This window comes from Vanellus vanellus (genome assembly GCF_965231255.1).
Source record: "Vanellus vanellus genome assembly, chromosome: 2".
Classification (NCBI taxonomy): domain Eukaryota; kingdom Metazoa; phylum Chordata; class Aves; order Charadriiformes; family Charadriidae; genus Vanellus; species Vanellus vanellus.
Genome location: NC_138906.1, coordinates 138250113 through 138321811, shown reverse-complemented (window position 1 = coordinate 138321811; position 71699 = coordinate 138250113). Strand labels below are relative to the sequence as shown.

General features: G+C 44.0%; 1 protein-coding gene across 3 annotated transcripts; it reads left to right on the top strand.

Annotated features, from left to right (window-relative positions):
* Window positions 1–25863: 25863 nt before the first annotated feature.
* On the top strand, window positions 25864–67643 carry LOC309668579 (tumor protein D52-like; the record flags this gene model as incomplete). 3 transcript variants are annotated; one of them, XM_082479034.1, is made up of 8 exons in its annotated part: window positions 50830–50980; window positions 56155–56270; window positions 57983–58131; window positions 59013–59114; window positions 60114–60140; window positions 63482–63523; window positions 64991–65039; window positions 66185–67643. In XM_082479034.1, 8 exons carry the CDS (start codon window positions 50857–50859, stop codon window positions 66299–66301), a joined length of 726 nt encoding a protein of 241 aa, XP_082335160.1. In that variant the 3' UTR covers window positions 66302–67643. The 3 variants fall into 3 exon arrangements, with proteins under 3 accessions (XP_082335159.1, XP_082335160.1, XP_082335158.1); XM_082479032.1 differs by lacking the exon at window positions 60114–60140 and having other exon boundaries at window positions 50857–50980; XM_082479033.1 differs by lacking the exons at window positions 50830–50980; window positions 60114–60140; window positions 63482–63523 and adding an exon at window positions 25864–25949.
* Between the last annotated feature and the right edge of the window lie 4056 nt (window positions 67644–71699).

The following is a 71699-nucleotide window of genomic DNA, read 5'->3' as shown; positions in this document are numbered from 1 at the left end:
TCCCCTGCACTGGGGGGCAATGGCCGGGTTGGGACAGGGTGCCAGGGCTCCCATTCCTGGGGCTGGGGGAAAGCTTGGTAGGCGGCTGTGGAAATTTTACATTGTGATAGTTTTCATGGGAAGGGTGTGTTAATTAGCTCACTAAATGCTTTCTTATCTTTGGCAGGCAAAATTAGGGAGTCACCTCTACTGGAAGTATTTCAAAGCAAAAGAAGTTCAGTTCTGTTTTCTCCTTGTTTCTCTTTCACACAAAGTCCAGCTCTTTAAAGCGTAGGTGGTTTTGAGCTTTAAAGTAGCTTGTGTTACTTTTTGGTATATCTTGTGGTTGATCGTACCAATTCTGCCTTAGCATTTTGGAACATAACAAAATAATTTCCTGCTTTCCTCCCCTGCTGCTGCATGTAGTATCAGGAGTGCATATTCATCCTTTTGTTTTCTTTTACCTATTTTACAAAACAAAAAGTCTTACCCATGCAATGCAAACAATTTAATTTGAACAATTAAAGAAAATCAACTTAACTGGAATCCACTGCCATAATTTTAAGACTTTTTTCCAGTAAGCGCCGTGGTGAAATGATGGCGACTGGAGCCAGCGACAATTGGGTTTATTTTTCCAAAAAGTGCTGAGCCCTGCTGAGTCAGTAGTGTACAGGATTGCACTGAAACTGCTAAAAAGACTTTCCAAACAAGGTGTGATGAAAAAGCTTATAATATTGTTCTGTAAAAAAGGAAAATATTATTTCCTATAATGGCAGAGCTATTGATTTTTATTGCTTTTGAAAATCATTCAGTACCTAGAAATACATATTGGAAGAGTTATATCATGGACTCTGTAATACATATTTAAATTGTAAGTTTTCCTCCATTATTTCATGAAACATGGCTCTTATTTTTATTATTTTGAATAGATTCCTCTGTTGGAAAAGTATAAAGTCATTTTAAAACAGAATTGGTAGATACTTTAGTTTTAAGTTCAAGTAAACTATCGCTGAATCCCCAAACCCATTGCTCCCAAAATCAGCACATAAATTTTGAGATATAAAAGGAGATATTGGGACTTTATCTGACTATAGAGTTAAAAATGTTTAACTCTGGTGGCTGAGATTTCCCATTTTCAGGCTTTCTCAAATGTGAAGGAGAATTTTCTTTAAATTCCTATCGTAAAGCAAAGGTTTAAATTCCTCACAACTAAATAAATCCTGGAAGCTGAGCTTTAAAGAAAGCACTAGATGCTGGAGCACATTCTATAGAATTTAAAACATGCAAACCAAATCTCGTTGGCTTGAAAGTTACTTAATGCAAAAAAAAAATCTATATCTCCGTCTGTTCTTTTGGAAAAAAAAATAAATAACTGTGGACCTGGAAATATCCCAGCCACCTTCTCATGCAGCTATTGATCTGGGGGGATTTCAAAGACTGGGGGTTTCTGTGGTGGGCTTCATCAGATCCTTTGAAGTTTCTCCCCTGCTGCACTTCAGTTATAAATTGTCATTTCTGAGTGTGGTATTGCTAACCTCAGAATATTCTTTATTCTCTGCTCTGCTGTTTTGATACAGCATACATAAACTTCATCTCAAAATTAGGTTAAATAGTAGTCCTTTATACAAAGATAGCCTTCTGAATAGCTTTTTTATTTCCTTGCTTGTCTGTTTGCTTGGGGGGCAGTCTTTAGCTGGAGTTGCCAAGCCCTCTTCTGTTGTAATTAAATGGTATATTGGGAGCAAAAGGAAAATATGTAGTGGTTTGTTTATTCAGGAGGAAATGTTTGATTTAATTTAACAGATTATATTCTTGAAAAGGAACAGGACCAAAAACAGATCCTGAGCCAAATTCTCCTTCTAGCTACATCTTGCAATTTTAAGCATCTCCAGAGCCGTGACAGGGAGTTGGGTCCCCGAGAATCCATGGAGGCTGTGGTGGGGGCTGCGTTACAGCTCTACAGGACTGGGAGGGGAGATAATCACCTTCCTCTGACAGCTGGAAAAACCGGCCTTTGGTCTGCTTGTCTGCCAGCTCCAACCTCTGCCCGCACGGAGGGGAGAGGCTGGGGAACCTACTCTGCACGTGTGGCACCCCCACGGCAGGGAGGTTCCCTGGGCACATCAGTAACTGGCCGTGAACTACAGCGAAGAACAGGGAGAGCGACTGCATCTGCGGCAACTAAGATACCAGCTGAAACCACCAGTCTGATAAAATACAGCGTGGTTTTTGCATAGTCACCTTGAACTCAGTGTGGAAAGTTCATGAACCTCTTCTCCAGCGCTGGCTCCCACAGGCGGTTTGAATACTTAATTTTGCTCTTGGAGGTACCTATATGAACCAAGGGCCTGAAACAATTGGCTAACAGTTGTCTTGTAATTTAGTCTTAGGATCAAGATTTTGTACCATAAGGGCCCATTCTTGCTTGGTCTTGGGGTACCTCTGCAATGCAGGTACATCTAATTGAGCTGGTGCTGCAGTGAGGAGCACACTGGCTTCCTGCTCTCAGGTCGAGTAGTGCTATTTTGCAAAACAAACAAAAACTAGTCCTGGAAAGAGTGTTAGATTAGTAAAAAGTAGTAAAATCTTAAGGGTTTTAATTGCACTTATTGGAATCCTTCCCCTCTTTATAAAGAGACAGACAAAATGCCTTGTGTGAAAACATCCCATCCCTACTAACCACCCTTCTCAACTCCAGGTCTCAGCGAACACAGAAGCAAGGGAGAGGTGAGAAGTGGGGGGTGGGGAAGCATGCAGGCCATTACGGTGAACCTTTTTCTCTCTTCCAAAAAAACCAAACCACAAATAATTTAAATTATTGGGGAGTCATAACTGCATATTTCAGGAAATTGGGAAATTTCAGTCAATCAGGAAATAAAAAGGAGAAGGGAAAGAGAAGAATTCCCAGTGTTTATCATCTACTATGCATTGCCATGATTCAGCTTTTTCCCCTTTTGGGGTGGATTGAGATGAGGAGGGAGCGTTTAATGTTGTTAGGGCTGGGCATCCTAAATGGGGAGACTGACAGCAGTGGCCGGTACACCAGCGGGTAGTTTTCAGCAGCTCACTGATGGGGCGCAACAGCTACTGTTCAGGATGCTCATGTTCAAGCTCTGCAATTCTATCATTTTAAAGGTTTGATCTTTTGATCCTCATCTCCATCCCTTCTTTACAAAAAGCAAAACACTGAACAGTAGAAGGTACCTAAGGAAGAATATAAAACTAGGAAAAACACAGAGACACTATATAAAATACTTTCCTGATCTGCAGCCTTTTGCAGCTTGGAACTACCTTAGATGAAAGGGGTGATTTGCATTAAACAGTATTTGACGGATTTTTCTTCCTTTTTGTCCAATGCTCCTTGAACTTACAGGAACTTCCCAGACTCCTCATGTCCTGTGAGTTTCACAGCTTAATGCTGTATGGTGCTAAGAAGCACTTTCCATTACTTTAACTGTTTTGTGTCATGCTTCCTGATTTTGTGTGTTGTAGGAGAAAGTTGTTCTCCGCTTTTATTTTCTGCATCAAGCATGATTTTAGAAGCCTCTGCCATAAGTCCTCTGCCCCCTTATTTTCTTTTCCCAGAGGAACAGATGACCTGGAAAATAGAAATGTACGACATCCTTCCAGGTACATTTAACAAAACACGCAGTCACAAAGTGTTTGTCTCCTCATAAAAGCAAAACCAACAGCCTTAGTCTGTGCTACAGTCTTCTTTCTTGAAGGAACGTCTTTGTGTGGGATAACACTCAAATTTGAGTCCTAAAAGCAAGACCTTGACCTTCTGCCAGTCTAGTTAAACCAGCTTTACAAGCATTATAAATCCTGGGCTGGTACAAAGATATTGAACAACTACACATTGTTTTGAACCACAAGCAGCAACAAAACCTTCGTGTTGCATTCCCATGACTACTTTAGTGACAATTCTAAACTCTGGAGAAATAAAATGTTACTTTCAAGGTTTTTAGATAAAGGAACCGTTTCAGGAAAGCATTTTTAATATTTGCAGCTAGTGTTTCTCCTCTTTGGCTCTTCTTTCTTTAGTATTAATTGTACCATATTTCCCAACAAACTGCATCTGCCTCCCAGTTTTGGGGGGCAGCTCTATTTTGCAGCTGTATTTACGATATGCAGGAACTTGAAGGTGTTAGGAGAGCCTGACGCTATTATGCAATGACTCCGCTGCTCCACCTGCAGGCCTGGGGCTTATCTTTAAATGCACTTTGTACTCGGCCAAAGGCTTTTGCATTTCAGAGGCAGAGGTATGTTCAAATAGCGTACATGTCCTGACATCAGTGGAATTGAAGATCTGGCAAGAGATTTTATTGCTAGTTGATCTGGGAATAACTTTACCTTGGAGAAAGTGGTAACATTTATCTGGCACCCATAAACCGCAATATTTCGTTTGACTACAAGTGTTTTCCGACATCACTTTTCACTCACAGGATATTCTGGTTACATCCGCAAGTGCCTGGGACAATTCTGGAAAACGGCTCGCAGGTGCATTGCAAGACAAAACCAGCCCTTGCTGCCTTGCAGCAGGACTTTGGCATGGGCCCCCGGAGTGAAATCACACTTTAGCTCAGAGCTGAGAAGCTCAAGGACAAAAAGGTGGATGGAACCAGCTGGGAAATACTAAACAAATCAGCCTGAACACCCACACCCCATTCTACTTAAATGGCCTTGAAATGTGTTTACAGACAAAAGAGCTGTGAATTGTGCTGTTTGACTGTGCTGGGAATTACTGTAGGAAATCAGTGTAGGAAGCGCGGGTTAGTTTATTACCTTCACAAATCTTAGGAAGTTATTTTGCTTTCTGTTAAAATATTATTGTGCTAAGAAGCTTTTGATAGCACAGCCTTTCCCATGTACCATTACATTTACTGCTGGCCTTATTTTGGTAACAAGCAAAGTACAAGGAAGGAGCACATTGCAAAGCAAAGTCACAAACCCTTCTGACCCTGGAACTGCTTGCAAAACAGGACTGATGTTCGGACAAGGAACCTGATCATGGCCACAGGGGAGATAAAATGTTATTTCGGATTCAGAGAGGGCTCTAGCAAGGCTGGTCAGGTCTTTCTTTTTGCTAGGTCGGGAGGGATGCCCATGTTGCCCTTGGCTGAGCACACTGGTAGGAGGCAGCAGTGTGATGAGCACCGGCACCCCACCGTGCCTGGTTCTGATGGTGGTTCATAAGGGCACTTTCTTTGCTGTTTGTTATGTGGTTCAGAATATGGTGTCTAATGGGCAAGAAAGCTTGCAGAGTATAAACACACAACACCTGTTTGCCTGCCTCCACAAGCACTTCTCACCTAGATGATCTCTTAGACCTCCCTTGCTCATCCTGATAATTAGGCTTCTAGTCCTATAGCATCAGAACCAATGCAGCCTCTGCCAAGAATCAATAAAATGCAAAGCAGCAGGCGGCCAGTGTGAAGCCCATTAGGTACCAGATGTTCATGCCGGGGTGCTTTCCTATATCAGCATACCAAGAAACCTGAGAGGAATATCTGAAAAGGATTCCCTACCTCTAGGGTCTTGCATATCTGTGCAGTGTCCTTGGGACACGGCCTTCCAGAATTGGATGGGACACAATTTTTAGCATTGTTACCAGGGAAACTACCAAGCAACCTGGAATGAGCCAACTCTTGTTGTCTCTCAGACCTATGCTGCTCCAGGCAAGAGGTGCCTGCACAGTCTCAAAGAGAAAAAGTGCACACTGTGGCTGTAAGCCCTCTCCCAAACTTCCATCATCTCCACGTAAATCACTTTTATCCATTAATAGAAACCTCTCTGTTTCCACAGTGTACGTTATCGGTGTTTGAGCATTTACTGCTGCTTACTCTGGACTTGTGTTTTGTTTAATTATAGGAATATTTTTGTGAAGACGTTGGGTTTCCCATGTAGGATTCACAAAGCATTTGCAGGACAGCCTTTGTATGGATTATGAACCTACCTTGGCCTTGTACCCCAGTGTTTAATACTCATGGGGCACCAAAACCACTGATGGTTGATAACACAGCCAAATATGATGCACCATGGGATCTACGCATCCCGTATAACGTATCCCACATGGTCAGGTTTTCAGAAGGGACATCAAAATATCTGTAAAGTCCCTGAGACTTCATGTCCCAGCTGTGGCAAAGATCTCTCCTTTGCTTTTCCATGTGGTGTGCAGGGTGCATTGCACAATTATGATTTGAAACAGGTATTTTTCTGTTACCTTAATTTTCCTGTTAATAGATACCATGCACGGCTCATTTTCTCCACCACTTTCAATCTCAGCCTCAGAGAGGAGAGTTAAATGAGTTTTGCTCTGTGAGGCAGTAGAAGGCTTCATTGCTTTCTGTAGGAGAGGATGGGGTGCTTCAGGATGAGAGGAGGAAGGCTGATTCTGTTAACATGCATCAAGCAGAAGGAAAGGTTATGGTGCTTTAGGCTCCCATCCAATGAGGACTAGCCCATGTGCTGGAGGTTCACATGACCCTGTGCTTATGTAGCTGCATCTGCCTGCTGTGTGTGGCATTCATTCTCCCTTCTCCCTTGGAGAAAACACCTGAGAGATCTTGAGACACAAGCAACGGCATTCACTGCCCTAACACCATCACAGCATGAGGAGCTGCCATGCCCATAGCCGTCTCCTGGCAGTTTGAAAATGTCATAGCCTATCTGAGCGGTTGGGTAGCGAGAGAAGAGCCCTTCAACTTGTCCCAAAGACTGGAGTGAAGTTACCCATGCCACGTATCCCACCGAGACTCACCGAGCAATCCCATGGCACGCAGGACTCAGCCCCAACACAGTGAGCATCGCCGCACCGAGCACATACATGGTGGAAAATTCCCAATGCATTCCCAGGGAAGCAGTGAGAAGCTCTTCTGTAAAAGACTGCTGTTTGTGGAGACGCTCCACTTCATGTCAGATGGTATGAACCCGAAGGAAATAATTTGGAAAGCATATCCACGCAGGCATGTGAGGCTGACTGGAATTTAAATAACATACCTGCCCCCAGGGCGAGCTCTCCCCACATATGTCTCAGTATCTGACCCCTTCACAACATTTTTGTGGGGAGGCATGTCAGGAAAGATGGTGAGGGAGAATTCCTCTCTCCAGCACTTTGGGCAAGCATGGTTCTGCATGAGATCTGCAAAATTTCTGCTCTTAGAGTTAAAAAAAGGAGGAGGGAAAAGAAAGTGAGGCAGCTCTTGCAGCTGGTTCCCCTCTACCTTGGCTAATGTTTGCACGGGAACAGGGAGACGTCAACGGGGCTCAGAGAATCATTAACTGCCCCTGCTAAGTTTTGTGGCCTCAAGGTCACAGAGCAATGGTTCACTGGAAGCCTACAGGAGTGAAGCAAAACAAGTCTGCTGGTGCTGGGGGGACCCAAACACCTTGTCCATGAAAGGCAAAGCTCTGCACACACCTATAAAGCTGCAGCCAGGTTTGCTCCTGGGATTCTTCATCCCTGATGCTGACAAAGCGCAAGGATGTGAATGTTGGACCTCCTAAAAGCTGTTTCTTTAATTTTTATTATTATTATTATTATTATTATTATTATTATTATTATTATTATTATTATTATTATTATTCTCCTTTATTGCTGTTCCAGGGAAAAATTACCTCTAGATGTCTAACTGTAGTTACCACCTGCTAAATTTCTGACATGCCGGTCTAGCTGCCTTGTCTTCAAGGCCTTGTTTCCCTGACTGGACACTGTGCTCCCTGCTATCTGGTTAGTATCTGTATTTGCTGGGAAGATTAAACCCAGCTCTCCCCCACAAACACCTGGCAGCTCCCTCACATGTAGTGCAATGAATGAAGCCTCTTCTCCTGGGTGAGAGCAGAAAGTCACCTCCTTTCCCCATGTCCATGAGCAGGTGCTGAGCCTTTATCTGAGGTCACTTGTTTCCTCGTAGTCCACAAAGCCAAGCAAGGATGGCCCTCTCAGTGTGGGACTCATATTTTGTCCGTATTTCTCACTCCCCAGCCCAGGTGAAGATAAAGAGCATTTGGGGAGGAGGAATGCGGGTTGCCCCCTTCCCCAAAAAACTCTGTGTCCTTACCAATGAACAGGTAGGTGCCTGTTTCCTCTAAGGACATCCCCCCTCCTACCTCCCTGGCTATAAGAGTCAAACTCCACCTACTCCCTCCTGCAGTGCTGGCATCCTATTTCCAGGACAGAGCTTTAGCTTCTGTGCTGCTTTGAGCTGTGCCTGGTGCCTGAGGTCCCCGAGCAGGGGATGAGTCACAGCACTGCAGCACAGCTACCCTGCAGCGTCCTGTGCTCAGGGCTTCATTCCCCAGCCATCAGCCCAAGGCCACTGCGCTTTCCTCCTGTCCCCCATCCTCCCTTTTTCCTTACAACATGACCTGGTGCGTTGCCATCCATCCATCCATCCATCCAGAAATGTCTCAATCTTAGTGTTTACAAACTTAAAGGTCAGTACATCTCACTTGGCACGAGTAGGAAAAACACACCAACCTTGTAGGAAGACTGATGCATTACTGTGTGTAATTTATTTTTGTGCAATGTAAGCACGATCCTGAGTTTTCAAGGCTTGCTCTCACTTGCTTTTTTATTGCAAGGAAGATGCAGTCATAAGACGCTGCCAGCATGCAATGCCCTCATATAATGTAATTAACGTTTTGACCACTGGATGTTACTGTTGCTCCAAACATCTGCAGGGGAATGCAGGATAAAGAATTATTGGCAATGCAATCTTCTAATTTTTTAACCTAGAACCTAGCTAAATCAGACAGTGACCCGTGGATAGGTGGATCATCTATTTCTTGCCATCAGCTGAAGATGAATAGTTAGAAAGTTGTCATTCCGATATAAGGGAACGTCTGCATCCAGCAGCATGCAAGTAAATGATTAAATTAATGGTACTGGACTGAGATTCTAGTAATGAAGAAGCAAGTGATCTTTCAAACCATTAAGCTTGGGAGTTCTAGCACATTGCCCAAGACAGTCAAATGGTTTTGAATGTATTATACTAGTGGTACACGAAGCCCGGAAATAAACCACATTTTTCAGGAACCTTCAACCGCTTATGCTGCACTCTACTTATTAATCTACCTCCCCTAGAACAATTATTGTCTTATGTGTAAGCAATCTCTTTTAAAAATTTGTGGGTTTATTATTATTATTCTAATCATATGCAAACATTTTTGAATATTTCACAGATGTCTCATTATTTTTGCTCTCTACTACATGCCTCCCCTCAGCCTTTCTGTGTGGATCCCACACACTTTGTGCCTGCAGCTCTCACTGAAGCAAAGCCTTCCTATCAGATGAGGACAGTTGGTACAGTTGAGGTATGCCCAGAGCAATCCATCATTTATTGATTGGCACCTCTGTGGAATACTTCCTTTGTGCATACTGTGTTGCAGGAGCTCACATTTTCATCTGCCCCAAGCAAGGAGAAGACCCTTTTAAATATGCACGATAATTTGTCCACCGATAGGTGGACATCATATGGGTGGATGATATATCCACCTATGGGTGGAGGCAACCATTACTGCACTCTACTGAAGCTGAAAGAAATTCAGTACGTGGCTGCACACCAATTGTCCACGAAAATGGTTCTGCAGTTTTTGGTGTCTCCTTTTGGTTCCTCATATATTGCAGAAAACATCCATGAACTCTTCCCCCAGCAAGGCACTGTTTTCTTATAGTATCACCTTATCTGTAGGCCTAGTAACTTACTTATGCATTATTTTATCATTTCACAGTTTCAGTATCTCCAAGCAGGCATCTCAAAGAACATGTTTTGTACACTTTTCTGAAATCTCCATGTGATTTCTGAGCCAGTTTGTCATGTCTGAAGATACACCTGGCTTGAAATCAGAGGTAAAACTCCTGCTCGATATATGAAAAGTATGAATGCGCACAGACAGTACTCAAATAGGGAACTACTCAAGGGGAATTCACATTGCCTGTTTTAGCTGCTTAATGCAAATGATTAATGCTCCGAAAGGGGTGAGACAACTGATCCATGGCAGAAACCTAACCCAGAAAGATAAAGATAAGAAACTCATGATGGAGATGCTGGTTTCTGTCTATTTGTGTGTTGAATGGTGAAGGAAAGTCTTCATCACTGCGCATACCAATTCAGCATAGAGTTATTAAAACAAAAAAAAAGAAAAAAAAGCTTTCTCTTTTTGACTCAGTATTACCACTTAAAAAGTGGCCAGCCAAAAATTCTGAACCCCTCTCTTTATCTCATCCTAAGAAGCTCTTAGAGACTTGATACTGAAAATAGTTTATTTGTCAAACTTTCCCTGTCTCCATTTTGTATACTGTAGTTTCTGCCATGTCTTTGAAAGACTCCTGGTGGCCTGATGGGGTATTTTAACATAGAAAATGTGGGAGCTTTTTAAAGTGACACATAAAAGTTTCTTCATATTTGAACCCCCTAATCTAACTCTGGTTCCTTGCTAAGACAGAGAGGTCTACACCTGCTGTGCACATCCCTGTTTTAATGATTTACACACCAGATTAATGTGAGGGATAATAAATTAACAAAGTGTAGTTCCATAGCATATAATTCTTTGTGCTTTAAATTAAAACTCTGCTGTGGGCAGGAGAGTGATTGCAGCAGAACTTTGCCCTGCAGGCACTTTTTTCACCACCCCATCTGTTGTCCCAGATACTAGGGATGGAAATGCCAATTTTTTTCATTTTTCTTTTAGGGAATCATCTTTTTTTTTTTTTTCTTTTAAAAATGTTTCTCTTATATTTTCTTTCTTGAGACTGTTGCAAACAACATGAAATGCAACATTCAAACAAGGGCACAGAAGTGGAATGCATGCTACAAGCCAGAGCAGTATAAAATATTTAAAGAATGAATACATGCGTATTCGGGTCAAGTAAAACAAGAGATCCCTGCAGTCACTTCCTTTCTGTGACTTGAACACAATGTTAATCTTAGCAATTATTTGCCCGGCATGTCTTCTTCTTTTAGCTCTCTTCAGCTGAAGAGTTGGTGGCCTGACATTTGGTCCCTGGAGTATTTTCTGTGTGATCTGCCTCTATCCCACATCAATCCTCTTTCACAGTATCACAGTATCACAGTATGCTAGGGATTGGAAGGGACCTCAAAAGATCATCTAGTCCAATCCCCCTGTCGGAGCAGGAACACCTAGACGAGGTTGCACAGGAAGGCGTCCAGGCGAGTTTTGAATGTCTCCAGAGAAGGAGACTCCACAACCTCCCTGGGCAGCCTGTTCCAGTGCTCTGTCACCCTCACTGAGAAGAAGTTTCTTCTCAAATTTAAGTGGAACCTCTTGTGTTCCAGCTTGAATCCATTACCCCTTGTCTTATCACTGGTCGCCACTGAGAAGAGCCTGGCTCCATCCTCATGACATTCCCCCTTTATATATTTATAAACGCTAATAAGATCACCCCTCAGTCTCCTCTTCTCCAAACTAAAGAGACCCAGCTCCCTCAGTCTTTCCTCATAAGGGAGATGCTCCACTCCCTTAATCATCTTAGTTGCCCTACGCTGGACTCTCTCCAGCAGCTCTCTGTCCTTCTTGAACTGAGGGGCCCAGAACTGGACACAATATTCCAGATGCGGTCTCACCAGGGCAGAGTAGAGGGGAAGGAGGACCTCTCTCGATCTGCTAACCACCCCCCTTCTAATACAGCCTAGGATGCCATTGGCCTTCTTGGCCACAAGGGCACAGTGCTGGCTCATGGTCATCCTGCTGTCCACCAGGACCCCCAGGTCCCTTTCCTCTACACTGCTCTCTAACAGGTAGCTCCCCATCCTATACTGGAACCTGGGGTTGTTTCTGCCCAGATGTAGGACCCTACACTTTCCCTTGTTGTATTTCATTAAGTTATTCCCTGCCCAAATCTCCAGCCTGTCCAAGTCTCTCTGGATGGAAGCACAGCCCTCTGGCGTGTCAGCCACTCCTCCTAGCTTAGTGTCATCAGCAAACTTGCTGATAGTACACTCAATTCCCTCATCTAAATCATTAATGAATATATTGAATAATATGGGCCCCAGCACCGACCCTTGAGGCACTCCGCTGGTTACCGGCCTCCAACTGGACTCTGCCCCATTGACTACGACTCTCTGGCTTCTCTCCTTCAGCCAGTTCGCAGTCCACCTAATTATCCGGTCATCCAGTCCACACTTCCTCAGTTTAGCCATGAGGATGCTGTGGGAGACCGTGTCAAATGCTTTACTGAAGTCAAGGTAGACCACATCCACCGCTCTGCCATCATCCATCCACCTCGTTATTTCCTCATAAAAGGCTATGAGGTTGGTCAAGCATGACTTCCCCTTGGAAAAGCCATGCTGACTGCCCCTAATAACCCTCTTATCCTTGATATGCCTTGAGAGGGCACCAAGGATAAGCTGCTCCATCAGTTTCCCAGGGATGGAGGTGAGGCTGACCGGTCTATAGTTACCCGGGTCCTCCTTCTTGCCCTTTTTGAAGACTGGAGTGACATTTGCTTTCCTCCAGTCCTCAGGCACCTCGCCCGTTTCCCAAGACTTGGTAAAGATGGTGGAGAGTGGTCCAGCAATGACTTCAGACAGCTCCTTCAGCACCCGCGGGTGCATCCCATCTGGACCCATGGATTTATGGATGTCCAGGTTGCTTAACTGGTCTCTGACCCAGTCCTCATCAACTAAGGCAAACCCATCCATTGACTTGACTAACAGCTTGAGGAAGCAACCTTAGCTTACTGTAACCCAGCGTAAGGCCGGCAGGGTACCCAGAGTAGAACAGGTCAAGTTCAACTCATCAGATTGCCCTATCCCCCTGAATTTAATCAGGAACTGGTTTCTTGATGTCTTTGGAATTCCCCATGAGTTAATCAAAGTGAACTCTTGGCCAGATTAGCTCTGAAAGGTTTGGAGAGGTGAGTCCAACAGAAGGCCAGAGCAGCATCTACAACAGCTTTATCTACAAGAGCTTTGCTTTCCCATCTCTCTTTCTCCTCTCTTCAGCACCATTATTTCCTACTATGGGGTGAAAAAGCATCTGTTCTAGAAGATGGAAACACGGGACACAAATTATTGTGAATTATTTGCCTTCTATTAAACCCATTTGATCCTCCATTCTGCATATGCAGGGCTAACACAGTCCCTTTCAAGGGTACCTAATTGTGCAAAATTCCTTCCACAAACTTTTGTCTCTTTCTTCTTCACGTATTCTCTATGTGAGACTGCAGCAGTGACAAGCCTCTTTGCCGTACCTGAATCTTGCTCAGAGCGACCAATATATGAGAGTTTGGCTGAGAAAAGTTCCAACTGCCCATTTCCCACAGCAATTTACCCACCATGAAATGAAAACTGCTAGATCAATAAGTATACGTAGTCAGGTTTATAAGCTTTGCACACAGAAATATAGGTCTAACTCAGTGAATGCCTGAAAGCTGAATGTTTGGACACTCTTGGATTGATCATTTCATTTAACTACTTAGATATATATTCCTGAAATATTCCTGAGCTGTATTACTTTACAGCTGAAACTTTGCAGTTTTGAGAAGAGCCCTGGGCATTCGATCATTTCAGGTCCAAATGCTCTGACAGTGGTTGCTTCAAACACTCCCTTGGGCAGTCTGCTCCATACACCCCTAGAGACCTGCCTGCTGCCCCCTGCAGAAGTCCCTGAAGCTCTCCAGTGCACCACGGCTGAAAAACTGCTCTCTGGTGGGTTCAGGCCCCTGTAAATGTCTCTTCCCACCTGCAGAAGCAGGTAAGTGATACCAGACTCCTGTTAGTTCAGGAGGGAATCGCTAGCCTCCACGACCAGCAGGTTGCTCCATCTTCCCAAGGTGGTTGCTGGGGAGCAGTAGGCGGTGGCTGCTCTGCCAGTGAGGCATCCTGTGAAACATCATAATTATCCTCTGGGTCAGAATTTTCCTGTCTGATCCTGCACACTCTCTAATTTCTCCTTTCTTCAGACCTAACTTAGGCTCCATCTCATTTATAACATGCGACTGCTCACCTCCAAATTGCTGATTTGAGTAATATGATCAGGACTGAAAAGTTAGTATATTTAAGACTATAATTGGGCCGTGCGTCCTCTTTCTGGCTCTCAGTGTGCCAGTTGTCTTCTCCATTACTGCTTCTTATCACCACACACAGTTATGCCAGTACGTAGCATAAAATGAATAAAATGAAAACAACCACATTAATCCGAGTTTTTCTGCCTCTTTTCACAGGCACTACCATTTGTGTAGAGGAATGGGGAAGGAGAGCTTGCTCCGTATGCATTTCCACCCAGTGCTGCTGGACCAGGCCCCAGTACTGTTGTGCAGAGCCGTTCCTTGGGGTCTCTGTGCAGGGAATTTCCAAGGGGAGAGGGAAGCCGCTGGGCTGCCTGTCCACTTCAAGCCTACCTGAGATACCTGTTCTCACTTGACACTAAAGTCACATTGATAGCATGGCCCCTCCACACAATCCAGATAAGGTGGCAGATGTGTTTAATAGTGGGAACAATAGTAGAAATGACATGTTTTTTGCAGTTTTTTTTTTTTTGCCGAGGACAGACCAGCTCCTCTAAATGGATTACTTTAATCTATGAGGATAACCCCCTGGGTTTTCCCACTGCCTGCAAAGAAGAGTAAGCAGGCTGTTAAAAAGCTCTTCGCTGTGGCTTATCTAAACCTGTCTCCTCCTAATCCCCCAGTTTCAGTCTTTAAATTAAAACATGCTTTCTTTCTCCTTTTATTGCAAAGTCACTCAGCAATTAGCCTGCTGAAGATTCAGGAAAATTTTAATTCACGCTAATGAGATACAGTTCTCTTCTGACTGCTATCTGTCCAAGGAGCTTAAGACAAGGTGGAGAAAATTATGTTTCTAAATGGGGATGGAAAAACAAAACCTCCTTGCCAGGGTGCTGGGCACATCCCCTTCCGGAGTGTAGCTGGCTGCATCCAAGGTCGGCTCCTCCGCTGATAAGGGCTGTTGTGAAGAAGCGCAGAAGCCTGCTGGCCTGCTCCTCCTGTCTCATGGGAGCTGCTTTTTAGCTGATGCCTCACCCCTGGCCCCTGCCTGTGCTACGTTGCTGCTGTGCCACAGTGATGCCCGCTCCTGGGCTCCTGCTGCTGCGGCTCTGGCCCTAACCCAGCGCTATTAGCACAGCTTCCTGGTTTGCCCTTGGACACGTCTTGCCGCTACGGACTTGCTTGGTGACCACCTGGCTCTATCTGACCCTGATAGCTGCCCCAGACCTGATCCTGCCCTGGATTGGCCGCTCAGCATCCTGGTCCCTTGTCAGTGAGGGCTCTGCCCCGCTGGCTGTCTTGCCACAGAGGAGTACTGCGGTCCTCGCTGTGTCCCGGATCATTTTTGGCTTTCCAGAGAAGGATTTAACCCCATTTGTAAATATTCCTTCCAATTCAAAATCCAAATTAGACTGAATTGGCCTTGTGTGGCCACGTGAGGAAGCTGTTTCTGCCCATCTCATTATTTCCAATGAGCAATAGCAGATTGTCAATATTTATAATGCATCCTCAGAAAAAGTCAGCTTGTTTAAGCTGAAGTCAATGTAAACTGTAGTGACTCATGCTGGCTGAGAAATCTGTCCATATCTTCTAAACAGTTCAGTCCCATTATGTAGATCAGAGACTTGGGGAAATGTCATTAGCACTTTTCTTCAATGCTGTTTATAGCTTTTGACAGCTTCCTCATATTGATAAAGCATGTTATGAAAAGCAGAGTCAGCAGAATGAAGATGACAACTGAGTTACGTTATTAATAAAAGTATTAACTTTTATTAACAAGATAAGCAAAGAAAAGACATGTAAGAAGCCTTGTGAGGAAGGAAAACTGTTGGAGCTTTGTCTTCTTTTCTCCTGCCCAAGAGCCACCTTGGAGTGCCCACCCCCGGCCATGAAGATCATGGGTTCTTTCTCATCTGCTGTTCTCTCCTTTCCTCCTGCTCTGCCCTGGGTGAGGGATCCATATGGTTTGCAGGCTGGGAGGCTGCAAGCAATGCATAACGAGCAGCAGGAAGGGAATTCACCATCAGCAGACTGGGCTGCTGAACTACAGCCCCTGTAAATATTCATCACACAGCACCTGGAGGTGCTCTGGGGGAAAGCCCATGAACATCCCGTGGAAGGTACCAACATTTTCCCCGGTTTTGGTAAATGTGCATGTGTACCTTCCAGAGGGTGCCCGATGACCGTGAGACCGCATAATAGCCGAGTGAAGTGGCAGTTGCTACAGAAACAGGTCATTGGGAGAGTCAAGCAATTAGGCAAATAAAAATTAAGGAAATCATCCATGTGTAAAACTGAGTTCCTAAACATCCCCATCTCCTCTTATTGCATGCACTCACATGCAGGTAGATGGAGCGTGTAAATAGGTGGAGTATTTACCATCAGCCAGTCTGAGACATTCTTTATTTAATTTTTTTTGCGGGGGCGGAAGTGTAGGTCCTCTTTAAAGATGAAAGAAATGACTACTTGGAGACAGAGGAAGCTTTGCTAAAAGGTCTGTCTTCCCCTGGCCTTATTTATTATTTAGTTCTTCAGCTGATGTCTTTAATACTGCAAGGCACTAGGAGACTCTAGTTTGAAAGAAATATGCTGCACAAAATCAAGCTTCCTCACAGGAGCCGGAAACATCTGCAAAAGTTAATTGCTTTTGCACAATGAAATAAACCTCTTTATTACTGCTCTGTTCAATAAGGAACAAGTACTTGCAGCACATCTTTAATTTCATCAACATGCATATTATATGGGTAGCCCAATTCCCCTCTCATTTTCTGTTTTGATTGCAGGGAATGCGTCCCACCACCGAGTTGACTCTGACTGTATCTCAGTACGTGATAGAAGAGAATTAGGCGTGCTATCTGTGATATTTTCTCTTAACGCTGAAATTGGCTGGAGACGCACAGCCACATACCAATTTACTTCATAAACGCTAAGGATAAAGCATAGAAGAGCTGCAAAAGAAACTAGGGGTTTTGTCCTAGGCTGTTTTAAGTCGACAGCAATAGGTAATACATTAAGTGGAAAGCACACTGGAGATACCACTCGGTACCGTTATCACAAGAGAAATAAAAATCCAGAGTTCAGTGTTCAGAGAGAACAGCTGCAAATGCTAGTTCTTCACCCAGGTAAGCGGGTACTGAGCTCCAGGCTGAGCAACAAAACTATTCACATGCCTCTTTCCTTCACAGCAAACTGCAATATTGCTCATAACGCTACTGTGAAGACCTTGATTAAACGATTAATTATCATGGATATGTGTTAGGAGGTGAACTGCAGGACATGCTGCCTTATGGCCTTTGAACTCACTCTTTCATACCCTCAAACTACGGCACCTCGAGGTCTGTGTGCCTCTTGGGGGCTGTCATGCATTGACTTCTCCCGGTTGTGTGGAAGGGGATACACACAAATCCTTTCAGTGGAAGAAGGAAGAATGGACAACCAGCTGTCTTCTGAGACCTCCTTCATAGTGCTGAGGATATTATTTATCGTGTTTTGCATGCTCCTAGGGCTTTACAGAATGGATTAAAAGTTTGCCTTTGGTAGTAGTCCCCCACCGCAGTGCATAGCAAGTGGCACTATGTGTTAAATGTCACTGCTTTGGGCCAGGAGCCCAGCGTACGCACCTGGTAGATGTTTAAAAGGACAAGGCTGTGACCAAAGTTCTGGCTTGCATTATGGGGTACGGCCCGTGGAAACCCGACCAAGATTCCCCGGCTGCCGTCTTTGACTCCGAGCATGAGGGAAATAAGAAAAACTGAGTTGGGGTGACCAAGTGTGCCCGTGGCTGTGTGAGGGAGAAACGGAGCAGCTGGGACTTGATGCATATGCAAAGAGAAGGTGAACAAGTGTGCACACGAGGGGCTGGACGGGTGTGTGAACAGTGCCATTAGAGAGGGAGATATGGAGGTTAAACAAATCCAGATTGTAGCTCCATCCCCTGCTGCACTGCACACCAGGAGTTCTGGAAAGGGCTTTACATTATTTATCTTCCAGCCACTTCCAGTTAGCACCGAGAGGCAGCCACCCTGCAGCGTGGTACATCAAGACGCCTGCAATGACTTTCCTTCAAAATTGCAAAGGAAAGCCACCTTGCTACCAGCACGCTTGGAATGCTCAACAGCTTCTGCAGCCACAAAGGGAGCAGAAGCTGTACTGAAACCATGTCTGGCTATCAACCTGATTCCTACCAGAAACTCAGACTGTTTACTTAGTAAAGTAATGGAAATGAAAAATGTGTGATGCAGAAATACAAATTCAGGAGAGTAGGGGGCTTTTTCAGGCACAGAGGCTTCACAGCTATTTACCCAGTTTGCATTTATTTATCAATTTGGAGAGCTGCCGCCGCAGTGAGGACTGAAACAGGAGCTCTCAAAGCATCAGCCGAGCACATCCGGAGCTGAAAGAACGAGCCGAGAGGTGCAAATTTGGAACAGGGGGATAAACATCTATACGTGGCCCAGCTAGTGCTATAGGAGGGCAGGGCACTACTTTAAGAGGCAAAAGTTCTCCTTTTAGGTTACCGGTCAGATAACTGAACATACACCGCAATCGGCCAGTGGTGTTGCTTTATCGCGGCTTACAACCCCCCTCACACCCCCGTTGGCAACTGCACAGGCAAATAACACCTTCATTCTTGCATCTAGCACAGGCACCAATGTATAATTCGGTCACAAAACATACAGGCTTTGGCAAATCAGACAACTACCAGGATTTTCTCTTTGAAGGGAGAAAAAGTAAAACCGGATCCCGTTCATGCCGGGGAGGACAGGCGGCTGACTTTGCAGAGCCACGTCTGGGCCTCCTCGACTGCTGCCGAGCAGGGAAGGGGCTGCCCCGTTGCTGAGAACTTCTGGTGGAAGTTTAGGTTCACTGAGCAACCAGATAAACTCTGTGGTGCTTTTAAACAAGTAGCTACGTGGTAGGAAAGGAACTGAGGAGGTCTGCTCTATCGGTTTTGTTCTGGCTGAAATGGGAACTACAGCCTGTCTGCTTTGGGGAAATTTCAAGGTAGGATTTTGCAAGGAGGTTCAAAGTGAGATCAGGCAGCAGCTACGTGAAGAGATGTAGCGTAGCTGGCATTGCAACTGTCTGAAGGAAAAACTAGTTTACATGAGTTATATCTGATTTGTGCATCTTGTGTGTTGGAAACATATTTCTAAGCGAGATTCGATGGAACCGCCTACTGGCTGGGTAATGGCAGCAGGGAGTAGACAGTGTTACTAATAAAAGATTAATGAGATGAATGAATCTTTAATCTCAGTGTTTATAGTCTAATTTGTTGCTCCTATTTGCACTTTACATTGGTGAGCTCACTGAAATGCCCCATCAATGAAAACAGCGATATGCTTAGAAGCTTGAAACAAAGATTGTCTGTCTTCAAGAGGTTAGATGCTACGTTATCGAGGAACTGTGAGGCTTGACTTTTTGTTTGCAAAATAGGGAAGGAGAAAATGTCTTCTGAGGGTATTTAAAGGCTGCAGTTCCGTGGCTTGTGTTATGCAAGTGAACAGGCTTTCGCAATAGTCTTTTTCTGCTTGTAAAATCCATAAATTATTTGCAGCAGTTTTAGTTAATTGGGCCATTGTTTTTTTTCTCCCTTGTAACACTTTAATTCGACCCCTATATGTTTCATGCTGGCTCCAATTCTGCCTTTTTTTGTCTGCTTCTAGCAAATTATTTATAATATTTGTGTTTTGGTTTACCAGTAATAAAGTGGGCCTGGTAGTACCTAGTCTTCTCACAAGAGTATATTGAAATTTAACTACAATTTGAAAAGCAACCCTTGATGCTCTGGTTCTTAATTACCATGTAGTAACTGTGCAGCACTGCAGCCTTACAAATAATTTAGTAATGAGTTACCAAAGACATGACCTCATTTTATTCCTAGTATAAATTTTTAGAATATGAAAATATTCCATTTATTCTATTTTCTAGACTAGGGTATTAATTACCAGTTAGTTGACACGGATGTAATTTAGCTAAAGCTTTATCTACAGTGTGTTTGCTACAGCAATAAAGGTGCTTGCTGCAGATGGTAATGCATGTGACAAAGAAAGCACTGTGCTCCCAATCGATATATTTATGTCAAAACTGGAAACAGCTCAGAGGCTTGAGAACACTCTGTCACGTCATTCCTGGAGCTGTGATTGAGCAATCCTTATCAAAGGAAGCTGTGGTACAAAAGTAAGTAAGTAATGAGAAGTTAGAAACATGTCTTCTGCTCACAAGAGAAAGTAAAAATCAGGAGTGGGAAAGGAGGGGGGGAAGGAAAAAAGCAAAGTATTCCTAGAGATACATGAGCTTTAGTAACTTTGCAAAAGGGAAAAGTAGTGACATCAACATCAAATTAATAGTTGCATTTTATCATTGTCTTTCATGTGATGAAACTTACAGCATTTGTGCATCTGTGTGTACATCTATGCCGTATTTCTTGTATCTCATGCAAAATAAACCTTCTTAGCACTTTCTCCGTCTTAATTAAAATAAGCACATAGATACTCTTCCTTCACTGGGAAATGGTGAAATAACCAGGAGACAGACAAAATCCAAACCCATGGGGTGCTCTAGCTCTCCCTCTAGTGCCTCTGCAGCAGATTTAACATGAGGTTTGAATTATTATTATTTTATTTATATTTTTACACACACCTCCCCCCAGGTCTATTTATCCCACACTTGCAAGCACCTGTACAGAGTGGGTGTCAAGTGCTACTAGAGGTGGGAGGCAGGAATTCCCAGCTAATGGCCTTTTGCACGCAGTCAGATTCGTCACAGGAAACGAGCTTCATGCAGGCAGGTGTCATGAAGTCTTGGTCCTTTGATGGAAGGTTTAGTTCCTGCAGGGATACTGAGATTTGGCCTAGGACAAAAAACTGTTTTACAGCTAGTTGACCCCTGTGCAATGCTCAAGGAAGCTTCACTATGGTGTACTACGCAGCTGAAGACCTGCCAGCTGGAGGCATCTCCAACAGCCCTGTCCTGAATGTATCAAGACCCAAATGATTAGAACTGCAAGGTAATTCTCTTCTAAAGCCTTTAACCAATTCAGAGTTTAACTCTCACTTGCCAAAGTGACCTTGAACTTGGAGACACTCAGGCATTTAAAGAGATACAAAGGCATCCACAGATATTTTCAATGTTCAGCACTTAGCTTGTGGTGAGAGGGGAGCCTATGGGATTTCAGGATTCCACTAGGCATCTTCTTATCTGCCCCAGTGAGTACATAGGTATGACCTTGACCTGCAGACATTAAGAGGTGTGAAGTATTTATTTGCCTCAAAAGGCTTTTAGCAGGAAATACATTAGTCAAAAACATAGATTCTTTGGCTCATGAGCTGACTGCTGCCCAGCCTTAAAGAGGCACTTACATGTTCAGCATCTCTTTGACAGCACAGTTGATTGGACACAGGCAATTCTGCTTTTAGGGATTTCTAATGCTGCTTCAGGTGGGACATATTGCATAGGGTTTCTGACTCGATGTATGCCCCTCTGGCTGCCAGGACTTTGATCCAGTAAGGACTTTCAGGGCATGCCTGGTGCATCAGGCAATAACGCAGAGGTAGTGTGCTTGCTTGTCTGTTTTCCTTCCCCTAAAATCCCACTGATATGGACCTAGGATATGGCAAATATAGGTTCATTGAGTAGCTACAGTTTTCACTTACCCGTGATACTGATGGTTCAGTATGTACTTGTCTCCCCTGCTGAAGGGGTTTTGAATTTGCACTTTGCAGGAGAGTGCAGCAGGTTATGAGGAAGGGGCTACCAGGTGAGCCAGAGAGCGGTGTGAATACTGCCCTGCCATCAGGGCTGTCAAGTGGGGAGAAAAAAAAACCCTCTGTGTTTAGCTATGTCACACTGAATATTTAATAATGTCCACAGTAGAACGCATCTGAGCAACTAGGCTTTTCTCTAGCTGAAATTTAATGTCAGACTCTTGATTCTGTGAACTTTTTTTTTTCAAATGCAGTGGAACCGTTTCCATTGGAGGGACTGAACTTCTTCCTACCCCATAGCGGGATGCTTCCCCGCTTGGGACAGGTTTGTGGGAGATAATAGTCAGAGGGAGTTGAACTCAGGTTTAGGTTAACAAAATCCTTCTCAGGACTGACTTAGAAAGCAGCCAAGCTGATGGTGCTCTTTTGCTGCATTTTGAAATAAAATGTTGGACATGTTCCTTCGGGTGGATTTCTCCCAGATGACTCCAGGCTGTGAATGAATGGAGGACATTTTGTGCCAAGTAAATTACTACACCCCTGGCAAGACAAGTATTTGGGACAGATTTCTTCAACACTTTTTAGTGCTTTGGTTATGTGACTTCCAGGTCTAAAATGCTTTGGGATTTAGACCTCTCGGTAGACACAGCCCACTCAGCACACCTACGGTTGTACAATGTTGTTTGTGTTTGCCATTAGATCAGCATAACAGCTACCCTGAACTAGGATAATGTATCGCCATCCCATTCAGCTCCGCGTACATAGGAAGGTATCTGTTTGGTGGTAATTGCATTTATAACTACGTCAGGAAAGCCAAAGGGCAGCAAGGTTCTTTGAAAAATAATTACTTGTCTTAAATCTGGATTCTTCAATGACATTGGCAGTATTAATTCTTTGAAACCTTGGCCTTTATTCACTTCTGAGTGCCTTGCCTGTTATGTGCAATAAACATTATATATATTTTAAAACTGGGCTCTGCCTGCCCAGCGGGAGATCTGGGCTATCTGTACAGCAGAGCACTGGGAAGGCTCAAGTGTTGTGAGTGTGAAGTGAAACGTGACATACAGCTATAACGTGAGCTGCTGCTTCTGTGTTTGCTGCTGTACTCATATTCCCACACAGTAAATGCCCCTTGCACAGGACAGGCCCAGTCCCACTCGGGACAAAATATTTTGAAGTCCTGGATTTAGGCAGGTAGTCTCAAGTTCGAATAAGCTTGCCTTCTATATATGTACATGTTTCTTTTTATTTTTATAACTAACTGAAGGAAACAAGAAGTCACAGACACAAAGCTCAGTAGCCCAGTACACCCCTAGTCCCATTGTTCTTAATTTTTGTCCTTTTTCATAAATATAACCAGACCTTCAGGACAGATTCAGTCTTTTCTTCTCAGTTCATGTGTTTATATTCTACATTCATAACTGGAGCCTGTAGGCAACATTCATAGTACTTTTAATAGGCATCGTTTTGGGTAACAGATGCTCATTACAACGATTCTGTCTCCTTGCTAGTCAGGCGTATGTGTAAAAGGGCAATACGTCACCATATTTGGAGACGTCAGGTTTTGAATGTCTTCCCATGTAAAATTTTTCTGGACAAGACAGCTGGGGACCTGGTCGGGCTCTGATCCCACAGGTAAGCCCTGTTGCCACTTTGAGTGCTAGGGAAATAGAACCGCAGAGTGCCTAAGGGAACTGGGAGGGGGGATTTCTAAACTTATACACCGAGTTCAGCAAAATCGGTGCAAGGCTGCGTACATTAAGGCCACACCTGTATTGAACAGGGCATAGGAAAGACGTGGACCTGTTGGAGCAGGTCCAGGGGAGGGCCACAAAGATGATCAGAGGGCTGGAGAACCTCTCCTATGAGGACAGGTTGAGAGAGTTGGGGTTGTTAAGCCTGGAGAAGAGAAGGCTCCGGGGACACCCTATAGCAGCTTTCCAGTATCTGAAGGGGCCCTACAAAAAGGCTGGGGAAGGACATTTTACAATGGCATGTAGTGATAGGACGAGGGGAATGGCTTTAAACTGGAAGAGGGGACATTTAGAATAGATATTAGGAAGAATTATTTTACTCTGAGGGTGGTGAGGCACTGGAACAGGTTGCCCAGAGAAGTTGTGGAGGCCCCATCTCTGGCAGTGTTCAAGGCCAGGTTGGACAGGGCTTTGAGCAACCTGGTCTAGTGGGGGGTGTCCCTGCCTATGACAGGAGGGTTGGAACTAGGTGATCTTCAAGGTCCCTTCCAACCTAAACCATTCTACGATGATTCTGTCACTCTATGATTCCTCAATGGGGCAGGCGGTGAGCGAGTCAGCAGTGCTCCGCTCAGGGCAGTGACATGCCCTCACATGGGAGTTTCATGGGCAGAGGGTACTGAATCAGCTCCCCAGATAATACCCCTTTCCTGATGACTAGCTCTTGCTTTTTGGGATGTGCTGGTGAAATATCCCTGCCCCTAAAAGAAGCAGTGAGATGCTAAAAGCTTCGCTGCTCTGCAGGTCAGTGCCTGATAGGCGTTTCAGTGCTGCCACGGCTGCTGCTAGTGTAAAGTAGCTGCAAAGGGGAGCAAATTCTGATGCTGTTGATATTCTTCCACTGTGTTTACAGATCATGTATCACGTATCAGCTGCTCAGTAGGAAAATTTGGGACTTCAAGTGGAGTACTGTGGAAAAAAAAATATTCTTTTTTTTTTTTTTTTTAAAAAAAAAAAGCAGATGCACTTTCTCAGATATCTATTTATTTTTTGGAACAGCCATAATCCATAACTGAGATATGTGAGATGAGCTTGTGGTGAGAATCATATATTTTAGCAAATTAATTTCTGGGCTATGAGATGAAACAAGGCATAAACATACAGGGATATATTCTGATCTGCTTGCTATTTTTATGGCACCATTGTAACAACCTCCTGCTGCAGCTATGCAGATCCCAGAATATAAGCAAGCGTTCTTTTACCCTAACAAAAACTCACGTTCCTCCGCTGCTTCAAAGATTGAAAAATACCTGGATTTGCTGCTGCTGTTTGTTATCCAAAGCAAGGACGTCCTGAGTTGGCACCTCCTGACTCTCTATTGTGCTCTGCTTTAGCATGTGACCATGCATGCTGAACGCTGGTGACAATTTGGCTATTCACACAGCCCCATGCAGTGGAGGCCTTGCCGCTCATTCTGCGCATTGATCTTTTCAAACAAACAAATCCGTAGATGTCAAGGGCAGGGATTTGAAAAGGGTGGAGTAAAAGATCTACTTGGTAGCTTAATATTCCTGGTAGTCTTGTAAAGCGGCTTGCTGAGCAAACTACGTGATGAAAACTTCTCTGCACTCTGTGATATTTTAATGGAAAGAGTTTGGATTGCAGCTAGGATCTGGAGCCCCCAACTTAAGAAGGACATGGACCTGTTGGAGCAGGTCCAGAGGAGGGCCACAGAGATGATCAGAGGGCTGGAGCACCTCTCCTAAGAGGACAGGCTGAGAGAGTTGGGGTTGTTCAGCCTGGAGAAGACTCCGGGGAGACCTTACAGCAGCTTTCCAGTATCTGAAGGGGTCCCACAAGAAAGCTGGAGAGGGACTTTTTACAAGAACATGTAGTGATAGGACGAGGGGGAATGGCTTCAAACTGGAAGAGGGGACATTTAGATTAGATATTAGGAGGAAATTTTTTACTCTGAGGGTGGTGAAGCATGGCACAGGTTGCCCAGAGAAGTTGTGGATGTCCCATCCCTGGAAGTGTTCAAGGCCAGGCTGGACGGGGCTTTGAGCAACCTGGTCTAGTGGGGGGTGTCCCTGCCCATGGCAGGGGGGTTGGAACTCGATGATCTTCAAGGTCCCTTCCAACTCTAACTATTCTACGGTAGTTGTTGGTGGTTTTCTTTTGAACTGCTTAAAGCCTCTTTAAAGCAGCCACAACGCATCGGTTTGCCTGGTGTAAGGGCCCGCGACTCTCGCGGGGGAAATTTCCGAGGCGAAAACAAAATCAAAGCAAAATCTGAGCTCTCCAACCTTCCAGCACTTAAATCGCGACGAGGCCGGGCCGGGGGGGTCCCGCTCTGCCCCCGGGGACTCCGCGCTGCCCGTCCGGGGGCAGAGCTGAACCCCCAGGCCCGGCCCCCGCCCGCCTTCACCTGGGCGGGGCGGGGCGACCCGCTGATTGACGTGCGTTGGCCCCGCCCACCCCACGGGCGCGCGGGCGGCGCCTCCACTGCCAACCAGCCGCCGGCGCGGCGGGGCGGAGGTTGACCGAGCTGAGGCGCGGAGAGCGGTGTTGGGGCCGCCATGGAGCCCCCGAGGGACCCAGGTAGGGGGGCGGGGGGTGTGGTCCGCGTCTCGCTTCACCTTACCTCAGGTGGCGGCGTTTTTTCCTCTCGCAGCTCTTCCGCCGCCGGTATGCCTGGCCCGGAGCTGCCCTGCCCCAGCTCAACCCTGTCAGCCCGTGGCGGGGCTGGTTCGGAGCACCCTGTGTCCTTCCGCGCCCCCGGGGCTGGGTGGGAAGCAGCGGCGGCGGCGGGGGGGGGGAAGGAGGGAGGGAAATCCTCTCACGAAGTGGCTCCTGTGGCGGGCAGGAAGGTGTGGGGGGAACTGAGGGCGGCCGGCGGATGTAGCTCCGTTGGAGCCCCGGGGCCGGTGCGGGAGAGGGTCCGTGTTTTTCCCCCCCCGGCCTGTCGCAATGTTGCGCCTCCCGTCGCCTCAGAAAATGGGGAGCCGGGCGGGGGGAGGGAGGGATGCTGGCCTCCCCACCCCCCAGCCCGCAATCCCCCGCCGTGGGTGCCGCCACTCCCCGGGCGGCGGGTACGGGCAAGTGAATCCCGGGCCTTCCCCCCCCGGCGTTAAGGGGGAAGAATAAACTTTCTGTTTTCACCCAAGGAATAAAAGCGGAGCGCTGCCGTCTTATGGGTGCATAACTTGTGCTTAACCAGCGCTGTTGGTGGTTTCCCTCTGGGTTTTCTCCAATCCCCCGGCTGCCGAGCAGCTAGCTGGCAGCTCCGTTCCAGCGGCCTTCCCCGTGGCTCCTGGGCTGGCACCTCCAGGCGGTGGCCTGCGTGGTCTGTCGGCTGTGACGGTGCTTCGCTCGTGTGCATTTTGCCTGGGGAAGGCTGTTGTCCCAGCTGTCGCGGTTGCAACGCTCCCCTTAAGACTTCGTGGCTTATTTAGAACAATAAAACCTTGGGACTGCCGCCCGAGCGAGTAGTTGGTGCCTTGATGGGGCCTGACCCGATTCTGGGCAAAGCAGGGTCTCTTGCTCTAAAAGCTTCTCCCATGAAGGTATATTGCGTATATTCTACTGATCCATGCATCAGACAGAGTTCTTTTATATGGTATTGTGCTCAACTGTCTGCCAGCTGCTTTCCCCTGGACGGAGTAAGGCAGGCTGGGGTCAATAAGCTACTTTGAGTAAGCTGGTAGGGTGGGTCGGCCCAGCTCAGCATCTGCACCCTTGGACTGATTTTGTTCAGTGTTTCCCCGCGGAGCGTGCTTTGGAGAGTAGGAAGTGTGCATTTGGGGCAGCAGCGTGGTTGGAGGCACATGAGGTACTGGGAGTATCACCCCGGACTCTGTGCCGTCAAGGTCTCCTCTCTACCAGGTGAGCTGGTTCGGGTGCAGACCTTGATCTGTCCATGTGCTCATGTAAGCGTTTTGAGGCTGCTCTGGTGCACTTGTATGATTAGCAGTGACTTCTGCTTTTCTCTATATATAGAGGAAAGGGCAAGTTATCTTTGCTGGAGCAGAAGGTAATCTGGTAAGGGTCTGAACCTTCTCCAGGATGTTCTTTCAACCGTTCTGAAGTCCTGTGTCTAATTTCTGAAAGATTGTTTTATAACGTATATACTGAAAACAAACCTCCGAACCCTATTATTGGGGACTAACAGACAGAACTGTTCAGCCAGAAAACAGCACAACTGTCAGATTGATCAGGATTTTAATTCCAATTGCAGGAGCATTAACACAGATTTCAGTGTTTGTCCTGAAGTTCATTCTTTGTGTTTGAGCCTATTAAAAGACAAACACTTTTACTGAAACTGTAGGGTCTTGGGCAACTTCTAACGGAAAAGGAGAGTAAAATACTGTGATCTCCTCAGAAGCTTTAGTAACAATGTTGACACTTTCTAAAGGCTTGTTTTGCTATTGAACTCATTTTTTGCATAAACACCACTTTGTATGAAGAAAGTACTGCACCCCAGCTTGTACATCAGAAAAGTGTATCTAGTGTGACGCAAGTGACTGTTATGGAGCAAACGTGGTGCAACACCTTCCTCCTCTGCCTTCCTTTTGGAGGTGATTATGCTATTTTCTCTTTTGGGTGAGGTGAAGACCTGCAGGTACAGGGGGGAAATCTGGAATAGCCAACACGCTTGTACTTGTTCAATTAATGGCTTCTAGTACCCATCTAGTTAGCCCTCAAAGACCCATCTCCCTGGCAAACTGGAGTGCTTGCATCGGAAGTTGTGCTTGATGATACGGTATTACTCACCAAAGCCACGTACTTGGCTAAAATCCAGGCTGCCAGGTTCTGTCTCTGGGGCTGGCTTAAACATCCTCAATTGCCTCCTCTAACCAGAAATTAATTTGTGTAAAAGTGTGAGTCAGAGGTTGCATTTTTCATTGTTACGATGACAGCTTTCTCAGCTAGCGAAAGTTAGGAGGTGGGAAGAAAATCTGGGTTATAGTTAAGACTGGAGCCAGACTAGACACAGCTAATCCTCCAGGTAGTTTGTCTTCCCTCTCTCTTGCGCGGACAGGCATGGCTGCAGTCCTTAAAGAGTTGTTACTAGCCTACTATCAGCAGGATCAGAACCATTGAGCAGGTTTTCACTTGAAGCCTCTTTGTTTTCAGCAAAGGGACGTTTGGCCTGGCTGAGTGCCTCTACATGGTGCTCAGTGCACTCCAACACCTCTGGAAAGCCTGGGCTGCAAGCATTGAAGGTCTCTTACTCTGTGATTACATGCATTGAAGCAGTATTGACAGCTCAAGCCAAATGGATATAAAATTCTCCTGACATAAGTCCCTTGTTCTATTGCTTTCCGTTAAGTTGCCAAGAACAAAAATCTGGTCTTTCACTGTGTGGATTCAGTTGCTGAATGGACTAATAACTGCAGTTGTGTTTTCGTGAAGATTCTGGCTCCCTCCCTCTCCCCCCTGTCTGCACCCCCCCCTCCCAAAATCGTGTACCTGGTTTTGCTTGCAAAAAGAGCCCCTCAGTGGCTTGCCATTGTTACTGTTAGTGCTGGTAGGGTTCACCACTGGAAAAATAAGGATGAAGCCGCCCCAGCAGTGTAGAAGCAATGTGTTGATGTGCTCTGAATGAGGAGACCGTTCCACTGAGCAGTCTCGTGAGGACGTGCGGCACAGCACAGTTATCTACGAATACTGCATCTCTGGTGTTGTGTTTAGGGGGTTCATCTTATGTTTTGACAGCTCTTCATTTACATAACCTGGTGTCTTTCAAAATCTTTTGGTTTTGTGGGAGTCCCAAAACACTACACATGATTTCTTGAGAGAATATGTAAGCCTTTCTTTTGCTAGAGCCTTGGCTTGCACTTCTGGGGCTGACAAAATGGACTTAATATTCCTGTTGTGCAGAAAGAACTTGTTGCTGGCAGTAGGACGCGATTTCCACCATTGTCCTAATGGACGAAGCTGCACCTTTTTCTACTGCTTTGTTTGTTTTCTTTATCACTAAGCACTTGCAGTACTGTAGGTAAGATTTTTTTTTTCTTCATGTGCAATTGTGAAATCAAACACTTGTAAGTAAATGAGAGTGGACAGCTGTTGTCAGAACTGCAAAGGAAGAATGATTTCACTGAACTGAGTGTCTGTAGAGGTGACTTGAAGATAGAAGAGGAAAAAAATAGCAAAACAGTTACATCAGTAGGTCCTTTGGACAGCAGCAAGTTTTCCCTTCTCTTGCATGAAAAACTCCGGGGGAGGGGGGGAAATCTCATTGTTTTGACTCAGGCTGAGGGTCATGGCTCGACAGGGTGGCGTTATGTGAGTTATTTAATGGCGTTGCTATCCTCCCTCATTGGCCAGTGCATGACTAAGGTACTTAAATGCAGGGGATCACTGCACTGTGTTGGAGCAATGCTGCAGCAGCTGATGCACAAGCAGTTGCCTGTGCATCGGCATGTGGTGGGCAGCTGGAGGCCGGAGCAGTGTCAGCTGTTCTGCCCTCCCCAACACTTGGGCATTGAAGGGCAACTTGAACTCCTCATTCATGATTGCACCTGCTTCATGGGGAAGTGGAGGAGGGAGCCTCCCTGGCTCTTCAACAGTGGAAAGAGTCTGTTACTTGTGGTATGCATGGATCTTCTGTCCCTGTTCCCTATAACCAGTGTGGTCACATGCAGTCAAGGCAGTCCTTCACTCAGCCAGAGTAAAGCCTGCTCTCCGACCTTTCAGGGTAGGGAAAGCTTAGCTAAGGATCTGCTTCCTTTGATCCTCCAAGGCCAAGCTGTAACTGCTCGGGGCTTTTAAAATCCCGATGACATGAAATTGATGCAAGCCCTGTTTGTTCCAGTTTCCCACACTTTGAAGCTCTGTGAAACAGCCCATGGGTTCCCCTCTTTCCCGCTGCAAAACCCCATCTAAGCAATGTGAGACCTCGGAGGCTCGGTCTGACCTTGCTGGCTCAAAAGAAAGCACTGTGCCTTGGCTCTGGTTTAAGAGCTGTGCTGGCACAGGCTGGGCACAGTGCCTTGCTCTGCTTGAACTGGGTGTTTTGTGGGTAAAGTGGGAACAGCTGATTTTTATGACTGGAGTTGGCTGCCATATGTTAACACCTCTCCTAAAGCTGTCTTGGGTGTGAGTGCTATTGAGCTTCGTTCAGCTGTGCCTGGAGGCTTCTGAGCGTGGCCCCTTCCATCTGTAGGGGCTGGCAATAACCATGTACTGCACTAGTCTGCCTGGGGAATTTTATTTGTATTAATTTTCTTGCTCCTGTCTATCTTGTATGTGCATTTTTTCCCCTTGTCTTCTACAGCTGCTAAACACGGTAGCCCTTGACTAACAGCCTTTGCTTCATGAGCCAGATGTCAGCATAGTCCTGGAGGAGCTGAGTGGTGAGGGAAATGGGTATTGGGGCTTCTGATGCTTTCTGCTATGCACTGACCCTGTTGGGTGAAGGCACCCTGAAAGCTGCTTTGGCTGCCCTGAGTGTTGTAAGGGCTGGGGTGCTGGGTAGGCTTTGTCATCTTCCTTCACAACCGTTTGCTCCTTGAACAGGAAGGGGTCCGGACAATTTTCACGGGGAGGGTGTCCCTCAGCTAGTACAGAGGAGTCTTGTGTGAAGTCAAGGGACTAGATCTGCCACGTAAAATCAGTGAGTTGTTTGTGGATTGCTGATTCCTGAGGGTGCTGGACATTACTGCAGGTAATGCAGCTGTATCTCTTCAAAAAGTGATGTTTCCATGGCAGCAGATACAGTGCAGGGAGTCTTCTTGAAAGTCAATGTTTTCTTGACCAGCTTTCAAAAGAAAAAAACCCAAACAACCCCATTCTTAGTTTAAGAGCAAAGACCAACAGTGTTGCTTGCTGAACCCTGTGCAGCAGAGATCTGATGGATGTAGGGTTTTTCATGTTTTTTAGAGAAGTGTGCCTCCAGGTAGGATGATGATGACCACACTGTTGCCTCAACTGGTGTCTTTGTAATATGGGCAGTTCTGATTTGACATTTGCTATATGGAGGAAGGGAGGTGTGTACCCATGCCCTTTTAATATCCTGCAGTGAGTAAGCAGAAAAATGTCAAACAAAGGGTGACTGAAAGGGAAAACAAGCATTAAGCGAGATTAAGCACTAAATTGAAATGCTCTTGTTCAGCCAAAACTGTCACTCTGTCAGTTTCAATTTAAGACTCCAGAGGGACAGTTTTCTCTCCTGTTAAAGGTAGCGAACATCTTCAATTCCCTCATATTTGGGTGTGTATTAGCCACAGAGATTGGGAGCCTTTACTCAAAAACCTCGTATTGGAGGGTAGGCTTTCAACCACAAGCTTTCTTTTTTGAACAGGGTTGCAGTAACACACCAGCAACCCGTAACTTTCTAATCTGGATCTCTTCTGAAGGTTCGGTATCACTCCTGCCATTTCCTCTTGCTCCTCCTTCTCCTCTTCCTCTGGTTAAGGGAGCTGAAAGAATGTGTAGGTATGTGTTGGCTTTGGCAGAGTGATACCCTGAGCTAGGGTAACTGACATTGAGTATGGTTGCCCTGCTATGAAAACTCTTATCTCTGGCAGAGGTGTAGACAGCTGTATGGATTTTTCTGCTCTTGCAGCTACAAGTGGTGGCAATTGTTTGCATGAGTTTGCAGCCAGTTGCCCTGAGGGGGAGGGCAGCGCATTGGAGAGTACGCTGGCTGCCAGCAAATGCTGGTGTGCAGAAAAATGCTCATTGTGCTATTACTTGCTCGAGAAAAGAAAAGGGTGGATTGACACTATCCAGCGAGAAACCAGTGCTACTATTGTGGTGCGAATGCTGTCACTGAAAGAGGCAGCTTTCCTGTTTCATAAGCTGACTTCTCTATTGCAGTGTGAGAGCAGAGCAGTAAGCGTCCTGGGATGCTCACTGACAGTGGAGTGCTCCAGCACTGCCTTGGCCAACCCTGGGATGCTCTGTTAATTTCTGCAGAACTGAGGTCTGTAGGAACATGCTGTACCACGCACGGTTCGGAGTGACAGGCCTTCAAATTGCCCCTCTCCTGCCTGTAGCCTACCAGCAGCACAACAAATGTGTGCTATGCTTAAAAAGCAAAGAGGAAGCATGCTTTGTGTGTGTGTGTATGAAAGAAGAAAGCAAATAATTTCTTGTTAGTGTAATTGAAATTGTAATGGTCTAATTCAGGAATGATTATTAGTTTAGATCTTATTACAGAAAAAGTCTGTTTATGCAGATGAAGGCTTAGCAATAATAAAGGTAATGTTGTATGCACTTAGTTTCTATACCTTTTCCTGGTGTTATCCTCATCCTTCCTCTGGCTTCTGAGGCTGGTAGTGTCATTTTGGTGGTGGCAGGAGTATTACAGCAAGCTGTCAGTATTGGGACTCCTTTGCTGGGAGAAATAGGATGTTGACGGCTTCTTCCTCACTGTAGGATCCACTGGGGTTCTTCTATTATTTTTGCTTTTTACGTGTTTGCTTTTTCTTTCATTGCTCTGCAAGCTCCATGTTACATCCAAATCTATTATATAAAGTGCCTTTTATGTATGTTATTTCTTTGCTCTCTTTGTTACCCCTGAAATAGTTTTGTCCAGCTGCAGATCTCCATTGGCGATTGATGACTCTTACAGCTGTGGGGTCTCCAGTGTCAACCTGTGCCCTATTACTTACCATACCATGCCTGTACTGTCACATCCCGTGTCTCTACTTTCTGAGATACATGAAGTAAAACAAAGCTGCAGGCAAATCAAGAGTTGAGACAGAGCAAGCCTGACAGTCCTCTAGTCCTGGAGGCCTTGCAAGCTCTGTCCAAAGTTTATGGCCTGTTACTCGCAATGACAATATGGTACCATGGGGTAACAAAGAGGCTGATGAGCAGCTGCGGCTTGCTGGGGGTGGTGGGAGAAGCTGGCAGAGGCAGAACAGCAGTTTTTTTTCCTGTTTTGCTTTCCCTTCTCTAGCAGCTAGAGGGGAGTGGAGTTTCATCAGAGCCCCCTAAGACTAGGATATAGATGAATATAGATGAAAAGATGTGCCAAGGGAGGCAGCCTGGGCTGGAGTTGGTGCTTTCAGTCAGGTGCTTCCCCTGTGCTTTAGTAGGATCAGAGCCCACACTTGGCAGTAATCTTGGTTCATGAGAAAAACCTTAAAAACGTTGAAAAAGAAGCGTTGTAAGTAATGCTTCTTAGATGATATTTAGCATGGCAAAACTGCATGTTTCAGCTGTGAGCACTGGGGATGTTCCTCATGTCTGTTTTGCTTTACTTTTTTCTAAAGCACTTATAATTAAACTACTAGCAGGAGTCCTAAGATGAGCAAAAAGCAATTCTACTTATCCCTCCCTCTTCGATTGTTCTCTGCCTAAATATGTACCACATCATAGAATCATAGAATGGGTTGGGTTGGAAGGGACCTTCAAGATCATCTTGTTCCACCCCGACTGCCATGGGCAGGGACACCTTCCAGTAGACCAGGTTGCTCAAAGCCCCATCCAGCCTGGCCTTGAACATTTCCAGGGATGAGGCCTTCACAGCTTCCCTGGGCAATTTGTTCCAGTGCCTCACCACCCTCACAGTAAAGAATTTCTTCCTAATATCTAGTTTAAACCTACCCTCTTTCAGTTTAAAACTGTTAACCCTCCTCCTATCACTACACTGCCTGATAAAGAGTCCCTCCCCATCTTTCCTGTAGGCCCCCTTTAAGTACTGGAAGGCTTCTATAACGTCTTCCCTGATTCAAACTGAGTATTTAGAAAGTTTTTCAAGATGAGCTTTATATTTTTACTTTCTACAGTTTAACAACTGCTATGCCAAAGAAAAGCATTCCCTAGTAACTATTTACAGAATACTAATTTGGTAGAGGAGAATCAGCCCCTTGGTCTTCAACAAATGAGGTGTTTTTTCTTTTCCTGATAGCTTTGAGTTATTCCTTTGTACCTGTGCAAGCCTAAATCAGATCTCTAGTTCAAATTCTATCTTGAGCTGCTGTTTCAACAGATCAACTACTGCCCCAGGCTGGATGTTTCTCCTACCTCCTTCCTTACCATCTTTCTTAGGTGCTCATGGCTTCTAGGCTTCTATTTAGTTTCAATGTGAAGTGGTCAAGTGGGCTGTTTCAGCACAGTTTAAGGAGTCTCAATCCATTACAGCACACTGGAAACAGCAGTCTCCAGCTGAGTGAAGAAAAAGGGGATTATTGTTCATATTCTTTTGGGCTAGAAAGCGGTCATGGCATTAGAAAGTCTTGATTAAATTGACCAGGATAGCAGAATTTAAAAGAACCCTGCCTGATGCTTCTACTCGAGTCATCGCTGTCTGACATTCATTGCAGTACTTTACAGCAGTCTAGTACCTGGGAATACTCGTGTAATAGTGGACATCTGCAGCCACTGGCAGGAAGGGCTGCCTTTGAAGAAGGCCATTTCTCTGAACTTGCATCTTCTGGTCCCCTGTAGTCTCTGCAGAGTAATCTAGGCTCCTGGTATGTCCCCTGCTTTTCCTCACACAGGCTCCTAGGAGTGGAGCTGTACGAGGACTTGCCTATAAGCATCTTTAAAGTAGGAACCAGTACTTCCAACCCAAAAGAAGGGTCAGGTGTGTGAAATGGGCTCAGCTCACACTGGCTGAAGTGTGCCTTGCTCTCTAGTAGCTGTATTGCTCTGTAGAAGACAAATCCCATCAGCACAGCTCAAAAGTATTTTGCTTGCATCTGAGGAGTCTCGAGAAGCAGGCTGAAGCAAAGTCCCCAAATCAATTGCTGTTTTTAACTAATCTGCTGACTCTTCTGTGCACTTTGATTACTGTTTGCAAAGCTTAGTTTTATGCCTTAACGTAGACAGGCTTCAGTCCACATGAGTAGATCACAAGCTGCTGCATGCTGTTTCCATAGCACCACGCAAATCTGTGCTAGGCAGTCCCTGAAGAGGCTTGCTGAGCAGCTGATGGGTGTTTAGGGATGAGGAGCAGCAGAAGCAGTAGCAGCCTAGTGCATAGGGTGGGGAAGAAGCCTTATTTAAATATTGACTTTCCTGTTGCCAGATGTTGCTGTCTTGGCACAAGAAAAGCAGGCTGTTTTACTGCAATGTCCTTTGCTTGGAGCCATGAACTCTTAAAAGCACCATTCATGCTGTGTGTTTCATCTCCTTGACAAGCTACTTGAGTGTTGTGCTCCAAAACTTTTTCTTTAGAGGGGATTTGGTCTTGAGTAAAAGGATAGATCTGCAGTGAGTTCTTGTCTTTCTCTTCTCCCAGGACTGCTCTGGTGCCTGCCTGGCACGTATTTGTTTTACCTTCTTGTCCTCTGGGTTATGACAGCCCTTTGTGCCTGGTGCTTAGGCAGACTCTTCAGGTGCTGTGCAGCTATAGTGCCCCAAGTAGGTAGCATACAGGCCCTCGAGCAGGGAGAAGTTACTGCAGAGGATCCCAAAGAGATGACTATCTGGACATCTGAAGAAGGCCAGGTGATGTGTCTGAAATGGCAAGCTGGGGTTGTGCTGCTGCCTGCTAAGCAGTTGCTTATCCCTGATCTTACTGAGCTAGACTGAGCACAGCGTGGGTCCGGCTCCTTACTTTTCCTAGGTCTCAACCCACATTTGGACTCTGCATGCTATCTTCCCCACCAGCTCCCGCTCCAGGGTGCATGGGGGCCTCAGCCTCAACTTGGGCTCAGGGCACATACTCCAAACCCAAATTAAGGATGTGTGTGTGAGATCCTGTGCTCCGTAGAAGTTGGCCTTTAATTTATGTAGCTTAACTGCTGAAAACTCTGTTGCAGCTTCTAGCTGGGTACTACTATCATATCATTTAAGCACAGTAATTTGGAAGGACGGGATGACTTTAAAGCTTTAGTGTTGTTTTTTCCAATAAATCAATAGTTAATTGCAGTAAAAGTGTGTTCCAGGCACCCACTTTAAAGCTCCTCATCTGAAGACTCTGAGGAAGGAATAAACAGTTGCTGCTAGCATTTATTTAAATAACTGTTTCTAGGAATCAGTCTTAAATACTAGCCTTTTCTGAAATACATTTACATTGCTTAATGCATTTCTAGCAAATGCTGAGATACAGCAGCAAGACCTGTCTGTATCTTGTGAACTGCTACTTGAGCTTTGTATACTGATCTTGATGCTGTGCCAGGACTGCAGATCAGTCTAAATAATGGTCTTTTCTGGGTTCAGTGCTTTGCTAGAAAATATGTTAGTGCTTTACTTAGTCCAGCAGAACGAGTGTGGACACTAAACAGGTAGTAGTAAACTTTGAAAAAGTAAAATGCAGTGGCTGAATGTCTCTTTGAATAAGATCTTGATTTCTGTACGCAAACAAGTCCTGCTTTCCTGCCCTTCATGTTAATCTGGACGGTCACACTCAAAAGAGATGCGGTCAACAGCTCGATGTTCAAGTGGAGACCAGTGACGAGTGGCGTTCCTCAGGGGTCAGTACCGGGACTGGTGCTGTTCAACATCTTTGTTGGCGACATGGACAGTAGAGTCAAGTGCAGCCTCAACAAGTTTGCCGATGGTACCAAGCTGTTTGGTGAGATAGACATGCTGGAGGGGATGGGTGCCATTCAGAGAGACCTGGACAGACTGGAGAGGTGGGCCCATGCCAACCTCATGAAGTTTGACAAGGCCAAATGCAAGGTCCTACATCTGGGACGGGGCAATCCCAAGCACAAATGCAGGCTCGGCGGGGAATGGCTGGAGAGCAGCCCTGAGGAGAAGGACCTGGGTGTGCTGATTGACGAGAAGCTCAACATGAGCCAGCAGTGTGCGATCACAGCCCAGAAGGCCAGCTGTATCCTTGGCTGCATCAGAAGTGTGGTCAGCAGGTCAAGGGAAGAGAGACCTCACCTGGAGTACTGGATCCAGCTCTGGAGTCCGCAACATAAGAAGGACATGGACCTGTTGGAGCAGGTCCAGAGGAGGGCCATGAAGATGATCCGAGGGCTGGAGCACCTCTCCTAGGAGGAGAGGCTGAAAGAGTTGGGGCTGTTCAGCCTGGAGAAGAGAAGGCTCTGGGGAGATCTTATGGCGGCCTTCCAGTACCTAAAGAGGGCCTACAGGAGAGCTGGGGAAGGACTTTTTACTAGGACATGTAGTGATAGGACGAGGGGGAATGGCTTTAAACTGGAAGAGGGTAGGTTCAGATTGAACATTAGGAAGAAGTTTTTCATTTTGAGGGTGGTAAGGCACTGGAACAGGTTGCCCAGAGAGGTTGTTGAGGCCCCATCCCTGGAGGTGTTCAAGGCCAGGCTGGATGGGGCCTTGGGCAACCTGGTCTAGTGGGAGGTGTCCCTGTCTATGGCAGGAGGGTTGGAACTCGATGATCTTCAAGGTCCTTTCCAACCTAAACCATTCGATGATTCTATGATCTTTAAATATTCAGTTAACTATGGTTTTTCTTTTTTTTTTTTTAATCTCTGAGTATTTAATGTTAGGGGCAGAATTCAGTTTTGGACTGCATTGTCTCTAACAGGTAATTTGTTCAGAGAAATAAATCTACTGCAAGTGCATCCTTTATTACTCAGTTCCAGCAACCAATGCTGCCATTCAATATAAACTTGTTTAGTTGTGTTTCCCATCAAGGGAGGAAAAAAAACAGAAGCTCACTGGGCATGTAAGGACTGCCAGAGAGACACTGCGTACGTTGCGGGACACTGCTGCCATGCGCGGTGCCACACAAACTGCTCACTGGTTAGGTGGGTTAGATGGTACAGAGTGCTTCTGTAAAGTAGCAAGAGTTTCATGGCTTTGCTGGAGTGTTCTTGAGGGTGCTTGTTCAGAATGTCTCCCCAGGTATCCTGATTGTGAAGATTTGATTTTAACAGTCCAGTAGTCCTGCAGGAAGGGCAGTTGGTGTCCTGAGAGCACATCTGGAATGGTAGGTGAGCCTTTGTACCTCTCTGAAGGTACACTGCTTAAAATACCAGCTTCTCAACTCCAAGCTGCTCATGCTATTAAGTATATTAGTTGTTCCTGCAAATTTTTCTGGGTTGGGGCAACCCCCAGTACCAGTACAGGCTGGGGGATGAAGGGATGAAGAGCAGCCCTGCCAAGAAGGACTTAGGGGGCTACTGGTCGATTAAAAGCTGGACATGAGCCAGAAATGTGCGTTCGCAGCCCAGAAGGCCAACTGTATCCCAGGCTGCATGAAAAGCTGCATGGCCAGCAGGTCGAGAGAGGTGATTCTGCCCTTCTGCTCCTCTCTGGTGAGACCCTGCCTGGAGTACTGCATCCAGCTCTGGAGCCCTTAGGACAGGAAAGACATGGACCTGTTGGAATGGGTCCAGAGGAGGGCCACAAAAATTATCAGAAGGCTGGAACACCTCTTCTATGAGGACAGGCTGAGAGTGTTGGGGTTATTCAATGTGGAGAAGAGAAGGCTCTGGGGAAACCTCATAGCAGCCTTCCAGAACTTAAAGGGGGCTTATAAGAAAGATAAGGACAAACTTTTTAGCAGGGGCTGATGGTTTTAAACTAAAAGAGTGGAGATTCAGAAGAGATATAAGGAAGATGTTTTTTATAATGAGGATGGTGAAACACTGGCACAGGTTGCCCAGAGCGGTGGTGGATGCCCCATCCTTGGGAACATTCAAGGTCAGGTTGGAGGGGGCTCTGATCAACCTGATCGACCAGAAGATGTCCTTGCTTATTGCAGGGGAGGTTGGACTAGGTTACCTTTAAAGGTCCCTTCCAACCCAAACCATTCTATGATAAATCACAGACATTGTCTGAATCTTTAATTGGGAAACTTATGCCACCCTTAAAGAGTGTTTGGCCATCCTGCTTTGATACCTTTCTGTGTGGACTGCAGATGAACATGAGTACTGTGGTTGACAAGAGCAGCAGTGAGCAGGGAGAATTAGTTTCTGCATATTTCTAAACAGTAGCAAGTGAAAACTGTTGGAATTAATGCTCTGAAGCTGAATGTTTTCTCTTGCGTGCCTGTCACTGAGCGGGTTTTTTGGCGTGGAAGATTTTTAGAGATTGTATAAGAAGGAAAGCAACTCGAGTGTCAGTGGAATCTGCATGGCAATCTGTTGAGTGCTTCCTGCAGTGGTGAGGGAGTGTTTTTGGAATAAATGGCAAAAGGGAGAGCTTTACTGGAATACATTTACAGTCATCTTTAATTCCATTCTAGCACACTGGTATGTGAAGTCTTTAATATGCTTCTGTTTCTTATCTGCAATTCAAGAACAAACTTCACCTTGATGAATCACAGAAACGTACTTCCCTCCCATTCATGATGAAAAGTACTTTCCTATTCAAGAAGCATCTTTTGAGAAAGTGAAAATATGGAATGGGAAGAGGGATACAGAAGTCAAAGAAAGACCTCTGCGTGTTGTCAAGAGGAGCTGAGAGGACTTTTTAAGCTCTTTGGGAGGGAAAACTGGTAAGCTGAGGACAAAGCAAGCATCAAGTGAAATAACTAAACTTCGTAGTCTGACTGTTCCAAGGCCATGTCACTAGAGAGGTCTTGTATCCCCTTCATGCAAAGTGGTTGCAGCAGCATTTCTGAGGGGTGTGATGACTCCTTAGTAATAATGCCATATCGCAGCTCCCTAGCTAAAGTGCACACTTTGGGATTGACAGCTGAGAACAAGCGGTATGCAAGTCAGTGCTTGGACTTCCCCTCTTCAATATCCTGATCCAGTTTTTGTATGGCAATGCAGAATGAAACATTGTGAATTGCATTATTAATAGCTATTTAAGATCTGAATTATTCTGAGTGGTTTCTGTGCTGATGGCTGAGCTATGAGGCACCAAACCTGATGTAACGGTAATCTGCTGCGTATCAGCTAAACCAATCCTTAAGCATAAAGTTTGAAAAGTTTACCAGGCTAATTCATTAAACTCGGACTGGAGCATGACCAGTACTTAGAGTGGGTACGAGTACATACATTTTTTTGTGTGATGTTTACAGTTGTGAAATGGGGTATATGATGGGTTAACTTGTGCAATAGGGAATGGTGCTAAACTTAGACTTCACTTAGCAGGGCAAAGCTTTATTCTTAGGGTTTGCAGTGATGCTCAGCGTCAAGTCAGATACTGTGAGGAGGCAACTTGTAGAAACAGTGCAGTGCAGTTCTGGACCAGCTGCTCACTGAAGCAGTGGAAGTGTTCTTTGTTTGGAAAAAAAACAAACCAAACCAAAAACAAAAGTCACACAAAACAACCAAAACCACATAAAAACCAGCAAAAAACCCCAACAAACCCCCTTTCCCTTCTCCCCACCCCTCCAAGTTTTAGAGCTGAAGCTCAGTTCCTTCAAGGTACACCCTTCAAAATTTCATCCTTCAAATCCAGTGCACTTCTTCCCTCCCGCTGTAGTTTCCATTGTGTTGGCGTTTCCAGAATCAGGAAAAACGTCTGCCTGACTTTGTGTTCATCTAGATATGTCTTTCCAGTTTTGTCCACTCTCATATACTTCAGTAAAATAAATGATTTAACTTGGTCTACTTACTTCGCTGTGAAATCGAAGTGAGGAGCCTGGAGATCAGCTTATCCAAACATGCTGATGTTTAGGAAAACTTAGCTTTGTGTGCAGTGGACTGGGACACAACTAGATCATGCATAAATATATCAATACTGCTTGGAAATCTTGAGATCAGTACTTTTATGAACTGGACCTGTGTAGGTTGTAAAAAAGGCAAATATAGATTGCCTATGATAACACCCAGAGATGAAAAGTGATGTCTTGTGTCCAAAGTCTGATCTGATGGAAGGGGGTATGCTCAACTTCCTGTAGGACCTGGAAATCCTTGAAAGCTTTATTTCTTTGTGGGGACAAATTTTCTTGACCCTTCTCTTTGCCTTCCTCTGCTTTTGGAGTGATTACTGTTTTATGACTGTGTTGATTTGTGTGACAGCAGTATCTCTGTGGGCTAACAGTTTCATTTAATTTACTGTCCTAGTTTGACTTGGAGTAGGAGCAAATGTCTCTTAACAGGATTTACTCAGCTCAAGCAGCATTAAAAGTCATTCAAGGACATATCAATCAGATAAAATCTCAGAGTACTTATTAATATAATGGGAACTTCAGTGGTCATAATACTTTAAAGGTAGATGCATTATCTACATTACATTAGAAAAAAATAAGCCAGTCTGCAGTTGGTTTGTTAGTGAATTGCTCCTGGTTCACTGCAGACACAGTTGCAGGATTCTCCCTCTTGTCTTTTAAATGAGATTAAGAGCAGCGCAGAAATATTCAAGCCCCATGTCTAGAGTTTGACCAATTTGCAGAATGCGGTTCAAGGTCCCTTTGCTAGTGACAGCCATCACTCCAAATCAGTTTGGAAGCACTGTAGGAATCTCTGCTGCCCAGTTGGGTATGCTGTGTAGCAGTATGGGCAAATAGCAGCCAAACTCCGTCTGGAATGGGACACTTCAAGTACTACCTGGTTGGATAGGTGACTTGTAAAATGCAGGACTGTAAAGGAATAAATAGGTAATATATCTTGTTTGATGCTGCAAAGAAAACAACACAATTTACTCTGTTTTCAAATGAGAGATACCCAGTAATAGTGACTGCAGCATCAGTGTACAAGAGTACTTTATACCAGCAATCTGTTGGTGTGCCATTAGCACTCCTGTGTTAGGTCTTATTTTCTTAAGTTTAGGTAGGCTCGCCAAAGTTCTGCAGTAGGTGAGAAATGTAGATCAATAACATGGGCTGGTCTTTGTTAGGGGCTCATCTGCTTAGATAAGCTACATAACTGGCTCAGTGTCTATTGTTGGCTTTTGAGTACCTGATGGACAGGCTGGTTCTCTGAAGGGTTTGTGGCAAAAAGCATTACTACTCTAAAGGTGTGATTTGACTGGTTGAGGAAGAGAGATCAGGAGTGTGTTCGTATAACCTGAGAGATTTCTGCGGCATACATGATTGCATATTTATTGTACCAGTGCACTTCTGCTGGCTGGGCAGGGTTTTACAGTTTTGTGGACATTTCGCACCATCTTCTTGGATAAGCCAAGAGCAAAAATATTAATAGGGTTTCTACACAGCTTGCTACTTGCAGTTGCTTGTGTTGGAGAAATCATACTTTAAGTGTTATGCAATTACACTTATTTGGCAGCACCAGTCTAAATCTTAAACTTGGTTAGTCAAGGCCTGCAAAGGGAAGAGAGTATCAACCTGGTAGTTGCCATCATCATGTTGAATTATTAAGCAAAAAGCTTATATTTGTCATGGATAACTGAATAAGGAGCCAGACTACAGCAGGAGCTTAGCCATTCAACCAGGAACTTGTGTGTGGAAGTTCTGGCAGAAAAGTGTATGTTTTTACAGCTTTGCAGTTTCCAAGAACGTAATGTAACTGCAAGGAACTGTGAGACTTGAGAAATTAGAAAGGTTTGTGCTTCTCCAGAGGAACCACTTAAAAGTAACTGGTATCCCAGGAACTTGTGTGTATCCACCTCTGGTAAAAGTGTGTACAATAAGGGATAGATTCAGCTGTAAGTTTTCAATTTAATTTCCACTTTTTAATATGCCTTTATTGCATGGGTGTAATCCTCTCCCAAGTTGCAATAAGCTTAAAGTTGGGTTTGAAGATGAAAAGGATAAGTTAGAAGCCTGGGCTCTTGTTCATTTTTGTAGCATACTGAAATAGCTCCAGGCTAGTATCAAGTACCTTCAGTTGGCTTCTGATCTATTTTTTTGGATCTGTTTTTAAGATGGCTGATGCTGTGTGCCTAGAGGAGGGCAGGGTAGCCCAATGAGGGGATTAGGCAGAGGAAAAAAAAAAGTAAGGTATCTGAACAACCTGACAAAACGTTGGCTGCCAGGGTTCCATAGGAAGGCTGCCACTGAGCAGTGCGTGTGTATGTAACAACAGGAATCAAAATGATGCTTCCATTAAGTCCCATCAAATCTGCGGTGAGGTTGCCGGGGTGAAGGTATCTGAATACTGCCTGCATTTAGAAAATTGGGTGGGATCTTAGGAGAGCACAGGCAGCTAGCCGTTTCCTTCGTTAATGTTAGGGACATTTGGAGTGGACTTATGTCAACAGGAGAAGGCTGTTTTGACAAGATGGAGCTTTCCATACTTTGTCTGCTGATGGTAGACTTAGCAGTGCTTATAACAAACTTGACTCTAGTTGGTGTTACATGTGCCTCCTGTGTGGGAGCCCACCTGCAGATTACTGTGCTCTGACTTTCTGGGCAACGTGTATGACAGCACTGAAAATACTATGTTCCCAGTGCTTTTGAAGGGCAGACTAACATCTCTAACTGAACCGACACAACTGGAAGCTTTTGTGCCAGCTTTGTCTGGACTGAGGAGTTTTGCTAGGAGAACCCGAGTGCGAGCACTAGGGAAAGTTGCTGGAGTAATAAAAGAAGCTGCACTGGAGTGGGTAAAGAATAAATTGAGGAGTCTGAGAAGGGAATTCAAAGACTTAATTTGAGCCTAGTTTCCCTGGGCTCTGTTTAATCGATAGATTAAAGGGTAAGAGGAGGAGAGGCTCCTGCTTATGAAGTAACTTTAGCATAGTGATACTGAGCTAATTTGTCTACTTCAAGCTTTTCTTTGTATACAGGAGTGAACTCCTGCTGCAGAGGCATACATTCACTTTTCCTCATGGGGAAAGGGGGGTCAGGGAGAAGTGGATGGCTTTCTAAAACATATTTGCCAAGAGCTTCTTCTGTGTTAAAGGTCTGGAATCACTTGTCAGGCCCAAGAAGTTCCTTGCTCATTCATCTTGTGAGCAAAATGTAAGTCAGTCCCTTTTATGCATATACAGGATTTTTTTTTTTTCCCAGAATCTGGCCCAACTGAACTGGTCAGCTACCTTTTTTCTGCAGACTCCTTCCAAACAGAAATAAAAATATTCTCTACTGCTGTAAATGCTCTTGCCTTGCTTGTCAGCTTGTCATAATACTGCCGTACACTGTGGGGATGTGTGGAAGTGCCAAGTCTCCTGTGAAGTCTCTGTCCATACCTCAGTTTATAAAGTACGGGAGAAAATGGAACTTTATTCTGTCAGCCGGTAGGTATTTGCAAATCTAATTCACAAGATGAAGGGCTGGCCACAGACCTCCCCTGGGGCAGGGCAGTAGGACTTCTTGTGTTCGCAAGCAGTTTCTTCAGGGTTGCAGACCTTGGAGGATGGATCTGAGTGAGCAGCCTGTGACTTTATACAGCCATTGTCGTAATCATAGAATGGTTGAGGTAGAAAGTGATGTCTGGGGGGGTCATCTGGTCCAACCCTGCTGCTCAGGGAGGGCTACCTAGAGCCGGTTGCCCAGGACCATGTCCATATGGCTTTTGAATATCTCCAAGGATGGATTTTGTGAAGTACTTACCCGAAGCCCCATTGCTTGCTTCTAATTCTGCACTGCTTGGTTGCTTAGGTGCATCTGTACTCTGTATTTCTGTTCTTGATAGTAAATGGTGCAAGTACTGTGCTACACCAAATCCAGGCACGAACTTGGTAATTACATGGAGCTAGTGTGTACCTCAAGCATTGAAGAGTGTTTGCTGGTATTGTTAAGGTATTGCTAAGACTACAGATGGTGCTTTTTTTGGTGATTATCCTTTCAGATATCACAGTATGTGATTCAGCCTAATATGTAATGTAATCTGCTTTGTTCTTAAAACTTCAGTATCATTTTCATGGTGGGACCTGATACTGTGGAGGGGGAATGGTGGGCTTTTCTGGAGCTGCTTTTCAGAAGTGGAAGCTCTGGGGTGCAGTGTTGAAGGAGGGAGGTTTTGCTTTAAAAGTACAAAAGAGCAGACTTGTCTTCTGATGAAGGCCGGGAATCACTCCAATTGAAATCATTCAAGTAAAGCTTTTAAATAGATTGTAAGGCTATATACTTAAACTTTGTTTAAAGCAATCCCATTCTGCACTATGGCCTTTTCTTCCTATTTTTTTCCAACTGTCATCTGGCTGCAGCTCAGCACAATTTCTCCAGTGTTTTAGACAGGTCCAGTCTTTTACCGGGTATTGGAGACTGTGGAGAATGGCAGCATAACTGGGATAAGCGTCTGAAGGCAAATAACTAAATACATTCCTTTAAAATCTACCTGACAGTGTTTTAACTCTGTTAAACTCTGTTAACTCTGAAATGTTCCTCCTTGTTTGCAGAGTTTGGCCTGACTTCTCCAAAGTCAATGCAGTGCCCTATCTGATTGCTGGTGCTGGCTACTGCATCCTTTGGCCTGGACTCTTCCCATAGGTTGGAAATGCTTTTTACCTGTTATTGCTGGAGTTGACAAATGTGACTGCTTTGACGTCTGTTTGAGACACAAAGCTTTGCCATAAGTCAGGGATTTCTGCCTAATGAAAATCTCGTAAGTGCTGGAGCAGATGTCTTCAAAAGGTAGCAGAGAATCTATGCAAATACAGGGGCTACTGTCTGATACGAATGGGTTAAGAGTCTTACTGTGGTATCAGCTTGTCTAGCGGCAGAATATGCCGGAGCGTGGGTCTACTCCCTTACAAGATCTCAGGAAATTAGTCTGAGTTTTTAATTGGATTGGGAGGAGGAGAGGAAGAGAACTGCTGCCTTCGCTAAGACATGCATCAGCTGTCTGAAATGCTGTGGGCTCAGACTTTGGTTTCAGAAAAGGGCAATACTAGCAACCCCTGTAATCCTTAACTGTAACACTCAGCAGCATTTGTGTTGCAGGGTAATACATCTTGGGAGAATACTGATCATTCTAAGAGGGGTTTATTTGGTGGTGTGTGTTTGTTTTTTTGGGTTTTTTTTTTGTTTGTTTGTTTTTAAATATGAGTACATGAAGGCACCATTTAGTCTTGAGAAAATGCTGGAGAAGATATTTCTATACAAAGAAAAAGCTGGACAATGCTGTTGCGTCAGGGAGAGCAAGTTGAGAGAAAGCACATAGGGAGAGGCTGAAGTAATGAGATTAATATGGTGGTGTTGAGTTGGACTCTGCTAGAAGACAGCAAATGCCTAAACCCTTAAGCCACCGTCTGCTGACCGTTATTAACGGGGCTGCAGAAGCCTGTAATCATATTGTTCAGCAACTGCTATAGCTGTGCAACTACATTCATGTTGTGCACAAATCTCAGGGGCTGAAAGAGGTATCTGCTGTTGAAGGCAGAGCAGAGAGTACAATGTGGAAATAGCAAGAATGTACTAATTTAAGGCTTGCTTAGTGTTTGGGCCTTCTGTCCTATTGCTTCATGGCATGTGTCTCTCTTAATACAGTTTTAAGGCCTTGGATCAGGTGCTGAAAGGCTTTACTTGTCTGTAAACTGGTAAGACTTTGAAGATCAAATTGATGCTACAGAACCTAGATTGGCTTAAGATGCTTAAGTAGCTTTATAGCTCTTAAAATGGCTTATGCCTTATAAAACTCAGTTGGAGTGGGGAGAGGACCCTGACTGTTGCTGCCTGATTGGGATCTACCTGGAAAAGGATGGGGGAAGACCTGGCTGGAAGTCTTTACCCCAGCCACAGTTACTGGAAGGCCCCTGGTCAGTCTTACCTGTTAGCAGACTGCAGAAGATGCAAATTCAAACCAGATATAGGCTGAGCAGGTATTAAATCTTAGCACCCAACCTTGAAATAAGACATTGAATCTTTTTGCTATGCGCCCCAAAACAGCAAGTGCCTCTTCCCCCTCCTTCGCCAACAAACTCTGCCCCTCATCTTCCCCCGTCCTCTTTTGCTTGCTGGAGTTGTGGTAGGCTTGCAAAAAGTATGGGCTGTGGTGCACAAATTTGGCACCTCTGTGCTTAAACAGGACACAAATACAGGATGTCCAAGATGGTGAAGGTGCCTAAGTAGGAGCAGAACTCTGATTAGGCACTGGCCTTGTGGATTGGTTATTTAGTTAGCTTTATCCAAAGTGTTGTTTGGATCTTGTCCTAGGGTAGCCTCTGCATTCCTCCAATCCCAAGCCATTAGTGGTAGCCTTTCCATTTTGAATTTAATGCTTTGTACGAAACACTACTGAACACATAGGTTAGTTTCTCCAAAGCCCAGTCATACTTGAGCTGGGTTTGGTTTCTTTGTGGAAAGAGGGATACAACTTTTTCAAGTATAAACAAACTATTGTTCTGCTAGACCTAAATGTAGGAAAAGCGGCTTCTCTGCAAAGCTGTCATAACATCTTATCCTTGCTTAGCTAGCATCAAGGTAGAAGTGCCTTCATACTGTATTGCCTTACTTAAATTGCTGCTAAAGCCTTGGGCTAAGGTGGAAGCAGGTAGTCTCTGAAGAAAGCACAATGTCTGAGACTAGGCAGGCAAATATCTGGTTAACAGTGTTTGCTCAAACCAAGCAGTTTTTCTAGCTAAGCAGGAAGTTCCCTCCCTTATGATTCACGATGTGCACAATCTGTGCTGACTGTTGATGCTAAACAGTTACCTGGGAAAGCTTTAAGCACACTCTCTAACCTTAACAGAGGAGATTACACCATGATTAATGGTAGGAATTGTGATGGTAATGCTTTGCTGAGGCTGCTGAGCCTTCCTGAGCCACTTTGTGACATTCAGTTGAATTTGTCAGTTCAAAGCATCCTTGACAGAAGTGATCTAGCCTTCACGCTAGTCTCTCAAACACCAGCTTCTAAAATGGCATAGATGACTTAAGTGCTGACATCTTAGTTATCCTGATTTGTTAAGGGCAAATGAGTACTTGTTCTGGAACAGCAAAATCTGTAGTTTTAATCTTTTGCATAGTGAGCAAAACTCCACTGCTACTTGTTTCTGGAGCAGGTGTGTCCATAGGCTTCAAGATCTCTTCAGGTCCTTGGCTTGCAGCTGATACCCGCTGTAAGAACCAAGGTTCACCTGTAACAATTGAATTTACTATGCAGGACAAAGAACAAAGATACTTGAGCGAGCATGCACAGTAACTACTCTAAGCCACGTAACAGAAGTCTAAACTTAAGCTCGAGCTCTGAAATGTATGTCTTTCACTGGGAAGGCAGGGTATATCTAGTAGGGTATGGCTCTACGGCCTCAGTTCCACCTCAAGCCAGCTGCATGTGCAGACTGAGGAGGAAGGCCATGCAGCAGGATATTTTGGTCACGGGAGGGCCCTTCAGAAAGGCCTCATAGCGCCTGGTTTCATAGTGTATGGAAATCTTAATTCCTGCCATTGCCTAGCTATGTTCAGACTGTTGAGAGCTGCTAAACTCATCAAAAAGCTTCACACTACAGAGCAAAACCTTTATTTGTGGTTCTGTGTGGCCACTGTCTGTCATCCCCATCCTGCTTTGTTTCCTTGGGGCCATCACTATAACTTGGAAAGTCCCTTGGAGAGAAGGTCATTCCTTCTCCAAATGCACCACACTAACAGCTAGCAGGGCCCATGTTCTTCAGAGGGCCTTTAGGCAGTACAGAGGGAGTGCTGCACTTTTTCCTATAATAGCTCTTTCAGTTGTCATAGCCTGGTAGCATGGACTGGTGTTACATTGAATGATTCTCTGGGATTGGGAAAAAGTCCTAGGTAGTATAGAATCACAGAATGGTAGGGGGAGGAAGGGACCTTTGGGGATCATCTAGTCCAGCCCCCCTGCCAAAGCAGGTTGACCTAGAGCAGGTTGGACAGGAATGCATCCCAGGTGGGTTTTGAATATCTCCAGAGGAGACTCCACAACCTCTCTGGGCAGCCTGTTCCAGTGTTCTGAACCTGGAACAGCCTCACCTTTGCTCTCTCCTTCTGTGTTGTTGGGAGAGCGATGCTAGAAAACACCCAGCTCCTCCAGTGTGCCACATGTGGTAACTTGTCATATTGCCTAATCCAGTTAATACAACTACTGCCTGAGCGTTTGTACAGAAAGCAGTCCCCGTCTGCTGAGTTACATGAAGGAAGGCTGCAAAGCAGAATCAGTAGCTATTCCTATTAGCATGCTTGGTTAATAGAGAGTATATTATTACTGTGGCCACGTTACGGTTCTCTGCTGCCTCTGGATGCTTTAACTAGAACCTGTGACCAAAGCTTTGGCCTTTGTCAGGTGAACTCTGCAGTTTTTCTGGCAGATGCCGCAGCCACGTGTTGGAAATGCAGAGGAGCATTATATCTTCTTCTTTTCAGTGGTTTCAGAAAATAGCAGAGGCCTCTGTTCCAGGCCCCAGCACTCTCATTGTTATGAGCCTGCAGGCAGTCTGCACCAGAAACCAATGTAGGTCTGCAGTCTAAAGGAACTGCTCTTTAATTAGCTGGAAGGTCTGTTCCTGCGCCCACTCACTGCAGTGGAAATGGGAAGTTAAAACTTCAGAAGTGGTATACTTTCTTCTTGTATCCCCAGGGAAGATATTGCCTAGGCTTGACTTGGGTATGCTGCAAGGCTCCTTCACTGCCACGTCTTTGGGCAGAGGGTGGTGTAATATCTCTGATCAGCTCTGTCTTAAAACATTAGTCTTACGGTGGAGAAAAATATTAACTTCCATTTGATTATGCTCCTCTGTGTGCAGGCTGTGGTGAAGAATGCAGGTGAAGGTGTAGGTTTGGGAGGAAATTGTTGCTCAGCTGTAAAGGTGATCTACACTCATAGTAAGCTTGTTTTTTGTCTGAAAGAAACTGACCTTGGAAGAAAAAAATAAGTACTGAAGCACTGCAAAACTGTGCTGAGTGCTTCTCTTAGGTAAGAAGCACTTCTGCTTCCCAGGACTAAATCTTACACCCCCAGCATGAAGTAAGCTGGCTTATGTAAGTTGATCTTTCTTTATGGTATACGTGTCAAAATATAAATACTTTCCATCAGGACGATTCATTCCAGTGTTACCAGTTCCTGGCATAACTGGCTGCTCTAAACAGCGCTGGCTGAGGCACCAAGGACATAAGGCAGTATACGTCAATAATATTTTTTTAAAAAAAAAAAACAAACCCCAAACAAACAAAATGAACCCCCCTCATACCCAGATATGTTTAGCTTCATGAGCAAAAATCATGATGCCCATTAGCATGTTCATTAAAAAGCGTCAGTGGTCTTTGTAGCATAGCCTTCAGAGATGAGTACTGCTTTCTCCTATTTTGAGCTTGCACTACAGTGTGATACCTGGGCAGCAGAGACTGGGCTCTGGCTACTGGTTATTACACTGCTGGAAGCAGCTGCAGAAATAGTTATGTACGCAGAATTTTCCATTAATCAGAGGAAAAAGTCCTACACAGATGGTATATAGGATAGATTACGGCTAGTAATCCTTTTGTGTCCTAGAAGATTAAGGATATCCTGGTGTAGCTGCAGTCAGCTGACCTTTTTTTATTTAAATGACTGAAAATTCTTGATGCAGTTCTGCAGAGGACCAAGGCTTTTCCAGAAGCCATGAACAGTGCGCTGTGAATGTTTGTTAAAGGAACGGTTTGTTTAAGTCCAGCCCCAGTTATAAATTTACAGGAACTTAACTTTGTGCCATGTAAACAGCAGCAGCTACAAGATGGCTAAGAGGTCACCTGCTAGATGGCTCCATCAAATCTAACAGAGGCATAAGAGAGCTGAATTTTATGAGGAGGTGTAGTGAGAGTCATGTGAAGAAACGGAGGGTTTCTGAATCCTGCTGTCTGGGTCACCCCAGAAGGCGAAGATGAATACTTCGGTGGAAGAAGAGGACAGCTGCGTGCTCTGAATTTTCTGGGATGGATCTGTATGAAGACTACAAATCTCCCTTCGATTTCAATGCTGGAGTGAACAGAAACTATCTTTACCTGTCACCTAGCATAAACCTTTCTCCACCTGGATCACCTACACTGGCGAAGTCTGGTAACTTCCTTCTATTTCATTTTCAAAACCTCTACATGGAAAGCTTAGTGATTAATATCTGTAAAAAGGAAGTTCTCAAATTAAGAGTCAATACAATTTGGCTGAAACGCAGGTGTAAATGAAGGTAAAAGTTGACCTGTTGTTAACTCTGGTAGTTTATTAGCTTCAATGTGTCCTGTAGGTAATATGTGCTGTGCATTTACCAGCTTTACCTTATTTGTTATTTCTTAATTCAGTAGAAAGGCAGTTTGAGGGGAAAATGAAGCGAGCAAAAATTTAGGAACAAAAAGGAAGCTTCTGTAAGATTGGAGTAATTGGCCTAGTTTGACTATTAGCTTTTGGGGGGGGGTGGAGGTAGAAATTGTATACTTAGTATGACTTCAGAACTCCGGATAGTCTTGACATCTGCTCTTGCCTTAGTACTGAAAATATCACTGATTAACAAAAATGCTCTCTAAAACCTTTACTCTGTTCCACCTAGCATTAAAGTGCTGTAAATTTTATGCCTGCAGATACTGACTGTACTTATGCTCCCCTGAAGTGGCTGTTGCGTGCTGTGCTGCAGCGGCATCCGTCTAGTGCTTAACCCTACTGGTTTCTAGCTGGTAACCTGTTGTACAGAACACCTACAGCTGTGCCCCCAACACATCCTAGTCTGGTTTTACCACCTTTCCTTTCTATTCCATGCTGCTGGATGTGATCTTCCAGAGTAATTAAAAATAGAGAAAGCTGATTCCTACTTGGGGTGTGACAAAGCAAAGCTACAAAGGTGTTGACTTTTTTTTCTTTCTGTTGATGGGGTCATTCTTTAAAATAGTAAAGAAAAGTGCATCATTTTGGGAACCTCTTTGTGAACTAAACCAAACCCCTCCGTGAACCTGATGAGCTTGGGCCTCTGGGGAACAGTGGTTAGCTTTCACTTCTGCAATTACCACATCTCCCACCTCTTCTAAAGGGGAGGGAGCATCCTTTGTATCTGGTGATGATGCATCACCATAAGCACCAGCCTTTTCTGGGCTTTTTTTTTTTTTTTTTCTTTCATTCACTTTGAGTGAATATATGATTAGTGTTTGGGAGAAGCCCAAGAACTTTCTCCTCCGAGTTGAAGAAATATGTCTCACTTTGGATTTTTCACTGAGATAAGTGGGAAGCACTTACATTTGATCTTTCTTATATATTGCAAAAGGATCGGTAGCACTGTACGTTACTCAAATGTTGGAGTGATCTTATAATTTTATAACAGCTTGTTCTCCTGAAATCTAATAAGTGCCTCTTTTCTTAGCTTTGCCAACTGTATAGTGATAGCCAAAATGTTCATTTTCAGTGTCTGACACAGAATATGTCCGTCTAAAGATAAAGCTTTGTGAAGGCTAACCCTTCCCCACCCCAAAGGCTGCTCATCTGAAATGACCAGTACTTCCTTAAACTGCTAATGTTTACTGCTAATCTCTGAATTGAGGCCAGAAAGAGGTAGGAACTTCTGGTCAAAATAGAGTACGAACTTGGGTTGAAACCAACCAAAGCAAACCTCAAACCAGAAAACCTGAGCATTAGTTGAATTGCTCTAATGCTTTGCCTTCTCTGGCAGAATAATAGGGACTTAAGTGCTGTTTCCCTGAACGTGATCTGTGGAGTCCTTATCAACTAACTTCTTCGTATCTTTACTTCTTCGTATTTTTTTTTTTGTATCATTTAAGTAGATCTGATAAACTGTTGGGATAATATGTTAATCTTAGAAACACAGACACCTGAAATCTGACCTTAAAAATAAATAAGTTTTCCCAATAGTAGATAAGTCTTCACATTTCCCCCCCCCAACAGAATTTTTAAGAGTTTGAGATGTAAAATGCTCGGCTAAACTTGGTTATAGCAGTTGCAGTACCAAGCAACTGAATTTTGTCCTTTGCATCTCTGAAGATGCAAGAGAACTAATGTAACGAAAGGTAACAAGTTGGAAGCCAGTAACAACAGTTCTGCTGGTGAACAGAGAAGACCACAAGTGAGGAAACGCTCTCTTAATAACAGATTGAGCCCAAGTATTTCCATCTGTTCGCTGGCTGCTATTTCCCTGGTTTCCTGCCCCACACTCTGCAAAAATATCTAAGGTGAGCTGTGCATCTTTCCTTACAAAGCTTGCTCAAAGCTGGGATCTTACTGTCTGTCAGCCTGAGTTTATGGGGTGTATTTGGGTTGTAGCCACGCCATTGTGGAGGTCTGTGGGTTGTTATCTGTGTAGACAGCTGCTTCTTGCTCAGGCTGCCTGGCACGTCCTTCCAGTCGCGCAGATGAACCCTGAGTCCTGCAAGTATTGAAGTGAACAGAGGAATGGGAGCAAAGGTAGCAGAGAGGTGAACAGTAACAGGGGATGAGAGGGGAGGTGCCAGAATAGAGACTGATGGGAAGGTGTTTGCATACTTCAAATGGAGCTAAAGAAAAAGCAATAAATAGGAGGGGAGCAGAAGGTGAGGAGAAGAAGGCATGGTTAGATGTACAGGGTGAGGTATGGAGGACTCTGAGTAGCAGTGATTGCCTGTTTTACGGAAAGATGTGGAAATGGGAAGGGGAGGAGAGATAATTCCCTTGCTTCTTAGCATTGTGTCTTAAATTCAATGTAGGCAACAAGCAGTACAAACTCCCTTAAAACATTGATTTTCCAAAGAGAAGGTACATTCCCAAAACAGAAGCAATTGCTGTGGGAAACAATCCAGCATGCGTTCTTACTGCTGGATTCACTTGATCTATTTTTGGTGAGATAATCCAGATGACTCTTCATAACCAGATTGAACAGACTTTCAGCTGGATGTGCTAATGCTCTTGGAGTCAATGTCATCTTTGGTACTTGCAAACTTTCTGAAATGGCTTTAGCAATGGCATCTGTAGTCCCTGAAGGGGCTGCAGATGGAGAACAAGGTCAGGAGTTGGAGGTTAATGTATTAGGGGTTGTAGAGTGTCAGGGGAAAATGCAGTTTTAAATTGTTAGTTTTCCTTCAATATAGGCATATTTAATTAATAGGATAAATAGCAATTTGACAAAAAGTATGGCGTTCTTAACTGTTTGATGTTAAGAAAATATGTTGATGTATAAAACAAAAATTATCTGATTGTGAGACATGAGCTGTAATTTTTTTTTTTCTTTTTAGTGCAGCAGTGCTCTGCTTTGGCTTGGGCTTTAGACTCAAACTTTTTTCCTGCCCTAGATTCCTTCCAGAAAATAGTGTATTGGGAAACCTGTATGAACTACATTATATTTGTGTAGAAGACAGACATAAATCTCTGGGAAAATGTGTTAGATTTCATAAATAAATGCAAAATGGGGTTTCAGTTGTTTTCTGTATGCTTCCTTCTCAGTGTACTCTGTGGTAACTTACCATTTACAAACTTGCTGCCCATGTAGCAGCGTGCTTCTAGAGGACAAGCATTTTGGACACAAATACAGCAGAAAACACACTGTTTTGGAAAGAATTTGTGGAATTGAGCTTTACCTGAATTCAGTAACTTGATCGAGGACAAGACCTCTTCTTTCTTGACAGCTGCTAGGAGCACATTTCATAGAATATTTACAACTAATTACTGACTCACAGAATCTTTTTTTTCCCTGACTTTTCAGTTGATTGTGATGTAGCTATTTGATATCAAGCCTCACAATAAAATCATAGTGGTGATCTCATTACACATTAATGAGTTTTTGGATTCCCAGACCAAAAGGTATTGTGCAGTGGCATCAGAAGCTGCTGAAATAAGGATGGAATTTTATCTAGTTAATGTTCCCTTACTCATCACTATAGTAATTACTTAATATCTCCTCAACTTATCTGAATTTTATATTTATATAAAATATAAATATAAAATTTATATAAAATATAAATATAAATATAATATGTATATTTAAATAAATTGTATACATACATATACAAACACACACTCTCACCCTCTCTCCTTACAATCAGTCTTCCTGTTGTTCTTTTATAAGATTTTTATTTCATTGATTTTTTTATTATCTATAATCCTACTGTACCTCTTAAATAGAGAATTAGTTCTGGGAATCCATAACCGTTGCAGCATGCAGTTTTTCTACAAACTGGTCTCTTTGCAAATTGGAACAGGATTCCTTAATTCTGTCAAACTGTATGTTTTAAGCATCAGCTACAAAGATTCAAAATGACAAATCTTTTGCTGGAAAACCTGTTTGTTGCATTAAAAGGTGTTTAAAATGATCTTACTGCAAATGCTAAGGACTAAGAATAAATGAATCTTCAAGTGAGCACATCATAGTAATACAAATAATATTGTTTTCCTTCCTTTCCTTGAAGCTGTGAAGGTGAAAGTTGGGGAAGACCATAGGGATGTTTGGTATTCATACAGAGGAATTTGGCAGAGTTTTGGTTTCTGGATTTGGAAGGAGAAGAGGCAGCAGTGTGAGTGGGTGCATGTCCTCATCAGTCCTTTCTTGGCACTCCACTGCTTTGTCTGAAGTGACAGTCTTTTGTTCCCAAGCTCCTTCTCTGGGCTTCGTATCTGCCTTATCGTCCAGGTGCAAAACAACAGCTTACTTCTAGTTCCACGATACCTGTGACTTTCTAGCCACAGTGGTCCCAGTTACTAGGGTTAGAGAGGTTGAGCAGGGTATGGGGGAAGAGTTCGTACTTGCAGTGCAACCCTTTTCTCTGCTGTTGCTGAGCTTGCTTGTTGCCGTGACCTCTCCCAGTATGCTAGGAATGGGCATTTTTTAAATCTGATCTGAGAGCAGTGAGGGAAGGAGCCTCTGCATTGGTCTTGAGCACCTCCAGCGCTTCCAGAGTTTCTGTGCCGTGTGAGCAGAGAGAGCAGAGAGTGCATCGACTCCTGGGCAGAGGTTGTGTAGGAATCGCTGGTTGGGACATAGCGCTCTGTGCCTTGGTTTCTGTCAGAGTAGTGAGATGCATTGTTGTCAACATGTTCCCAGTCTCCTATTATAGCAGCTGTTGCGATTATATTGAGCTTTAATACAACTTGATAGAGCAAAACAGCCAGTAACATGCCTTTGGTTTCCTGTATGCTGTAGTACGTGGGGAGCGTGACTTTGTGTCTCTCATCAGTTTTCTTTGTGCAGTAGCACGAAAGGGCTGTATATTAATGTTAGCTGCTATCTAGCAGACACGTGATGATCTGACTTTTGATGGTTTATTCACCTCAAGGGCTGCTGAGAAGTGACTCTATACCCGAGGTTGGAGAGGATGCTGCTGCTACAGTTGGTATGGCAGAAACACTCTCAGAAGAAGAACAGGATGAGCTAAGAAAAGAGCTTGCTAAGGTAAATCTCTTGCGAATGGCTCTTGAACTGGTTTTGAGAATGAAAATCTGGGATAATGCTGTCTTTGAACATACAGTTAATGCTTTGCATATTTATTCTGTGTTTAAAGTCGGGTACAGCACTTCTGTGTATTGCAGGGAGGGAAAGGGAAGGTGTCAAGGAGAAAAGAACAGCCAGTTCTAGATATGGGGAATTAAGCTGGAAGTGCTGAGTGTACAGATCTTAAACCAAGATGCATAAATGCCTAACTCTTTCATTTTTTCCTCAAGTGAGAAGGAGGTAAATAAGCTGTCAATGAGAACATGATTGAAAGCCAAAACCAAGCATTGTCTCACTGTTGTGCAGTAACTAAAGCTGTTGTTTTCATGAAGGATGCTTTGTAATAATACCCATGTAGACACTGTTTTGCTAATATCTAATCATGTAACTGTTCTTGTCCATAGTTCATATAGCAGAATTTTTTTTAAGAGCGAGTTAAAGTAGCACTCTGTCATGGTTTGGGCCCTCAAACCAGGACACACTCCTTGAAGGACAGTCAAATATTCAAACCTGATACATGCATTTCAAAAGTTGTCAAAGTCAAGATTTATTGAATTGACAGTCCTTCTTTTGTAGCTCTATCTGACTTTAGGACCCTAATAAAAGATACTAACTTAAGCCTAAGGTTGGCAAACGAAAGTTAGCTAGAAATAAGCATATTTGATGCAGGCTTGGTTTTGGTAGTCCTGAGTATTATTTCATGCCAAACCAATCAGCTGAAGATGGTGAGGGAATCTGGTCCTGCTAGAGTACGTCACGCTGGACTTTAGACAGGTATCTGAAACAAAGGTGCGTTGAAGATACTGGTATTTCCTTAAAGGAGCTTAAATGAGTGGGCAGCCTGATACTCTAAAGTAAGTCCTGTCTGGATGAGGAAGTAGGGTTGGATGTATGCCTTCACCTTTGTATATATGGTCTTAATACCCCTGTCACATCTATATAGCCCACACGATGGCATCGTAAAACTGTTTTGACATCTCTGATCATGATCTGGTCATGCTTCTGTGAGAGGCTTAAGTGACCATCTGTGTAAAGAAGGAAGTATACAAACCATTTTCTAGTTTCTACTATACGAACAAGTTTGTAGTTGCCGAACAGGTGCTGTGTTTTTGTTGTTGTGTTTTTTGGGGTTTTGGTTTTTTTTTTTTTTAACTGCTCAGTCTGCCACCATTTCCACCCCTGCTCTGGGGAAGGTACTCCCATGGCTGGATCCAGCCTTCAGTTGCTGGCTTAAGCCACAAAAGAACATTTCTGTTCAAGCAAGGAGACAAAACTTGTGTGTGGATCAGACATGCTCTAAGCTTCCTGATACTGGTCATACATTGGTATCTCTTCTGACGTGGAAGGAGAATACAGGCTTGGCAATTGTCCCAGGTTTGACTAATCTTCAAGCTAATGTTGTCTAAAGGTAATGATTTCTAACTATACAGTCTTTTAGTTACCAACTTCCTTGTATGTATTCCAGTAACAGAGCTAGCTGCAGGTATCTCACGAGCTCTTGCTGCAGAATATGTTGGAATTCCCTTTTAGTATTTAGAAACAACTGTGAGGCAATATTAAAAACTCATTAGCCCTCCCATTACTGATGCCTAGTAGTTGTTTTAATAAATACATAGTTAAATGGCTGGGTATATTGCTTGTTAATTTACCTCTTGTCAACTCTTCTGCCACAGGTGGAAGAGGAAATCCAGACGCTCTCACAAGTGCTAGCTGCCAAAGAGAAGCATCTAGCAGAAATCAAGAGAAAGCTGGGAATTAACTCATTACAGGAACTAAGGCAGAACATTACCAAAAGCTGGCAAGATGTTACATCAACCACAGCGTATGTATCAGTTAACGATGATTGTCTTGGGTGTTGAGGTGACAACTACATAGTTCTTGTCAAATTTAAACCATCTGTTCTTGTGAAATGAGATGAGTGTAGATAACACAAAGTTAAGTTGCGCTAAAACTTACCTGGATAAATCATCATGGATTTCTTTCAAACAGCCCACTATTAGCCGTATCATTTCATGCAAAATAAAAAATGATTGACTTAATATGGGCAATTCTAATACATTTTTTGTCTGACAGATCTGAGATACCATTACTGAGATACCAAGGTGTCCGTAGTCCAGCAGAATACCCTTATTTTCCAGCCTGGAAAATTGTTGTAAACTGAGCTCATGCAGGAAGAGTTCAAAGTCACAGTTAATGTTCTTGCCAAACTCAACTGTTAGCTTAAGGTCTAGAGTGAAATGCCTTCTGCAATTAATGACTACACAGAATGTAAGAGGATGTACCTCAAACGTTTTATGAAGTTTATTGACAAAACCATTTGATACAAGATTTTATACTATACACTTGGCACAAAAAATTAGACCTCTGTTCTTTTTCAGTGTGTGTGCATCGGGTTGTTTTGTTGGGTTGTTTTTAAGTCCTACAATAGCAGAAAGCGCCTGTTCTGGGGCTGGGGTAGTAGGTGCATGTTGGTGAACCTCCTCTGAAGTCTGAGGTGGCAGGGGTGCTGTAGCCAGAAGGGACTGCAGTGGCTCAATATAATCTCTTAAGTAACTTGTCCATTTGACCCCAAAGTTGACGTATACCTTTGTGTTTCATACAAATTTACATACACTAAAAGGTTTCTTATGTGTTTCATACAAATTTACATACACTTATGTGTTCTATTAAAATAACTACAGGCTTAATTTTGTTTGAACGCAGATACAAGAAAACATCAGAAACCCTTTCTCAGGCTGGTCAGAAGGCTTCTGCTGCTTTTTCATCTGTTGGTTCAGTCATAACCAAGAAGTTTGAAGATGTCAGGTAGGTTTCTTTTGCTTTTTCCAAGTAGTTGCATTTTTGATTTAAGCAGGTGATCACTAAAATAAATTTATGCTGTTAACATACCTAGCACTTCTAAAAGTTAATCTATCAAGAACTCAGCATCTGTTTTAGGAGAGCTGAGTGACTTGCTGCAAAATCTGCTTGTATGTCCTTACTGATGCAGAAGAGTTCTGTGGTGTGTATTTTATATATGCAAGAGAAGCAACATATGCTATTACCTCCACTGCTGTTCTTATTTTTTTGGTAGGACTGCAGGTGGCAGCATCTCTGCCTGCCTCTGTGTGATGCACGTAGCGTTGTCATTTCTGTTCTCTGACTTTCTCAGCTTGTGGAACACTACATTTAAACAACTAACGTCTTTAACTGTGGTTTGGTTTTGTTGTTGGCTTTTTTGTTGTTTATTTTTGCCTTGTGTGTGGATTCCTTTCAGGTGTGTTTTATTTCTTTGTAAGCTGTTCTACTTCACAGCAATGGCTTGATTTTATTACTTTTTTTAATATTTGGCACTTTTAAATTCTTAATTATTGACATACAACACATTTTGACTTTGTGTCAAATGACACAGCCCTTCATGCAAATTAAGTAAGTTTAGTGGTCATTTTTAGCACTACTGTGAGCTGTATGCAGAACTCTTCCTGGATGCAATCGAAACATATGCTTAGCTTACAATTCTTTGTTTGATTATATAATTTTTACTACTGGAATATATACAACCACTCATCTCTGTTTGTAACTTGTTGTGAATGGTGGCTTAAACTTATTTTTCAATTGTTGGACAAATAAAAAGTCACATTCTAAAAGAATATTGCTGCAGTGTAATAAAATCAGCCCTCTGTTTTAAAGTGCTGCCATTAACCTCTATTGCTTTTTGAAGTCTAGTGAGAAATCACTTTGAGGTTCAGCTACACAGTTATATATTTTTCTTCAGATTTATCAGAACTTCCTTTTCTCTTTAATGCTTACTCTGGCATTGTGCAGACTACAGGCATTTTCACATTCCTTTAGGTAAGGTGGGCGCAAGAATTGTTTCTGAAACTAAGCATGTAGTCAGACTGTCTCCATTAAAATCTTTAAATAAGTTTTGTCTGTAAAAGGTAATTTCTTTTTTTCTCCGGTGTTAGTGTAAAACTGAAGCGCTTTTAATATCAGGGAAGATGTTTCTTCATGTTCACCTGGTAACTATCCCAGAACATGAAATCTTGAGAATACATAATAATAAATTAGTCTCTCTTCCTTCTCAGACAGACATCCATTAAAATGATCCTGTAAAGTTTTTTGTAAAGAGACAGAATATGGTTTTGAGGTCAATGGCAAGCAGAATTCCTCCTTCTCTTTCTCTGTACAGTGTTTTGCCTTGACAGAGTAGAAATTTTCCTTTTTTGGTGTCTATTATAATGGTTGTTTAGCATTGTGACTCTAGCATTGTGACTCAAATCACTACATCTAAATGTAAAGTAGCTTATGTATTATCTGTTCATAGTTTGTCCAGTGAAACAGCCTTTATCTTTGAGTTGATTACTTTAGCAGCTCCAGACACTGAGTATTTTAGCTACCTTGTCTGCATTGCCTTTTATCTGCCTAGTCTAAGCAAATGTTCAATGTTAAGTTTTCAGTAGTTAAAATTCCTGTGTAGCAACTTCTGTCCATTGCCTCTCATCCTGTCTATGCACACCTCTGAGTCTGGCTTCATCTTTTCTGTATTCTCACACTAAGTAGCTAAAGACAGCAGTAGGATCTCTATAAAGATGTAGGGATCTGGCTCCTAGAATCTTAACTAGGAGCTATAGCTCCAGGGGCAGAGCCTGGGGGGATGGGCAGAGGCACTGGACGCTACCAGAACTCAGACTGTGAAGTGAGCTCAGTTTGCTCAAGTATAAGAATAGCAGCCTGTCTGAAATACCTCCCCTTTAACATCAGTAAGGCAAAAGGGAGCCTGGAAGATGTCTCTATACCTTTTGGATGCAGAGCGTGGCTGCTCACTTAACAGGGTTCACCTGTCTTCCTTAAGGCTATGGGGTTCCCCTACTAGTATTAGACTATTGCATTTGACAAGGACAAGCACAGACTTATGGCTCTCTTCTGGCTTCAGGAATTTAGTACCTCAAAATAAGTGTCCTAATTAATCAACTTAGTGGCTAGGTGGGTGTTGAGTACTCTATCAGAAACCGGGCCACTGGGCGGGCCTGTAACAGGGCCAGAGGAGTCCACACTGTTGGTGTGCTTCTCGGAGAGAATCATGGCAATGGATATTCAAGGTATGGTTACGAATTCAAGAGCAGCTGGGTTAAAAAAAAAAAAAAGTGGGAAGAATTAGTGCTGTTCAAGATCTTAGTTGCACTTAAACAGGAGATAAAAAACCTTTGAGTTTTTTGCTTTCATGAGAACCAAGTTCATCTGGGATTCAACCAATGAATTCAGGTCCTAGGGTAATGTGACTGCTCAAGTGGTGTCTACTTTCAAGACTGCACAAGTCTGAAGTTTAGAAAGTTTTAGATACTCAAGTTCTTCCCTGGAAATGAGAATCAATGGCCCTGATACTTACTTGAACAAATACTGAATATGCAGGTGCATTTTTATTCTTGAACTCTTACGTGGCTGCTTCATCGTGGCTTTGCTTTTCTTGTACTGTTTTATCTTAGGGACTTCTCACTGTAATGGCATGATTTCTTCTGTCTTGGATTATTTCCACATGTTCCATGCAGCAAACATCACATGCAGGTCTTCATTCTTGCACTGCAAAGTGATTTTGGAGGGAGTTGCGAAAGGGAGTAAGGCAGCTGGAGGAGCTGTGAACTTGGAAAGTACTGAAATAGCGAGGGAGAGAGAGGACTGGTAGTGCTAAGTCAGTGCATTACTGCTTCCTTTTTGTGTTTGTTTCCGTTGCATTTTGTTATGCTGAAAATGAACTCTGTTCCTTCTTAGGTTTCTCTGAATATTTTTATTCTCCTTTATAAGAATGCCTCGAACTTTCGATGAGCTAGCTATCTTTGTATAGGCAACATCAGTACTATATGCAACAAAACCCCAACAACCGAGCAGTAGTGCCAAGGTGTAGCGCTCTGCAAACTCCTGGAGTAATCATGAGTCCTCTTGCACTGCATCCATATTAAGGAGTGGAAGTCCTCATCTTTGCCCTGTTCTGAGATTGCAGAATAACTTTCTTTGCTTGCTTTGGAAAGTTGGTATGTGCGCTTATGAGCATATCAGCTGGAAACCTAACTATTAACAAAAGTAACTAACTAGTGCTTATGCACTCTTAAGCCCAAAAGAATCTCTTAAAATTTGTTCTGCAATGAACAGAGAACCTTTTTGCTTCTCTGAATGTGTCTTCCATTGTGCTGAAATGCTAATTGGAGTTTTGGAGGTGCATCAAATGTGAGAGTGGGGGTTTTTTGATTGTGTTCCCCCCACTTCCTCCCCCTGCCCTTGCAATTGCCTGGAAAGTATTCCCTTGAAAGACATCATAAAGCACAGTCAAAATTCAACATTCCAAATATAGTTATGAAAAACTGTGACCATCAGTTTTTCTAACTTACAGTTGTCGTATTTGACAAGAAATGTTTAACATCTAAGACTAATTTGTATCAAGAGTAAACAGGGACATTCCTAGAATATGGAACTAAATTGGATTCCAGATGTTCTTGAAGTTATTTGGGAACTCCTTTAATCTATATCCAGTCACCTTTTAGGAGTTAGAGGGGTGTTGTCACTAAACAAACAGTAACTGTATAGCAATACTGGCAGGTTACAGAAATCTTCCATGAATTTCAGAACAGGGTTGAACCTAAGACTTTCTCCTTGCCCCCAGCATAAACCTGACCTTGAATATAGATTGATGTGACTGCTCTCACTAAATAATTTATATTGACCAGTAGATAATTTGTATTGATGAGTATGGAAATCTTACACTGAGTTGAAATGGAAGCCTTCTGAATGTAGGAATAATTCTTTCAGTACAAAGATTAGTTAATTGATAAAACTTTTGAGTGTTCACTTTCTACTTGATATCATCAAAACTGTAAATGCAGCATGTCTCTCATTGCCTGAGAAACTTAACAAGTAGACAGACTGTTGCTGCTAAGCAGAATATGTACTAACAAGCATGGCACTTGTATCTTTCTAAAAAGGAAGACAAATTGTTGCAGCTTTTGCTGTGTTGTACTTGTATGTGTGCATGGCTAAGCAATTTAAAAAAGCAAAACCAAGCAGTTCCTATATAAGACTGTATAAAACTGGCTGTCTACCAAATAGATAGTATCCAGAAGTCTGCTCTCTAAGCTAATTTCTTCTCAGTCTATTACTTAAACTAACTTCTCGCTTTCTTTTTTCTTAATGCTGGCATTTAGTATACGCTCCATACAACATTCAATTAGCATGCCTATTATGAGGTAATGTATGCATAATCCAGCTGTTGGGTTTATTTATTTTCATGTGCGGAATCAAGTCAAATTGAACTTAAGTCAACTAACAGATTTAAAACAAAACCAAAAAACCCACCCAACTTTGTAATGGATTTCCTGTACTAACATATAGGATAAAATTTATTTTTGCTTAATGGTTATCGCACATCTGGAACGTGACCAAGTGTACTTTCCTGCTGTTTGGAGAACTATAACAACTTTTCCCTGCCTGTTAGAAATGTAATGCTATTAAATGAATCCAACTTTAAAAGGCAATAGCTTGGCATCTGTTTTAGAACAATGAAAGCATGCAAAAAATACTGTGGTTTCACAAAAAGTCTCTTGCTGACTTGGAGTGCTTGCCTTTTCTCTCCCCTTGCTTGGCACTGTGTCCCTCCATCTCCTGAGAGAGTCTGGTTTGAGAGAGAGATATGTATATATGTCACTGTGTACTTTCCCAAATGAAAGAGTGTGGCTAAGTGTGGGTGACCTACACAAATACCAAGCAAAGACGGATGGGAAGCTTAAGACCTCTTTTGAAAAACAAAACAACCACACAAAACAAACACAAAAAAAAAAAAAAACCCAAAACCAAAAAACCCTCCTGTGTTTCATCTTTATAATTTGTTTCTGAGTCTGCTACGAATCCTTAGGCTGGGTCGACTGAAGGCAAGCATTTTCCATCCTGCCTAAAGGCAGACGAGGTGTACAAGCTATTGCACAAATTTGCAAATGGCAGTGACAGCTAGTTGGAGCATTAAGTCACTCTTCTGACCCTAATAAATAATACACTGGCCCTCAGCATTGAAAATCCCAAGCTGTCCTGCTCTTCATATGTAGAATTTACCATTTGTAATCACAGCTGTCTCCAGCACTTAAAAGGCCAAGGGGAATCTCCCTTAGATGTAATATGTTAGCAGAAAATGCCACTGCAAACCATGTTTCATTAATTGAACACATAGCCTATTAAATTTAAACTAGTTTTCCTATAACAAGTGAGAAAACTCTGATGACAAGCTTTCTTCAGCAATAATGTACTGGGCTAACCAGAAGTGATGACTAAGCTTTTCTGAACAAATCCTTTAATCCAGCAACCTGTTTGAAATCACTGGGAATAATAAGCTAAATCTAAAATACTTGCTAGTTCTCCCTTCCGTGTTGTGATGAAAGATCCTATCACTGAGCCTGGCGATGCTTAGTTGCCAATGATACAAGTGAGTTGCAATTTGAGTGTGTCTGAATTTTAGTTTTGTAGTAGTTGGGGAGATCCAGATCTAAACTATTTTTAGGCTACCCTTAAAACAAGGAAAGAGCCCCAAACAAACCAACTCATGTTGACATTGCAAATGGCAACTGCCTGCTTGTTTTCTGATATTTATAGACTAACCAGATATGGTTTTAATTCTGTGGTTTTCTTTTTTTCTTTTTTTTTTTTTTTTTCTTAAAATTTCCTAGAAATTCTCCTACTTTCAAATCCTTTGAGGAAAAAGTTGAAAGCTTAAAGGTAAGCATTACCAAAACACCTTGGTGATTGTGGAGCCGTGGATGTGGAGAAAAGACTGAAGTGGACTCTTGGTAGACTGTTTTCTAATTATTGGTGAACTGTTGAATGCGCTTAGATTGACATCTTTTTAAGTACTGTGGAAATGGTTTGTCTGCCTAATGATTTGAGAATAAAAAGTGGACTTCCTGCACCTCTTACTGGAGGATGCCTTTCACTATAAGGATTAACAGCTAGCTAACTTGCACAAACAGCTAGTATAACATACCTAGTAGTATGTATCCAAAATGGTCTAGGCTTTTATTTCCATGCCTTCCTAAGGACTAGTATCCTACACAGGAGAATAGCTTGGGATGTTTCTCTTATTTCTGGCATAAAATACGGAAGGCCTTTGTACCTTAATTTAAAATTTACTCACAGAAGCTTCAAGTGCCAGAAATAAACGTTAATAGCTTCTCCAGGTAAAAAAAAAAACAAAAACAAAACCAAAACCAACAAACTTTAAAAATAACTAATACATGCAACTGGAACCAGATTTGACTGTTCTCGTGGGCACACTGGGTTGGATGAAGGAGCATGCAAGCAATAGCATATGGAGCTAGGCATTCTATTGCAAATGAATTGGCATTAACACTCCTGCCATCCCACAGGGTATATATGTAGAGGGAAGTGAAAAGGCAAACGCGTTACCGGGAGAAAGTAAAATAGTTGCTGTGCTCCACTAAAAATCTCAGGAGTTGCTGTTGAGACGGAAAACTGTTCAAAGTTCATTCTTGAGCAATACAGAAGCAAGTTTTAAGCTTGGAATGTTTCAAAGCCTAAATGGCTTGAAAGGCTGCTTACCTGTATATTTTTTTAACTGAGGGTGTGTCAACCTCCAGACTCCCTGGAATCAAGGCTGCTTCATGCTTTGTGTATCTCAAAGTCAAAGGGAGACTGCTATGTTAATCTGATGATGATGATGATTTTCATATGATACTAAAACTTGTTTTTCAAGTATTGTGGAGGTAGCCTAGTCCTGGAAAAGCTGCTCTGCTGAAAAGAGTTATTAAACTTACTCGTGTAGAGGTACTGGTTTTATACAGTTAAGCATGTTTGATATGCCAAGTAACTGTGATTTTTGTGTTGAGGCTCTCTCTTTGTTCTAGTCTAAAGTTGGAGGAAGCAAACCTGCTGGGGGAGACTTTGGAGACGTTCTCAACTCTGCTGCCAATGCCAGTGCCACAGAAACTATCGCAGAACAGACACAGGAGGAGACCCACTGAGATTCCTGCCTCTGTCCTGCTACCCACTGCCAGATGCTGCAAGCAAAAACTAAGCACACTTGTAACATTCTTTGCGCTCTTTCCACCGGATGTGCTTTTATTTAGCACGTAGCTATTTTACCAGATTAACTGATACTGAGCTTGTTCGTGGGTTCAAAATACTTTTGAAACTAAAATACATTGTTTGGGGGTTTGTGTGGGAAGGGGAATTTTTATGCCTTTCAAGCATTTGAAGGACTTATCTGTAATTTGAAGGCAACCTTTAAAATATAGCAATGAAAAAACACTTTTGAGAAGTTAATTATAATGTACATATACTGTGGATACATAATTTCTTTTGAAATCTGTAACTACTGCTCAACTTAATCATTATGAATCTACTGCTGCTGCCAAACTGAAGCTTCTTACTTCACTCCCTTGTGATTATTTCAGTTAAGTGTTGCCTGCATGGGACACCAGACTATGAGGATCACTCCCGGCTAAAGAAAGGACTTCTCCTTCAGCAGGCTTTAAACAAGTTATACATAGCAGGATTACACATGGGCGTGTTCCTCATACAACAGATGCGGATAGGGTAATATGTAACATCTAAAACTTACTGATTTGTCTGTAAAAAACTTTCTGATTTCCGCCTAGGAAACTTCTGACCATTGCTAATGAAAGCAAGATGCCTTGTAGCGCTGGTTTGGTTCAGTTACAATAATGTTTTCAGTCTTGGTTTTTTGTACATGACATTAATGTGATAAGATACTCTTCTGAACTTTTGATCAGTCGTGAATAAGTTCATCTTAATTCACACACGGTGGTGTCACATTTACCCTAACAAAGCATGGACTGTAAGAAAAAGCCTGAGCACAGAAGTGGTTCTTTTTTAGGCATCAAGAGAATTGCTCTCAAACGCTAACGTTGCTCCCTTGTAGGCTGACCATCGAAAGCATCTGCTACACCATCTTATACTTTTTACCTGTGAAAAGCCTGTACCGCTAGCACCCTTGTTTCTGTTTAAGACTCCAGAAATCCATTTTGAGAGGTGCAGAGTGTCATACCACAGCATAGCTCTCTTACAAGATCTGTTCTTCTACATGTTGCTTTATCTGTTGTACTCTTCAAATACCTTGTGTTTTGTAGGTTTCTGGCACATGGTGTGGGTAAGGTTAGAACTTTTGGCAAGTGTTCATCACTGTGCTTAGAACTGGAAACAAGTTTTGAAATGTTTGTGTGAAATCCATGAAACTCCAACTGCCACAGATGGCTGGAGGAAAAAAACTTGGCTCCTGACAACCTTGTTAGCATGTCAGATGTAGTATATATGCTTAATTACATGTGAGAAGCTTAATAAAAACCTGTATATGAGGAATGTATTGTCCTGTGAATGTGGAGGATTATATAAGTAAGAAAGAAGTGTTTATTTCTAATTGAAACAGTCCTTTAAGTTTGGTTTCACATTAGTGCTGATACATACTACTGTAGTAGGGGGAAGCTTGGCATTTGTACAGAAGACTAGGCTTAGGTTGACTTCTAGTGGCATACATAAAATTAAGCTGCCCTGATTACATTGGGGAGTTCAGAAAATGGGTTGAGATGCGCCCTCAGCCTGACACCTACCCCTTAACGCAGGAATGGAGAACTGAATGATGCACTGAGAGTGGAGCCCTTCCTCTATAGGGTCAATACCACAGGTCCTTCTGGAACATGATCATCGTTGTATGGGTTCTTTTTTTATTTATTTATCTAACGGAAGAACAGAAGGGTCTTCAGAAGAGTTGGGCTTTGTACGTTAGAAAGACAAATTCTTTTTAAGGCCAAGCGGCTGCATCGTTGGTTCTGTAACATTACACTCGGCTTTGCAGCCTCACATAAGCTTCTGCTGCACCTTCCCGTGCCCGCGCCCTCGCCGGGGGTGAGCCTTAGGCTGCCTGTTCCAATGCAAATTTTCCTTCCAGTGCTGCGCGCGTTAATGTGGCGGCCGCATCTGCTTCCCGTTCCCTGCGGCAGGCCCGCCGCCGGCCCCAGTCTCGGCCGGCCAGACCGGCTCCTCGGGCCGCTGGGCTCGCTCCTTCCCCTCACCCGCCCGCCCCTCCGCCGGGCGCACGGCCGTTACCGGCCGCCCCGCCTGTCCGGCCGGGGGCGGCTTCCCCTGCCCTGTTTTACCCCCCAAGCCGCCGCAGCAGCAGGCCGCCGGAGTGCGAGCGCCGCCGTCAGCCGGATCGGCTCCTCCAGCAAGAGCGCCCGGGCGGTGCCTGCCCTCCCACCCCGGGACGAGGCGCCGCCTGCCGTCCGCAGAGGGGAGCGGAGCGCAGCCTCCCTCAGCCAAGATGGCGGCCGGCCCGCCTCAGCCGAGCCCACTGGGCCTGCGCCCGCCGCGTGCCAGTGACCCGGGCGCGGCGCGGGGTCAGAGTTCACGCTCCGCCCTCCACGCGGACAGTCATGGCGGCGCCGAGCTGGAGCCTCGCCGCCGCCCGGGTGGGCGTTCGGCCGTGGCGGCTGCGGCTGCCGGCGGTGAGACAGTGCAGCGGTGTCCCGCCGGCGGGACCGCCGGATGCCGAGACCCTCCCGGAGCAGACGGAGGAGCGGTCGGGCGCCGGTACCGCGGCCACCGGCCCCCGGCAGGTGAGGGCGTGGCGGGGGGGCCGGGCCAGGGCAGTGCCCGGGGGCGGTTCTGGCCTGGCTGCCCCGGCAGGGCCTTCTGCGGGCCCGCTACCGCCTTCCTCTGCCTCTCGGCCGGAGCAGGCGGCGTGCTTCTCCACCGCCTTACCTGGTTGCCGTGCCGACTCCGTGCACAGCCCTCCTGTCTGCCTGCCTGGCTGCTCTGGCGCGTTTCTCTCTCTTCTCACTGCTTCGCCCTGCTTAGTACAGATCCTACAGAAATGAGGACAGTTCTTACTCTTTCTTTTTAACGTACTCCTACAAAAATTTAACACAGAAAGCATGCAAGTAGTTTTGGGTGTGTAGAATGCCAGGTACAGCTTTGTGGGCGAACCTGTATTCTGGCTTTTGCAGACAGGGAGGACGTGGAAAATCTTTATTAACACAACTTTAGCAGGTCAGATCAAAGAGCTGTTAGGACACTACTCTAGAGATTTCCAGTGGAAACAGGAAGTCTGGTATGAATGTGGAAATGCATGTGTGAAGGTGTCAAAGGAAACGGCAAGACAGAGGTTGAAAGAATGGTGTATGTTAATGTGGGAAACCAGAGCACAAGTCTTATGAGGAGCAAGCTGAGGGAACTGGGGTTGTTTAGCCTGCAGAAAAGAGGCTGAGGGGAGACCTCTACAACTGCCTGAAAGGAGGTTGTAGCGAGGTGGGTATTGGTCTCTTCTCCCAAGTAACAAGCGGCAGGACAAGAGGAAATGGCCTCAAGTTATGCTGGAGGGGGGTAGATTGGATAATAGGAAAAATTTCTTCACTGAAAGGGTTATCGAGCACTGGAACAGGCTGCTCAGGGAGGTGGTTGAGTTGCCATCCCTGGAGGTATTTAAAAGACGGGCAGATGTGGTGCTGAGGGACATGGTTTAGTGGTGGACTTGGCAGTGCTCGATTAACAGATGGACTTAATGATCCTGAAAGTCTTTTCCAACCTAAATGATTCTATTATTCTGTGACAATGTTCTAGGGAGTAAAATTCAGTAGTATCATGATGTTCTTGTCAAGGCCTGCACTCTGATAAGCCTGGAGCACGTACGATTCATCAAGAGCAGACCCTGCTTCTGAACAACAGGAGGGCAACAGGCTTGTATCATGTCTTATGTGCCATTTGTTTTCCCATTACTCCTCCATGAAAACAAACATGGAGATATAGACAGTGGGCAGCAGTCTGCTATGTTTGAGGCTGCAGTAAGTGAGATTCTGGAGCAAAGGACCAGTCTGTAAACAACTGTTGATTCCTGAAGGGTGTAAAAGATTTGTCCAAAATCTGGTTCATCATTGCCAAACAGGAAGAACGTGAGAGATGTGGTGAGACCTTGATAGCTGGCATCATTGGTGTTGCACCCAAGTGTTCCTGCCCAGACCACTTCCGTATATGCTTCTTGTGAGTCTGTGGGTATGAGAATGTGAGTGGATGAAATTTGTAAAAGAATGAGCGTGAGTGGGTAAAATGAATGTAGAGATTTTGTGAATAACCACTTTCTCTGGCCGTGCTGATTTTGCCCCAGTGTCTGTTGTGACAGTGGCTGTTAACAGACGTCTAGGGAAACAGAAAAAAAGCAGTGTGTGTACACTAACATATCCCAGAGTATCTCTTCCAGGCTGAAAAACCCTGACCTCTGATTTTTCCTCAGGTGGAAGTGATTCCGTGCTGTTCTTCATCTTGTCACTCTTATTTTTCTAACTTTTCCAGTTCTGTTGGACCATGTCAGGGGCTGGAATTACTTAGAGTGTGCCTGGTAGGATATGGAGATCAATGCTGTGAATTGGTATTACAGGACTGGTTTAGTACTGGGAGTGTAGAACTAGAAATGCCTCTGTCACTGAATCCAGGACCTGATATCCCAAATTACAGTGTAATCTGTTACACACTGTTTTTTGTTGAATGTCCACACTGACAAGGCCGCTGTGCTAGGATTGAAGGTCTGTCTAACCTGGGGTGCTGGCTCAGGTGGTGTCCAAGGGGGATGTCCACAGAAGAGTTTGGGAAGAGATCTGGGTGGTCGAGCTGTAGAAGACACTGAATGCTACTTCAGGATTTTGGGGGGGTTGATTTTTTTTTTTTTTTTTCTTTCTGTTGAAGGAAGAAGCTAGCAACATACTCTTTTCTGTTTCTATATATAAATAAGTTGTCATCAAGCCTTTAAAGGTTCTGAACTAACTCTAATGTTACATAGTATTCGCAACATTGTGTCCAAATGGAGTTACATATGCAAGTATAAATAATGCAATACAGAAATCAAACTAGGAATGTAAAATGAAGAGCTGGACTACAGCTCAGGAGTTCTCTATGCTCTGCTGAATTACTTTCTCACTTGAACAAGAGGAACACCAGTAACTTGGTTTGCAGTGACACAGTGATGTTAAAAGCAGAACAATGAGATGAAGTAAGATTCTCATGAGTTTACTTTCATGCTGTTCTTAGCCCAGTTAGCAAAGCGCTCAGTGAGCCCAAGTGTGATTGATGATTATTCACTGTTTGCTCTTAAAGAAGCGTGCAGAAGAGAGAGTGGGTTTTGATGAGAATGAGTTAGGAGTGGAAGATGGGATACTGAAACAAGAGGAAGATGAAAGGGGTCTGACTTGCAGTGTAATCTGTTGGTTCTCTGTAGTTTTCTTGAAATCACCTTTTCACCGATTTTAACTGATTTTTTTATTGCTAGGAAGTATGCTATTTGGTAAATAAACTTTCCACAACTGGAAGCAACCCTGAGCTGTGTAATACTCATGGGAGGCTGTACTGGATGCATCT